At 41.1% G+C, this 72,089-nt stretch overlaps 1 protein-coding gene and 1 pseudogene across 2 annotated transcripts; both read left to right on the forward strand.

Moving 5' to 3' along the window:
• The first annotated feature begins 34,611 nt into the window (after positions 1–34,611).
• Positions 34,612–41,967, forward strand: PTGDR (prostaglandin D2 receptor (DP)). 2 transcript variants are annotated; one of them, XM_011961799.1, is made up of 2 exons: positions 34,612–35,553; positions 41,686–41,967. In XM_011961799.1, exons 1-2 carry the CDS (start codon positions 34,708–34,710, stop codon positions 41,917–41,919), a joined length of 1,080 nt encoding a protein of 359 aa, XP_011817189.1. In that variant the 5' UTR covers positions 34,612–34,707; the 3' UTR covers positions 41,920–41,967. The 2 variants fall into 2 exon arrangements, with proteins under 2 accessions (XP_011817189.1, XP_011817190.1); XM_011961800.1 differs by lacking the exon at positions 41,686–41,967 and adding an exon at positions 36,351–36,395.
• Positions 41,968–43,559: 1,592 nt separating this feature from the next.
• Positions 43,560–54,929, forward strand: LOC105526074 (annotated as a pseudogene).
• The last annotated feature ends 17,160 nt before the right edge of the window (positions 54,930–72,089 follow it).

Below are 72,089 nucleotides of genomic sequence, written 5' to 3' on the forward strand. Positions count from 1 at the left end.
ATTTTTTCTGTTCTCTCTTACTTGTGTGCCTATAAGACTAATGTTAGACCTGCTGGATTGATCTTTAATTTGTTCTTTTCTCTCCTATTGTCCATCAAGTCTTCTTGCTCCACTTCCCACTTAAAGTTGATGTTATCCTCTTTCTTGCCATTTCTGAAAACCCCCTCTTTACGTAACATCTCAATTATTTTATTATAGATAGCATTGCTCTTCTAATCTAAAGTGTTCTTCTGTTGCATTGTCTCTGCTTTCTCTGGGAGGTTTCTTCTTGATTATTTTGTTCTCTATCTTAAATGTTGAAAGATTTTCTCAAATATCTGGATGTCCCATGGATGCATGGTTACATTTAAGAGTGAAGCATTGAAAAAAAGAGAGATTGGAATCTCTACGTGCTTGGACAGAGATTGTCTAAAGGAGAGGGGCTGCTTCCCTGGAGGGTGACATGGGGGGACGCTGCTTTTATTTCAGGGGATCACTATGTGTCAGTGTTTACAGGTCTTTTCTCTTCAACCTATCTATGCAAGATGAGATTTTGTGTTGCATTTTAGACATGAATATTTTATAAACTCCGTCTCATATTTCACCTACACAACTACAAGGAGGAAATATCTAGGAAATTTATATGATAAATACTTAAAACTTTGTAACAAGTATGGTGATAATTAGTGGCTTAATTATAACAAAAACAAGACAGAAAATTCAATTTCCCATGATTAATAAACTTTATAACACAAGTGAACAAACAGCTATCTCTACCAAATAGAACTTTCTGCAGTATACAAAGTCTCAAGATTATAAATTACAATTGTTGTATTTAGATGTTGCTTGTCATGGAGATTCTCTGCCCTTAGTAAGCAAATATTTAAGAGTAAGTATAACTACATTTTCAAGGGTCAGAGCACATGTAAACAAAAAGCCAAACTACAGAGAACTTCACCTGTTTGGCTTAGAATTTTTAACCGTCATGTCCTTGATATAATAAAATGTAAGAATCTTTAATTATCCATGTCTCATTAACACAAGGCATTTAACTCAACCCTGATTCTAAAGTACTTGTTTCAACCAAGTTCTTATTTCTCTATGTGTTGTGGGTTTTTTTGTTGTTTTTTTGTTTGTTTGTTTGTTTGTTTGTTTTAGAGACAGAGTCTTGCTCTGTCACCCAGGCTGGAGTGCAGTGGCGCGATCTCAGCTCACTGCAACCTCCACCTCCCAGGTTCAAGCAATACTCCTGCCTCAGCCTCCTGAGTAGCTAGGACTACTGGCGTACACCACCATGCCCAGCTAATTTTTTGTATTAATTTTAGTAGAGACAGGGTTTCACCGTGTTGCCCAGGTTGGTCTTGAACTCCTGAGCTCAGGCAATCCACCCGCCTTGGTCTCCCAAAGTGCTGGGATTACAGGTGTGAGCCACTGCACCCGGCCATCTGTGTTTCTTTTTACATACATGTATGCCTTGTGATCTACTCATTTCCTTTCATTTTAACCTAGGCTAAAGTATTTTTAAGTTAATATATTTTTACAGGCCAGTCATTTTCTCCTGGCTGGTGGGATTATGGGAAAGTGGGGGCTAGAGGTGATAAATCTGGCAGTCAACTTTTTTTGTAGTCAAGAGGAGAAGACGGAAGGAATCTCACAATTGGATATACAGTCTTTCACTTCATCCACCTGATCTCATACGGTACCTCACTCCCACTTGCTTGTTTAATTTATTCAGCATCATTATAGTGGAGTTTTGGGAGAGAGCAGATATAAATCTGTGTTCCATATAGCATGTTTAACTGGAAGTCTTGATAGATTTCTTTGGAACTAGCATTTTCACTAGATTATTTGTGGGAGTAAGAAAATGATTCTTGAACTTTCCATTTTTTGGAGATATCTCAAAAGTTCTATATATTGCTTCTGTTTACTTTTCATTGACAAGAATTTATTCAAATGGCTAGATATAGCTGTGAAGGAGGCTGAGAAATGCCAGTCCGGTCTCAATTACACCATCTGTTGATGGGTAAATTAAACAGGATAAAGCCTGTAAAGTACTGAGAATATAACTATATAAGTAGATGTTAGGTAAATTGTAGTCATCATCTATACTTTTGTGCTTGATAATCAGCTAGATTTTCTTTTTTTAAGACGAAGTCTCCCTCTGTCACCCAGGCTGGAATGTAGTGGCATGATCTTGGCTCACTGCAACCTCCATGTGCTGGGTTCAAGCAATTCTCCTGCCTCAGCCTCCTGAGTAGCTGGGATTACAGGTACCACCACGCCTGGCTAATGTTTGTATTTTGAGTAGAGAGGGGATTTCACCATGTTGGCGAGGCTGGTCTCGATCTCCTGACCGCAAGTGATCTGCCCGCCTCGTTAATCAGCTAGAATTTTATTTTGGCAGATTAAAGGCCATGATTAGTAATAGTGTCACTAAAGTCCCACCTGGAGACAAACTGGTTTGATAAAACAAGTTCTACATATGCTGATCCTCTCTAGGAAGATTAATATTCACCCAATATTGAAAAAGTCGATCTGTGAGAAAGGTCTGGGAAACCTTCATTCTATTCCAATTAGGGACCCATCCTATAAATTAATAATAGAAATTTTGCTTAATATGAATTTAAAGAAGGGAATTTTCCATAACGTTGAAGCAAAGCATCTCCCTCTAATTCTGATCCTTAGACAGACCAGGGTCAGCACCTGTTTACACCCTTTAACGAAACTCTCCCTAGACTAAGACAGAACAAGAGGCCCTGAACTCAGTAAAATTCTGTGTTAGTGATGATTTAATGCTCTTCTAGAAATGCCTTTTGAGAGAGGTTCTCTCAATGTTTTATACCAACAGACTTTGACACACTGAAATCAATCCTGTTTGTCCTTCCTTAGGCAAACATGGGCCTTGTCCTTGTAATTCCAGGGTGGATAAGAACTATTAAGGAGAAACTATCATTCCATAATAAAACTTGGGAAATATGTCTGTAAAACAGCACCCAGAGAACATACTGCTCCATGCCATGTACAGAAGCCTAACTGGGTTCTCGTTTTGCAGAGCAGCAAAGAACACTTGGTCATCGTCTCATGAGCAGTGACCAAGAAAAGGCACATCAGCACATTTTAGAGCACTACATCTGTCAGTCATGCCAAAATGCTAAGCAGCTTCCGTGGCTGTCTGTCCAGTGCCTAGAATACAGCTTGGCTCAGGACTGCACATAATATTTTTTGAATAATCTTAAGCTTAGAGAAACCAGGGTGCTATAACGCAGTTGTCACTCAGAAAAGGTGAACTCTAAGACCACAAGTCTTATTTTAAGGTAAATTGAATTTTACTATACTATTTTAAACTACTTTGTTTAAAAATTAGTTTACACTATCCCATCTCCTGAAGAGAAAGACTTTTATTTAACTTTATTCATGTTTTATATGTTTTCATTTTCTGCAAATTAATTTTGTACAGCCACTGGAAAATGAACATCGCAGTTCATTTGTTAGTCATTTGCCTTACAAAACATAACAAACTCCCTTGACTTAATTTTTCTATTGAATTGGCCTGTTTGAGGTACCCAACAGAACTAAAATGCAATCCACACTGTATTTGGTATTTTAAATCCAAAGCATTTAAAAACCTCCCATATCCTAGGAAAAGCATGGACCAAACAGAAAAGCTCTAGAAAGAGAGCCATTTAGCCAAGGCCAGAGAAGAGAGTCCTTTTCCACCCCTCTATGAAAGTGAAGGTCACAAAGGGACTGAGCAAGACGATGTTTCCGTCCTTCTAAGGCTGTTTTGACAATGGGACTTCATTGCATTTCAAGGGTCAGTTTCACAATACATCGGTATATTGTCCTACTTAGCCAGGGCCCACTTTTGCAAGAAAAAAATACCCTGACACAGTGGCAAGAATCACCACTTGTCTGCCTGAGTTCCTGTTTCTCCTCCAGGATCCCTGAACAGGTGTAGAGGTGCAGTCAAAGCAGGGAATGATGAACTGGCCTATTGCCACATACAAGTCTGGGATGTGATGTTTTACTGACATCAACAGTGCTTACACAAACCCCATGGCTTTGCTGGTTGTGTTCTCATAACCAAGCCCAGCATTTGCAGTGTTAACTCTGCAGCAGAATGTGAAAAACTTAACCTTTCTCCCTTTGCTTTGTTAGAAATCTTTTGCTTCATCCTTGTGTGGATTTAAATATTTTTCTCAGCCCTCAGGGAAATTAACTCTCTCCGGATGTTAGGGATGGTGAAGCATTTATGTGCTAAAAACTGGGACTCCTTTGGAGCTATCTTTTCTGAGGGGATGGTAGCATATGTGTTCCATTTGCTTCCCTTTACTTCCCTACCCCCTTGCAGTTCGGCATGGCCAAGTGACTTACTTTGGCTGATGAAATGTGAGCAGAATTGATGTGTCATGTCTGGAAGGAAGCATGTAATTGCCGGTACTCAAACTCCAGCCTGCTCTTCCTTTTCTTGGTCTTCAGGACAGCACGTACTGAGAAAAGCCTCCCTGAGCCTGTGATCCTAAGTCACTGTGATGAGCAGTGCGCTCCTGCCAATCCATGTTAGACATGGAATGAGCAAGACATAAACCTTTGTTACTTTAAATCACTGACATTAAAAAAAAAAAAAAAAAAAAACCTCTATCATAACCTAATTCATTCTAATAGAGGGCTATTAAGGCTACATTAAGGGCTACTGTGTATTTGGAGGAGGAAGTGGAATGAGGGCTTTTGTGGATGAGGGAGTAAAGAGAGAAGTGGTTGCCCCAAGGGGGAGGCTGGGGAGCACGTTCAAGAGCAGGTCCAAGGGTCCTGAAATGGGCAGCTGGGCTCTGTCTCTGCAAGTGACTGCAAGTGACTTCCTCTGTCCCTGTAGGTGACTCTCTTTGGTAGTCAGTGGCCAGAGAATGCTGAGGTCAAAAGCAGGATGCCTGCAATGGAGAATCAGAGAATTGACCTAGTCCAAGAAGCCTGTGCCAAAGAAGCTTCCGGGTTCAGGGGAATGGTCACTGCTAACAATTCTAGGTGCTGGACACATTCACAGGAAGGTGGATTCATGGTCTGCATTAATCTGGGTCTCTAAGAAGCAGATGCTATAAGGAGATTAAGATAAGCAAGAGATTTATTAGCACAACACCAATGAGAAAAAATGGGGAGGGAGCCAGAGCCTGAGGAGGTGGGAAGAACAATCAGACCACAGTGAGTTCTGAGGCCTCTGAAGGAGAGAGGGAAGGAAGGGAGGGAGGGAGGGAGGCCTTCAACTGCTGTGCAGCTCTTGGAAAGTTTCAGCGTGACTGATGAGTCCTTGAGCCAAAAATCACCCTTTAGAGGAATCCTGTGTTTCTCATGTCTTAGTATCCTTGCCACAGTTATGATTGGCTGGACTAAGACCCTAGAAAGCATGGCCTGGGGTTAATGCTGTGAGGAATTTCAGATGGCAGCACTGAGACCCTCAGTTAACAATGCTCCTGTGGTAGGAGATCTGAGAGGAGAATTTCCAAAGAAACCACACAGTTGCCTCACCATCCTTTATACCACTTACAAAAGTCTAATAGGAAGAAGATCGCTTATTACCCATAACATGTGGAACATTATCTTGGTGCTAATAATCCTACCATGTATTTGTTTCAAGGTTTACAGCTTATCCTCGGCTTTCACATATCTCCTCTCATTTGAAATGGTCAGGGTGGCATTCCCTCCTTTATAAGGGTAGGAATTCTGAAGCTCCCTAGGGCACCTGACCATGCAGAGGGGAGTAGAGTCAAGCACTTGGCCCTTTCACCTTAGTCCAGGGCTCAGTCCACCGTATAATAGAAACACCTGCTGACAGCCAGTGCACCCAACATGTTTGTCATGTCTTTAAATGAAAAGTAACCTTGGCCAGGCACAGTGCCTCATGCCTGTAATCCCAGCACTTTGGGAGGCCAAGGTGGGTGGATCACTTGAGGTCAGGAGTTTGAGACCAGCCTGGCCAACATGGTGAAACCCCGTCTCTACTAAATATACAAAAATTAGCCAGGCATGGTGACGCACACCTGTAATCCCAGCTACTTGGGAGGCTGAGGCAGGAAAATCGCTTGAACCTGGGAGGCAGAGCTTGTGGTGAGCCGAGCATGCACCATTGCACTCCAGCTTGGGCAACAAGAGCGAAACTCCATCTCAAAAAAAAAAAAGAAAAAGAAAATTAGTATCAGGCCACTTCCTTAATAGACTGCTCCAGAAAGAAAATACACTTCAAGAAGGCTCCCCCTCTGTTTGTTCTGTCAGTAGAGGTAGCATTTATAGGATGAGAACAAATCAAACATGAAACCGAGTGGTTAATTTGGTCAGCTTGCCCTGCTTGCTTTTGGTTAATTGCTTTTTAGGTTGTTTCCCCCACGCCCCTTTTCCATGAAGCTGAAGGCCACAGTAGCTGAAGGCCTCACTGCTAAATGCCAAAACTTTTTTTTTTTTAACTCTGTCACCAGGGCTGCAGTGCAATGATGATCATACTTCACTGCAGCCCTGAAATCCTGGGCTCAAGCAATCCTCCTGCCTCAGCCTCCTGACTAGCTGGGACCACAGGTGCACACCACCATGCCCAGCTAATTTTCAAAAATTATTTTTTGTAGAGATGAGGTCCCACTATGTTGCCCAGGCTGGTCTCAAGCGATCCTCCCACCATGACCTCCCAAAATGCTGGGATTGCAGGTACGAGCCACCACGCCCGGCCTGAACACTGAAACTTAACCTTCACTAGCTACTTTACAGATAATACATTAATAGGTCACCATGGTAATGGTTGCTTCAGTTGTTGTTCAGGAACCTGAGCCAGCTCCTGTCCAGTTTAAACCAGTTGAGACCACCGACCCTTCATCTGGGTATGCCCAAGAGGTGGCCTTTGATGTCAGAGGTCCAAAAACTCCAACCTCAGATCATGCTAACACCATCATTGCCTGCAAATATGTCTTATGAAATGCCATAAACCCCAACCACACTGTGCAGAACGAATCCGTTACTTCATTTTTTTCCCACTGCCAATCACATTTCCCCAAGGCTTAGATCATCCCACTTCCCTAACCCTAAGCCTTATCTTTGGGGAGGTGAATTTGAGGGCTGTTCTCCTGCCTCCTTGCTTGGTGCCCTTGCGAACAAATCTTTTCTCTTTTACAAAACCTGTGTCACAGTGACTGATTTACTGCATGCAGGGAGAATGGACCTGGACGGTTGTAAGGTTTCCTATCTACCAGGAAACTCTTACATTTTTTTTTTTTGAGACAGAGTCTCACTCTGTCACCCAGGCCGGAGTGCAGTGGCACAATCTCGGCTCACTGCAACCTCTGCCACCTGTGTTCAAGCGATTCTTCTGCCTCAGCCTCCCGAGTAGCTGGGACTACAAGCACCTGCCATTGTGCCCGGTTAATTTTTGTATTTTTAGTAGAGACAGGGTTTCACCGTGTTAGCCAGGATGGTCTCGATTTCCTGACCTCGTGATCTGCCTGCCTCGGCCTCCCAAAGTGCTGGGATTACAGGCATGAGCCACCACGCTCGGCCCCCAGGAAAGTCTTTATGAGAGGACTGTCCATGGACTAGAGTCTCTCATTGCCAGAGCAGCCCAGTGTGGCTGCAGGATGGGGGCGGAGAGGCTTCTGGGCTGAGATAGCTTCCCTGTAAATGGAGAGAAGGTCTGGGTTAGAGATGCAGATTCTGCAGGAAACCCCTCCCAAAGCTATAATACCTTTCTCAGCCTTTCAACAGGCTTGTTTATACGGGACTAGACCAGCATATACTTTCATTTAACATTAATGAAGGTTTTCTTCTTTCCATAAAGAAAGAACTAAAAACAAGAACTACCCATTGAAACAAGAACTACCCAGATCACGGGAAAAATCCAAATCATAGTTCTACTGCACGAATCGGCACAGCTCAGGAGGGAAGACGAAGATACACACTTTGTGCAAAGTTTCAACGTCAAAGAGACCAGGCAGCCCAATAAATGAGCCATGGCAAGTGAAATGAAAATAAATAGGAACGCTTCAAGTACCAAGAAAAGAGGAATACAATATGTCAATTCAAGGATTGTTGATTATATGGAAACCATCTGAAAGCACTGATATTTTCATTGGTTATCAGAAAAACACCTAAGAACAAAGACCTTTTAAATTATGAAATTATCTCCCAGAGGAATAAAATGTGAAACATTTCCATTCCCATAGCACACTTCATCCAACTTCCTTTGAGAGTAGGATGGAAACAAATTGCACTTTAGATCTGTTCATGTTTGCTTCCAACAAGAGGAAAACGTTATGGATCCATAAAACAGCACTGAACCTGACATCTATTTGATACTTAAGAATCACTTATTCGGGGGTAGGAAATTGCTTTCCTTTCATAGTGGAAGCAATTGCCCTGGGTAGTCAAACTGGAAACAACAAGGTATTGGGCTGGAAAAGGGTCCCTAAGTTCTAGTACTGATGACCACAACTAGGTCATGTTGGGCAGGTCATGCAACCACTCTGTTTTCTTATTTATAAAATAAGAAAGATATTAATGGTTCAAAGTGTTTTTGCCCCTCCAATTGGCCTGGGAGCTTTGAATGAATACAGATGACTGGGACTTTCCCCAGAACTACTGAATCAGAATCTCTGGGAATCTAGATTTTTAAAAAAATATCTCCCTGGTGAAATCACCAGATAGTCAGTCTGTAGACCAGTGTTTTAGCAGCAACTAGACAAGAAGCTCAATTCAGCTCCCCCACCAACAATTCTGAAATTCTGTGATGGGGAAGAGGTAGGAAGAGAGGGTCAGGGAGAGGCCATTCTTCTGTACATAGAGCACCTATGCACACCTGTGTTAGAAATGCAGGGTGCAAAGTGTTGGGATGCAGGCATGAGCTACTGTACCTTGGCCAAATGCAGTAGCTCACACCTGGAACCCCAGCACTTTGGGAGGCCAAGGCAGGTGGATCACCTGAGGTCAGGAGTTAGAGACCAGCCTGGTCACCATGGTGAAACCCTGTCTCTACTAAAAATACAAAAATTAGCCGGGCATAGTGGCACGCACCTGTAATCCCAGCTACTTGGGAGGCTGAGGCAGGAGAATCGCTTGAACCTGAGAGGTGGAGGTTGCAATGAGCCAAGATCGCACCACTGCACTCCAGCCTGGGCGACAGAGTGAGACCCCATCTCAAAAAAAGAAAAAAAAGAAGAAGAAAAGAAAAAGAAAAGAATTGCAGAATCAGGAACCTACTGAATTAGAATCTGTATTTTAACAAGATCCCCATGTGGTTCACAAGCACTTTAAAGTCAGACAGTCCTACTGTATTCCACATAATCAGGAGTACGCCTATGTACCTGCGTGCCAACCAGTCATTTTCCTACCCAATCTCTGTGGCTTGGCCAACCCAGGAACATATCACAAAGGAAACATTCCCAGGTTTCCTGGGAATTTCAGGTGATATTACTTACTGGCTGCCATTCTCCTGAAAGCATGAGAATTTGGGACATCACCAACTCACTGTAAGTCTCTTATTAAACTTGGCTTAAGTTCCCATGAAGGCAGAAGAGTGAGGCCAAAGTGAGAGAGCTAGGCTGTGTGTGTGTGGGGTGTATGTGTGTGCATGTGTGTATGTGTGTGTGTGTGTGATAGAGAGAGATTATTATTAACGTTCGCGTGTGTGTGTGGGTGTGAGAGAGAGAGATTATTATTAACGTGAGTGTGTGTGTGTGAGTGTGTGTGTGTGTGTGTGTGTGTGTGAGAGAGAGAGAAAGAGAGAGAGATTAGTATTATTAACCAGGCAAAATTTTTCCAGAGGAATTCCGGAGGTGAGGATGATAGTCTCAGGGAGAAAGAAATTTTAAATTGTGTTTGACTATTGTTATTTGATTGGGGTAGTGAAAAATAAAATATATTGCAGCTCAAACTTCCTCAGGTGCTTGCTATCCTTACCCACATCCTGTCTTGAGAGTTCATTACCAAATAAAGAGAAAAAACATAACATCCCCACATGGAAAAATATTTATTTTTACTTTTGGAGAAAAGAGAGCAGTCCAATTTACAAAAAGCCCCTATAGTTGGTCACTTTCTCACAGAAAGCCCTGCTGATCTACTTCCCAGTTTATGTAACTTCAGTGCTTTCACAAAGCAGGGGGTGGTCAAGGAATGTGTATTAAATAAGTTCATTTGATACCTGTCTTCATAGCACTTATAACAATGGTGCCTACCTCCTCTGCCAGAGAGAAAGCTTCATCTAGTTTTTTGTCCAGTACACCCTCAGCATCTGTCGCGTGGCTCACAGTTGGCTCCCAATAAATACTTGATGGATGAATAACTAAATAAATACTTCTTCTGTATCTCACAAAACATCCAGGATACCACGAGAAAACATTTGATTGATTGATAGTTATTGAAAGCAATGTTTCTGGAAAGAAAAACTTTTCTGGAAACTGCAGTGCTATAAGTCTCCATTGTTTCCCTTTTCAGCTCACTGAGTGACATTTTGCCATTTTCTCAAGCATAAAGCAGCATCACTAATGTGTATTGCTATGGGAAGAACGTTAATAAAATTAGTGCGAATGTGAATTTAAAAAAACAACAACCATGGAGCAAAAGAAACCACAGAGCACTAAATGACAATGGTCAGTGAAGGATCATTTCCTGCTGCTCCCCATCCCATGATATATGTGCCAAAATAAACAAGGGGGAAAGGCCATATTTTAAGATAGAATGTGAAAAAATAATGACTCAGTAGTATGATTCAAACATAATGCAAGAGGAACTGATTAAAACAAAGGAAACGAAGGTTTTCATTGGTGGACATTATTATACAAAGCTGTGCTTAAGCAAGGCTGTCTGATGAGGATGGCAGTACATTGGTTCCAACATGTGGAAAGTCCCCAAAACGCAGGTTAGTCTGCATTAAAGGTTAACGTTCATGCAATAAAAATCCCACAAACAATCAGCTGGGTTTTGTTCTCTTCCCCTCATCAGGACAAGAGTCAAGCATGGGGTGAAGGTGGGGAAAACCAGATATTAAAAGGAATTGACTCTACAGAGGAAACCAGGAATTCAACAGACAGTGACAACACCGTACGAACATCTAGACCAGAGCTAATCTCAAAACAGGGTTTAACGTTTTTCTTTGGAAGCATTCTTCATTCTCTAGTCAGACTCAGATCGAATAAAACAAAACAAAAAAACTTTTTGTCTGACTGGAACTCATTTTGCAATTTAAACATATGTCCTAATTTTGTTCTCAGTAGCAACAGAAAATAAGTTAATTTCTTCTTCATGAGGAAATTCAAGCTAATCCAAATTACAACTAAACCATTCGACTTTTCTTTATTGAATCCATTTTCTATAACCCTTTTGTAAATTTCTGAATTAAGGTTACATTCTGAATCCTATTTAAATCATAAATACCAAAACACATTTAAATGTTTGTATAACTAATGACTTAGGAAAGAAGAGTAAGGAAAAGCATTACAGCATACACAATTAAAAATTATTTACAAAATGTTAAAGTCCACAGAGGGGATTTTGCATTTGTAAGTATATTTTCCAACTAAATATATTAACCCTTTGTTTTTCATATATATCGCAAGTATTTTTCTCCGTTTGTTTAACTTCCTTGTTTAACTTTCATTACATACTAAAATATTCTCTCAAACTATAAGAAGTTAAAGCACTATAGTCCTGACACAGGTGTAGATGAATAGATCAACAGAATAGAATAGAGTCCAAAAACATTCATTTATACTAAAACTACTAATAAACCATAATGACACCCAACACCATGAAACTAGTCAATGCCCCTTGGTGCCAATGCCGTAAACTGTGTCCATGAACCCTCACCAAGGCAGGCAGAGTTACTCAAACCCAGACCTCTCAGATCCCCAGATCTACACTCTTTATAAAAATATACTAGAGCCTTCGTTTTGCATCAGCACTATTTAAAACAATTACAGAAGGGGTATTGGAACAGTCTGCTAAAAATGTGAGGAAAAGTAAAGTTAGATTAGTTTCTTATATCATTAAACCTTTTTTAGGTGGACTAAAATCTGAAACATAAAAAAATTAAATACTATATTAAATATAGAACAGTTTTATAACCTTAAAGTAAATAAGGCCATTCTTAGAATGATATCAAGGTCAGACACCATAAAGGAAAACTGACCCGTTTGACAACTTAGATGAAGGAAGACATTATAAAGAAAGTTCTACAAACCTAGAGAAACACTTGCAACGTATGTGAAAAACAAAGGGTTAATATCCTCAGTTAGAAAATGCACTAACAAATAAATATGAAAAATATCAACATTTCAATCAAAACTGGAGAAAAGATATGAATAGACATTTCATAAAGAATGAAAATAAATTGCCAAGAAATACATAAAAATATGTCCACTTTCACTTATTAGTGTTATAAAACACAGAAAATACCCAGAGCTAGTGAAAAAGTGTGTGCAGGAACAGGCATTCTTGTACACTGCTGATAGATGCATAAATTGATACAAAGAAAGATACATTTCCTTATCCAGTAAATAAAGGAGGTAGATTAAGTCATCTCTAAGATTCTTTCAAGATCTAAACTTCCTAAGGCTCTATATTTCTCTGAATTGTGTCAATGATGTATTAAAGGATGTAGCAATCAATAAAATATGTTTTTGTAGAAATAAGATATGTTTTCCTCTCCAGTGATTTAAATCTATTTTGAGAATTTATACGATTTATATCATAAACCTTATTGCACTCAACACAAATATGTATCAAGCATATGGAAGCACCTGGGGTTTTAGAGTTGTTTTAGTCTGTTCTCACGCTGCTATAAAGAACTTCCTGAGACTGGGTAATTTATAAAGGATAGAGGTTTAATTGACTCACGGTTCTGTATGGCTGGGGAGGCCACAGGAAACTTACAATCGTGGTGGAAGGTGACGGGGAGGCAGGCACCTTCTTCACAGGGTGTCTGCAGACAGAATGAATGCAGGAGGAACTACCAAACACTTAGAAAACCATCAAATTTTGGGTTGGGCTAGTGGCTCATGCCTGTAATCCCAGCACTTTAGGAGGCGGAGCCAGGCAGATCACCTGAGGTCAGGAGTTCGAGACCAGCCTGACCAACATGGAGAAATCCGGACTCTACTAAAAATACAAAATTAGCCAGGCATGGTGGTGCATGCCTGTGATCCCAGCTACTTGGGGGCTGAGGCTGGGAATTGCTTGAGCCCGGGAGGCAGAGGTTGCGGTAAGCCAAGACCACACCATTGCACCCCAGCCTGGGCAACAAGAGCAAAACTCCGTCGCAAAAAAATAAAAGAAAAGAAAAAGAAAAAATAAAAGAAAACCATCGAATTTTGTGAGAACTCACTCACTATCACAAAAACAGCGTGGGGGAAACTGCCCTCATGATCCAGTTACCTCCACCTGGTCTCTCCCTTGACACATGGGGATTATGGGGGATTATAATTCAAGATGAGATTTGAGTGGGAACACAAAGCCTAACCATATCAAGAGTCAACCAGGAACTGACTCTGCAGAGGAAACCAGGAATTCAGCAGACAGTGACAACACAGTGTGAACATCTAGACCAGAGCTAAGCACGGGCTGTGGGGGCATATGAGACAGGCATTTAATCCAGGCTTGGTGATAAGGAGTGTCAGAAAGATTCTCCACATCAGCACCACGTGCAAAAGTGAGCCCCTGGAGGGGATGGGGAGTCCTAGGAGCTACTGGGTTCACCAAGGCTGGAGAGGTGGACAGCTAAGAGCCCAGACAGGAAAGAAAGGTTTTATATGTCATCTTAAGGAGCTTGCATGTTATTCTTACAGTAAATGTAAACCACCACAGAAATTTCAGTAGGAAAAAGACCAAATCAGATTTGTATTTGAGAAAAATCATTCTAGGAGATTCCCATTTCCAGTAAGACCATACACTGAGAGAGCCAGAAAAGGTTTCACATAAAAAATATGAAATGGGTAAAAGTTTTAAAAATTAGTTCAAAACTATAATTGATACCACAGAAAAAGAAATTAAATCCTGAGATACCAAACATAGAGGGAACTGAAAATCAGAATGGTGAGTGCCTGAGCAGATGCAACACTCTCTGAATAACAGTAGGAAATTTTGTCCTCCTTCAAGAACTTAAACTTAACTGACACTCGATGAAGCTTGGGCCTCGGAGTAGCAGGGAGTTAGAGCAAAGACTCTGAAGAGTGACCCCTTCAGTATCTCATTCCTTCTCAGCTCCTTCAGGACGTCACTCCAGAGGTGCTTCTGTCTCATGCTTACATCATCAATTTGTTTCTCCTACTGGATCATTCCTGATAGCATGCTAATAAGCTGTTATCTCCCCCATCTCAAGAATCCTTTCTTTGATCTCAGTTCCCCTGCCAGCTAACACCCCATTAGTCAGCTTTTCTTTGCAATGAAACTCCTCGAAAAGTTGCCTATACTCAGCACCTCCAATTTTCGTCTATTGTCAAGTTTACCAGTGAGCTTCAGAATACTATTGGCTAAACTGCAGACCTTATTCACATCTCACCCATTGTTCCATTCATTTTCTTTTTCTGTTCCAGAATTTTATCCAGTTCTCATATGGCATTTACTTGTTATTTTTTCTTCTCCAATGTGTGACAGTTCCTTAGTATTTACTTATCTTTCATGACCTTGACACTGAGATCTGGTCAGCATATGTCAAGTGAAACTTGAAAGTTTCAGGTAGAAGGTTGAATGTGTGTGTGTCTGGAACACATAAGCATATTTGAGAGGTCTCAGCATCTGGGGGAGGGTTGAAACCATGGGTCCGGATGGGTCATATAGGAAGGATACTGAGAGCAAAATGAGAAAAGACGAGTTGCTAGAATGGACTACTGAAGGAATGAAGTTGAGAAAGGGTGGCCAGAGAAGTAGGAAAAAAGCTATGGTGGTATCTTGACAGAATCCAGGAGATGAGAGAACATTAAGAAGAAAACTTGCAACCATGACAAATATTAGCAAAGTGAAGTCCTCCCTGTTAAAGCCATATAGGCAAATAATCAAGATCAATCTATTCTCCTTGCATATAGTAACTTCAAGGCAGTAAGATTTTATCCTGACAAATCCATTTCTTGTTTATACACTCATTGATATAGTACGGACATTTGTCTCCTCCAAATCTTGTGTTGAAATGTGATCCCCAATATTGCAGGTGGGGCCTAATGGGAGGTGTTTGGGTCATAGAGTCAGAGTCCTCATGAATGGTTTGACGCCATCCTCTCGGTAATTACTGAGTTCTCTATTAGTTTTCATGGGAGCTGACTGTTGAAAAGAGCTTGGCACCTCCCTGCCCTCTCTCTTGCTCCCTCTCTCCCTTTGTGATACAGGGGCTCCCTTTTGTCTTCCATCATGAATAGAAGCGGTCTGAGACCCTCACAAGAAGCAGATGCTGGTGCCATGCTTCTTGTACAGCCTGCAGAACCATGAGCCAAATAAACTTTTCATCACAAATTACTTAACCCCAGGTATACCTTTACAGCAACACAAGTGGACTAATACATTCATATTTAGTGAAGACTGACTGTGTGTAGGATCTGTCCCTGCGTCTCTCTTCCCTTTTTTTCTCCTATTGAGACAAATCCAAACTCTCTCTTGGTTGTTTCCTGAGCTTCCAGAAACAAGCATGGACTTGACATATAAACTTATCTTTTGTACTTGGTTAATTCCTAAATCCCCTGGGCTTCCCGTTCCATTACGTGTATGTTAAAGCCAAATAGTTTTTCTGAGATTGTAACCTTCGGTTTCCTATATATTATCCCCAGTGTTTTATAATCATTAAAAACATATTAAAAATCCATGTGCTCATTCTTTTGCTTTTCCCATGTACAATCTTGTTTCACAATTCTCTAAGTCAACTTTATTCAGTACTCTCTTGGGATCATCTATATACTTTGTAAAGACATTTCCACTGAATCTCATCGAATGCTTTCCTCCCTGGATTAGCACACGTGGTCCTAAAGCTCCTTCACTATATTCCTGCATTAATGGCCACCTACTATTAAACACCTACTAGTTGTTCTTTTTTCCATCAAGGAACTTAAATCTTGTAAGAAAGATAAATCATCAGATTAAACAATTATAATATAATGCAGAATATGCCAAAAGAATGAGGAAAAGACTATGAGACTTTACTAGGAAAGAAATCACCTTTGGCTTGAGTGAACTGAGAGGGCTTGAGGGAAAATGTGGCATTTAAGTGTGGTCTTAAGTGGAGAGGCCGAGTGCAGTGACTCATGCCAGCAATTCCAGCACATTGGGAGGCGAAGGCAGGAGGACTATTTGAGCCCAGGTGTTTGAGACCACCCTAGGCAACATTAGTGAGATCCCATCTCTACAAAAAGGAATTTTAAAAATTAGCTGGACATAGTGGCACGTGCCTGTGGTCCCAGCTACTTGGGAGACTGAGGTGGGAGGACTGCTTGAGTCCAGTATTTCAAGGCCACAGTGAGCTGTGATCACACCACTGAACTCCAGCCAGGGTAACAGAGCAAGACCCTGTCTCAAAAACAACAACAACAACAAAAAGATGTAGAGGGATTATGATAGGTGACGTAGGTGAGGATGGAAGGATGGAAGAGTGATGGGGGGCAATGGTGTGAGCAAGAGCAGCAAGGCAGGAAAACACAGACAAAGTCTAGGAAGTGATGTGTAGGTATACTTGGTGGAAGACAATATATCAGAGACAAGAAGAGGGAGAAAATACTGGTAGCTAACTCTGAGCTCTTATTACAAGCCTGGCAGCCTACAAAGTGCTTTGTATTCATTCATCATGCCATCAAATCCTCACAAAACCCAAAGGGCAGTTACCATTCCATTTCCATTTAACAGGTGAGGAAACCAAGGTACAGCAGGAAAAAGTGACTTGTCTAACATGGCCCAGATAGGAAGGGGCTGAACCAGGATTTGGACACAGTAAGTGATTTCAGAGCTGTACACTGTGCTGTGTGGCCAGAGAAGGCAGAGGGACTGAGTGAACATGGGGCTCAGATCCAGGTAAGCACTGAGTAGTCACCGATATGAAGAGAGGAAAGAGTTTCAAGAAGGCAGAGGTTGTTTTTATTCATAAATCTCTCCAAGAATCCATGGCCCAGGACATAGAAAAACCTTTGAGGGATGAGTGGTTGGCTACTGGAGACCTTCTGGAGAGCACTTTCAGCAAAGCAGTGGTGAAGAATCCCAACCGCAGAGGATTAAACAGGGAGAGGGTGGGAGAATGGGGTGTGGTGACCAGAAAACCACCTTATCAAAAAGAGAGAGGACAGTAGTGAGAAAACAGGGATAAACTTAAGATTCTTTTTCAGATTAATGATACTTGGGCTCATTTATATGTAGAGGATAAATTAGTGGAAATTGTTAGAGAAGAAAGATAGCTGAAGTGACAAAGTCCTTTTTGAGGTGGGAGGTAAAATTATCAAAGATGTGAGAAAGGCTCAGAGCACCACAGAGAGGAAGGAAGACAAGGGGAAGGGAAGGGAGGGCCTGTGAAGATGTATTGTGAGGTCACGAGGCACAGGCTGAAGAAGTCTACTTTGGATGACCAAAATCTCCTGTAAAGAAGGAAGCCCAGTGCTGAAAGTAGCAGGTTCAGCTGGAGGTGGAGATTTAAGGATTGTAGTACTCATTCACAACAACCTGTGGAAAGTCAACAAAAGTTGTGTTGGGTCTGGCCTGGTATAACCAATGGAGCAGGCTCACACCTCTCTTTATCCAGCTGTGATGCCAGTCCCTGGAGAGCACACCAAGCAACACACTCATCTTGTGTGTGCTGCTTTCCAGAACCAGCCACCTGCACCACAGACAAGGGGAATGAACATCCAGGTGAGATGGAGCAGGGCAGAGAACAAGAAATGTCAACAAGATATAGCACATCCGTTAAGGAAGAACAAAACATTATGAGAGAGAGAGTTTTCACAGTTAGATGCCCTTTCTCATTTATATGAAAATCTATATTTCATATTTCAGTATGTCTAATTAAAAATGCATAATTAAGACCCAGGCATGGTGGCTCATGCCTATAATCCCAGCATTTTGGGAGGCCAAGGCAGGTAGATCACTTGAGATCAGGAGTTTGAGACCCAGCCCAGACAATATGGTGAAACCCTGTCTCTACTAAAAATACAAAAAAATTAGCAGGGCATGGTGCTGCACACCTGTAGTCCCACCTACTCAGGAGGCTAAGGCACAAGAATTGCTTGAACCTGGGAAGTGGAGGTTGCAGAGAGCTGAGATCTCGCCATTGCACTCCAGCCTGAGTAAGAGTGAGACTCTGTCAAAAAAAAAAAAAAGCATAATTAAGTGTTCATATTGAATATTTAAAGTATATGTGATATTTAAGTATATCTAATTAAAAATTCCTAATTACTCTAAAAGGATATAAACTTTAACAAATGTGCAAGTACATGTGCTGTAAGCTACCTACAAATGTCTCCTGAAAATAAACAGTTGAAAAATGCAATGTAGGCATCAGCACCTTTCTCTTTTTCTTTCATATCATTTAACCTAATGTACTAATTCATGGTAAATATTATGTAATTGCAAAGTTGTTTGGGGTTAAATCAAGTTGTGCCCCTTTTAGTCAAAACTTACTGCAGGACTTATTTTGAATTTTTTTGCTATTATTTGAGGCCTAAGTACCTATTTAAAAACGTGATTTAAATAATTTAAAAAGTATTTTAAACAGGTTTATGTCTATTGTGGGTCCAGCTTAAAGGACCACATTTGATGACTTAGTCTTAGTCTTATTTTTAGTTTTAGCAGGGGTTCTAATGATTTGCTAAATCTTCTACTCTCTTTGTTTTCATCATCTTGAAACCAAGAACCTTACTGAACATATATGTGGAACTTTGGAGAAAATTTGCCTGAATCACTCTTTGCCATTCAGCCCTGTTCCGAATTATTTAGATATCTAAACATCTTGGGACAGTGATTTTTTTTTTTACAAAATTATTAAACTAGACTTCATTCATCATGATGCCACTCCCATGTCTTTTTCATGGACTAATGCTGCTCTTTTCAATTACTTTGCCTTATAAGCTTCTCAGTTTCAAAACTGTAAGTTTTGGGAAGCCATAAGCAATGCTTGAGATTACCGTAAGATATCTACCCATTTCCATTTCCATTTTCCCTGAAAACAACAGTAAGGGGAAGAGGTGAAAAACAGGCATCTGCTAGTCCATATATACAACCTTATGTGAGGTGAAAGCACACCCTTTTCTATGGGAAGATGCAGCTCACCATGGGGATCATGGCTTAGGGAGCAGAGTTATTGGTGTGATTTCAGCCCCCACTCACTCCCTTAGACCATGATAGCTTCGTAGAGATTACAAGCCAGCCTCTAGCCAGCTCAGAGTCTGAATGGATTAACACAGATAACTGTTAAATAAAGGGTCCAAAACAAAATTCCTCAGGTTATAATGGGGTTCAGGAAGAAACTATGAACAATTCCAACCATAACATCCAAAGGGAACTCATCCTTTGAAAAAACAACCAGACATAGGCAAAGAAAGCATGTCAGTCTCAAAGCAATCAGCTTCTCCTTCAATTCATTTACTAAGTTGTGTTTGAAACTCATGTTTTTAATTTCAGAAAATCTTTTTGAGTTACACTTGAATTGCCTTAAGTGCTTTTATTACTGACTTTTGTTAGCTCAAATTACAACCAGTCCCATTCTGTGGCTCTGGTGTGTTAGAGCCTGTTTTAGTTGTTTTTCCTCTCCACTGATGCTTGGCTCTTTGGGTTTGTTATTTCTCTTGGTGCTGCTCATAGAGACTCAGTTTATGTATATTCCCTAGCAATCTGTGCTGTTTTATAGCAAGCAGCTTCCAGGAGGAACTCATTCTCTGTTCCCTGGTTTTCTCTTGCTCTCCCATGTTAGCAAGGTCTCATGCTTCTTCATTTCCTAAGAACCCAAAGAGCCTGGTGATGTTTCCCAGAGCTGATATTACTCATCCCTCAAGGGTTAAGGATTCCTTAAGCCAAGCAATCCCAACCATAAACATCATGGTTCCTTATTCAAGGCTCTCCTGCTGTGGTCTTCAAGCTCTCGTTTGGACCATAGAGAAGGGAGCCCAGCTACAACTTGGTTTTGAAAATGATGAACTATCATTGTCATTATTGCTTTTGTTGTTTCCATTTTACAATGAACTCATTTTAAACCACAGATCCATTATTTTAATGGCTCCATCTTTTTCACTGTGGACCCCAAAGTACACATTTAACAAAGAAGTCTTCACTGAGCTTTCATTATTACATTTACCACTGATAGACATGGTAAATTTAAGTTTACCATAGAAGTTAGTACACACAAGCATAAGATCTGGAAAATACATCTACTTAGAATATGAGGATGGAGTTAACTATTGCCTTGATGGTTTTATTGGATTCTGTGGGCCTACATCACTACAATATGCCATGCGGTAAAACAATTCTCCCACAGCTTTTCTTTGTTGGAACAAGGGTGAAACATTTCTTCTTACACTGTGCCATGACATAAGACCTTGGCACCAATGTGATTGTGAAGAGCAGCCCATGGGAACAGTAATAGGTCACACTGATTACATGAGCCAGAAGAGATTTATGTGCATGTTTAAAATTATTTAAATGAATAATATTAAAACTTCTTATGGAATTTGTTCATCTTTGGGGATATGGGGGTTCAAGTTTGAGAAACTTGCAGGGAAGATTGCCCCTAAATGGTCTCTAGCCATGAGTCTCAGAGCCTACACTCAAAAGCCTTCCTAGTTTTAGAGTAGTTTGCATTCTTTAGAAGAAATATATATATATTACACATTTTTTTTTTTTTTTTTTTGAGACAGAGTCTCACTCTGTTGCCCAGGCTGGAGTGCAGTATGCAAGCTCCACCTCCCGGGTTCATGCCATTCTCCCATCTTAGCCTCCCGAGTAGCTGGGACTACAGGAGCCCACCAGCACACCTGGCTAATTTTTTTTTTTTTTTTTTTATGAGACGGAGTCTTGCTCTGTGGCCCAGGCTGGAGTGCAGTGGCTGGATCTCAGCTCACTGCAAGCTCCGCCTCCCGACGCCCGGCTAATTTTTTGTATTTTTAGTAGAGACGGGGTTTCACTGTGTTAGCCAGGATGGTCTCGATCTCCTGACCTCGTGATCTGCCACTTCCGCCTCCCAAAGTGCTGGGATTACAGGTGTGAGCCACCACGGCTGGCCAAAATATATATATTTTTTCATATACCTTTGTGACATGCTACCAGCTCCAGTTCTGTTTTTAGATGTTTGCAGTTCACTTTACAGGATTTTTTCATCAGCATTTTTCCTGGAGAAAAAAATTGAATTGATATGCTAACTTATAACTTTCTTTTCTCAGTATCTTGAAATATTAATTACCTATCTCCTATGCAAATGTTTAAGTACAAGCCTTTCTCAAAGGCTCTAGAATTCAATTTTTTAAAGAGTTGTAATTCTTTTCCTTTTTTTTGGTTTTGTTTCCTCCCATTCCTCCATCTCCTCACTGCTGATTGATGTTTCAAACCTTGGGAAAAGTCATTTGGAAAGACAAAAGAGCAGGAGTGAGCTTGACTTACTTGTGGTTTGCAAAGAATACTTTGCTTTTAATCTCATTGTAAATGAACATAAACAGATTCCTAATGCTCTTAGTTTCGCTGTACCTACTACGTGGTTGGTATGTGCTTCTATCCAGTGAGAAGCAGCTTAATTTTTTTCAAATCAAAAATCTGTAATAACTTTAATTCATTTACATTTAATGGTATTCATGATATGTTTGTATATATATCTACCATCTTACTATGTTTTTTTTTTTTTTTTTGAGACGGAGTCTCGCTCTGTCGCCCAAACTGGAGTGCAGTGGCCGGATCTCAGCTCACTGCAAGCTCCGCCTTTCAGGTTCATGCCATTCTCCTGCCTCAGCCTCCGGAGTAGCTGGGACTACAGGCACCCGCCACCTCGCCCGGCTAGTTTTTTTGTATTTTTTAGTAGAGATGGGGTTTCACTGGGTTAGCCAGGATGGTCTCGATCTCCTGACCTCGTGATCCGCCCGTCTCGGCCTCCCAAAGTGCTGGGATTACAGGCTTGAGCCACCGCGCCCGGCCTCATCTTACTATTTTTATTGATCCCACTTGTTTTGTGTTTTTCCTTTTTTCCTTCTTTTGAATTTGCTACATATGCTATTGCATTCTACTTTATTATTATGTATTCTTTTACTCTTACTTAGCAGTTACTCTACAGATTATGACACACATTCTTTATTACTACATGGTATATATTAATATTTTAATCACCTCCTAGACAATGCTAAAACCTCAAAACATCTTAACTCCATTCGCTACCTATCCCCACCTAATGCCTTTTGTGTTACTGTTGTTATGCATTTTAGTTTAACATATTTTTAAGCTACACAAGACATGATTACTATCATTGTGTAGAGTGTACATTCATTTGGATTTCTCCACATGTTTATTCTTTCTTTCCTGCATCTCTGTTTTTCTGTCTGAGATCGTTTTCATTGTGCCTGAGGAATTCCTGTTAGTATTCCTTTCAGTGTGAATCTTTTAGCTTTTATTTGCTAAAAGTTAGTATTCCTTTCAGTGTGAATTATTTTAGCTTTTATTTGCTGGAAAATGTCCTTGTGTTTTCTCTTACTGGAAGAATATTTTCACTAGGTATAGAACTCCAGGCTGGGCACGGTGGCTCGCACCTGTAATCCCACCACTTTGGGAGGCCGAGGCAGGCAGATCACATGAGGTCAGGAGTTCGAGGCCAGCCCAGCCAACATGGTGAAATCCCGTCTCTACTAAAAATACAAAAATTAGCCTGGCATGGTGACAAATGCTTATAATCCCAGCTACTCAGGACGCTGAGGCAGAATTGCTTGAACCTGGGAGGCAGAGGTTGCAGTGAGCCGAGACTGCGCCATTGCACTCCAACCTGGGCAGCAAGAGCGAAACTCTGCCTCAAAAAAAAAAAAAAAAAGAAGAAGAAGAAGAAGAAGAAGAAGAACTCCAGGTTGGCACCCTGGGGTATTTCTCAAACCCCTGTCCTCACTCCTAGGATTTAAAAAACTTGCATTCACTGGCAAATTTCTTTCCAGCAGACATCAGTACACTGCTGCTCAGGCAGCTCTGCTGTCTATTTCCCTGCTATGGTGTCAGAAATACAGGTGTAAGACCCAGGAAGACTTTGCTTCAGGTTCTCTTACTTTCCCCTGGCTGCATCCCAAAGGCTCTTCCCAGGCTCTCATATACTTCACCTCCCTTTTCTCTTCACTACTTTCCCATTAATCTTCAGTATTGATGACTTGCAACCCACATATACATTATTCAACAGTTTCTAATTGTTGGAAAGGTATTGAGAAGTAAATGGATATGTACTTAATTTTTGTGAAAGGGCTTGCTATATTTCAGACTAGATAACTGCATGAGTATTAAGTAATCTGACTTTCCGTCTGATTACTAACTTGATTAGTCAGGGGAAGAAATGCTAGCTAGCTGCTAAAACAAACAAACCATTTATCTCAGAAGCTTAGCCCAATAGAATTTTACTTTGTACTCACAGAGTTCATCTGGGTTTCCAGTGGGCAGCCTTCCATGTGGAAATCAGGAATGCTGCCTTCTTTAATCCCTGTACCTCTGAGGCCTCCTCTGCATTCAGCCAGCAGGAGAAAGAAGAGAGTAACTGGAGGCTTACATAAGGCTGCTTTTCACAGGCTGAGTATCTAAGCAGTGCACATCAGTTTCACCCACCTGCATGGGCCAGGACTCAGTCCATGGCCACACCCAACTTTAAGAGAGGCCAGGAAATGTCATCAAGCTATGTGCCCAGGAAAAGGAAGAAACTGGTCTGACAAGGAGTTAGTCTCTACCATAGTAATTAATAAGAATTCAATTGAAAATCGTCGACTTTTTCCAAACCCAGCTCAAGAAGAATTATTTAATGTACACTTAATTTGTGTTCAAATTAACTCAGATATAATAAAAACTAACATAAACTAAATACTAAAGTGTTATTTATTCCTGTTAGTGGTGTTTTTTTTTCTCCTTAACATTCATAAAAATAATAAAACTAATGGCTTTTAAATAGTCCACTATAGACTGTAGAATTTTCACTACCATGGATCATTATTCCAAAATCTACTACATGTAGCATGAGGAGCAGCATAACCCCTGGTCTGTCCCAAGTTTTATTTTTCCATTCCTGCCTTGAGGTCATGAGAAATTAAAGGAACTGTGCTAAGGGACCCTCATACTCACTGCAGTTGTGCTGTCAGCTGTTCTTGGCCAACTGCCACCACCACAACCATCACCACCACTCTGTCACCTCCTAACAATGCCTAAGGGCCTTCCCCACATTGGCTGCTCCATTCTTCTCCTAATTCTTCATACCCCTGAGATTCCTTACTTTTAAGGCAAACTCATCTCTTCTTATTTGCCATTTCTGTTCGGTGACCATCTCTCCTCTTTTCACGAAGGTAGGGACCACATTTTCCATGTTCACTCTATCTCCAATGATATCTGGTGGATTAACAAATGAGGCTATTTGGGATCAGCCAAATATGTACACCATATACTTCACTTTTGTATCTCACTATTCACCTCAAAACATCTGTCTCTATATATAGCATTTTCACATTCATAACTCCTGTCATGGAGATATGGAGATGATCTTTCTATGGCTTATCTTTTTTTTTCCTTTCTTTTTCTTTTTTTTTTTTTTTTTGAGATGGAGTTTCACTCTTGTTGCCCAGGCTGGAGTGCAATGGTGCAATCTCGGCTCACTGTAACCTCCACCTCCCAGATTCAACCAATTCTCCTGTCTCAGCCTCCTGAGTAGCTGGGATTACAGGCACCCGCCACTATGCCCAGCTAATTTTTGGTATTTTTATTAGAGACGGGGTTTCACCATTTTGGCCAGGCTGGTCTTGAACTTCTGACCTCAGGTGACCTGCCCGCCTCAGCCTCCCAAAGTGCTGGCATTACAGGCATGAGCCACTGCGCCCGGCCTTATCTCTTTAACATCATGTCCCATCCTAATATCTTTGAGCCTTCCTCCCTCAATCATTTCCTCTTTCTCTTTATGCTCTCCTTTTCTACTGGTTTTTCTTTTCTTTTTTTTTTTCTCATCTAAAACAAGTCTCTTTGAAAAGCAAAGTACTTTCACAATATACTGCATTTTTGCTTCTAGAACATGAAGGACATAAAGTGCACAAGTATCTAAAAAAGTGTCTGGCTCAGAAAGCACATCAGTAGGTCTTTCATTTCACAGATTAGAAAACTGAAGCTCAGAGATTACAACTATATCCCCATAATCAAAAAGCAGTGAATTATATATAGCCAAGTCTCTCACCAAATCACAAGACTTGCCCAGGAAAAACTAAATGACACATTCATTGTTTAGTTTCTCAAACAAAAGTTGATGCACATGGTACAGCTACTTCTTTTAAAAACAGTGTGGCAGTTCTTTTGAGAGTTAAACATACACCTAACATGCGATCCAACCATTTCACTCCTAGCTTAGCCAAAAGAAATGAAAGCACATGTCTGTATATTTCTGTAAAGACTTGTACAAAAATGCTCACAGTAGCTTTCTTGTTAATAGCCAAAACTTATGAAGTTCAATATAGGTCAATAAAGTTGTCTTTTTAAAAGTTTGTGCACATACTTGATATTTGATAGAATTTCTTTCTCAACTGGTTTCAACCAAGTAAAAAGCTCTTCACTTGTGCTCAATAGAAGATGTTATGAAAACTTAACACATTTCCTTCAGTAAATGTCTTCAGGTCATTGAAGGTCATCCCGGGTGGCCCATTGGTGTTTCCTCGCAATATTCTGATAAAAACTTCGGCATGACTGGGAGACATCTGAAGAGTCTCTGCCTTGGTAATCATGGAGTCTGAGAAGTCCAATATGCGGACACACTGGAGGACAAGGAAAGCCACTGTTGTATTTCAATCCAAGTTCCAAGGCCTGAGTACCAGGGATAACGGGTGGGCGGGGGTGAGGGGGAATTGGAGAAAGGTCTGGAATTCAAAGGTCCAAGAACCAAGAGCTCCAATGTTGGATGTCCCATGGGAGCGATACTGTTTTTTCCTTGTCAGCCCTCAAAATATGAAGTTTTTGACCCATGTTTAAAACATTCATTTTATCCTTCTGCTTCTCAAGCTTTTAATTTCTTTTACACCAAAGTTACATTGCTGCCTCCAGTGACACGTAACCCATGCACTCCATCTTCTGTGATCTGATAATTACCCTACTCTGCGCTCGTAAAGGTCATCAGTGAGTGACTCCTTGTTGCCAAATTCAATGATCTTTTCTCAGTTCTCATTTTCCTTGATCACTCTGCAAAATCTGAACTATTGCATGTTATAGCAGAGACTGCAGGTTGACCACCAAATATCCCATTCCCCCTTTCTTCCTTAACAACACAATTCCAATTTTATTCAAGATGGTAATCTGTCCAATTTTATTCAAGATGGTAATCTGGACAACATTCCCCAGCCTCTCTTGCAGTAGAGATGGTCTTACAAAATGTAAGCTGACATGCTTATATTCATTAGGTTAATGCCCACTGCTGTAACGAATTCTAAATTCTCATCAGCATAACACAATAGGATATGTTTGCTCGCCTATGTTCAAAATGTATATTCCTGGTCACCAGTAAACATTCCACACGGTCACTCTGGGGTCCAGGATCCTTTAATTTATTTCTCCATCATTTTATAAGAACTCAGAGTCCTCCACATCCAGCTGGCAGATGGGGAAAGAGGAGGAACAGCAGCATGCGGGAGAAAAGAACTCAGCTATATGGTGATACATTACTGCAAGGGAGGCTGAAAAATGTAGCTTATGGGGCTGCTCAAGAGCAGGAAATGGATTTTGTGAGAAACCAGCTGGTCTCTGCCAGATGGCTAAGGTCGTTCAACTAACGGATTCTAACCCGGCCAGATCTGCAGGCATGATTGGAACAGACCACACAGTCACTGCTTCCTGACTGGGTGTGTCCTAGGGCAGAAAACCTCACTTGATCAGTCCCTAAAGCCAAAGATCAGTGTTTCCTGAAGAACAAGTGTATTATTCTTAACATCTTCTCTTCTTCTTACTGCTGTGTTAACCCACGAGTTAATTTTCACTTTTCCCTAACAAGAACTCTTCCCAATTACAATCAAACTCATGAGCTTTTACAGCTATGAAAAGTGAAGTTTGAGAAGTAAATACTGAGATAAAGGAATAAATTAATAAGTTGTCCATAAATTTGTAATTTAAAATTCCCAAAGATAAGCAAAATTACAAAATTGGACTGATGTTGGTTATTGTCCACAATAATGTTTTTTACCAAGTACAAAAAAAGTACAGATGATGTTGATAAACATGCAGAGATCACAGATCTGTCTCACTGCCCAGATCAACAACTCTCTTGTTAGTTTAAATCACTCTGTAGAATCTAAATCAAAGTCCTCCCCAGCATTTGCTTACCATGTTTACAGCCTTAGATGAAGTTTGTTGTCTACTCTTGATCCATTGTTTAAAAGTGTCATACTTATAAATTATCCTTCATCCAGCTCAGATTTCTGTCTAGTAGGAAGACAATTTAATCTATATTTAAATTCAAGCTTATCATAGAAATATTTGTACCAGGTAATTTTCTCCTCCTCTCTCTCCAGTTTTATTAACAGTAATGATAATCATTCTTAAAGTTGGACGTGTCCAACTCTTCCAAATGTTTATTCTCAAAGCTTTCTTGTTTTTTTAAAAAGTGTGTTTTTTAAATAATTTATCTTTCATAAAAATTTGCACCAGCTGATGTCATAGAGAAAAACAATCAATTTCAAAAGTCAATTTCAATTGTTTACTTTATGTCTTCCTCCAGAGCCACATCCAGGTATATAAAATAATTTTGAGTCCCAACTTGTATTTGCATACAATTTGTGTTTATTTAACCTGGGCTCTCTGCTTGGTGGTTGAACAGAAGAATACCTTTGCTTCTTAGATAAGATACCAAATTGTTTAAGACTCAAAAATAGTCTTTCAGCACATGGAAAAATAGTAGAAGGTATTATTGTTGTTCATTCATTCAGTAAACATTTATTGAGAATCTGTTGTGTGTCTAGCAGTGTGTGCTGGGACAGAGGGGCACAAAGTTGAATAAGGAATCACCCCTGCCCTTGAGAGACTCACACCCAACATGCGAACAAACACACAATGTTATACAGCAAATGCCTGGGGCATTTGAAGGAATCCAAGGGACTGGGTAATGAAGGTTTGGAATGAGGGTGAGGAATTTCTGGGAAGAATCTGAAGAAGCTTGCTGAGTGATCAGAGAGATGAAATAAAAATTCAAGACTATGCTGAGAAAAGGTAAATCAAAATAGTGATATTGTTTGGATATCTGTGTGCACCAAACCTCATGTTGGAATGTAATCCTCGATGTTGGAGGTGGGGCCTGGTGGGAGGTGAATGGATCATGGGGGCGGATCCCTCATGAATGGTTTAGCACCATCTGCTTGGTGTTGTCCTCAAGATAGTGAATAATTTCTCATGAAGTCTGGTTGTTTAAACATGTGTGACACCCTCCCCCCTCTCTCTTGCTCCCACTCTTACCGTGTGATGTACCTGCTCCCACTTCACCTTCCTCCATGAGTAAAAGCTCCCTGAGGCCTCCCCAGAAGCCAAGCAGATGTCGGCACCATGCTTCCTGTATAGCCTGCAGAACTATGAGCCAATTAAACCTCTGTTATTTATAAATTACTCAGACTCAGGCATTTTTTCTTTTTTTAAAATTGTTTAATGTTGTCTGTCACTGTGAAAGTTATTTCTTTATAGCAACATAAGAACCACCTAACACAAACAGTATCAGTAAAACACAAATTAGTATTGGAATGCTGTGGCCTAGGCAGTGGCTTCACTTCCCTGGCTCACCAAAAAGGTATTCAGGGAGGGTCCTTTAAACCTGAGGTAGGTATAGTGGGCCTTAAGGGCCCACAGCCTCTGAGTCTCAGCTGAGATGCTCACCAGCACTGCCATCAGTATCGGACACTGTAATGTGCCACTCAGATCCCATTCAGGACTAAAAGGCTTATTCCCCATGCTGTGGCACAGTCTTCAGCCATCAGTCCCCTCCATGTATTGCCTTGGCTGAGAGAGCTGCAGCACCAAGGCTCTATGCTCTTCCCCAGGGCAACATGTCCCCAGTCTCTGGCCCATTCAGGGATACGAAAGCCTAGTACCCTTACCTTCAACTCAGCACAACTTTGAGGGGCCTTGTCAGCTTCTGAGTTTCTAGTCAGGTTGGTTAAGGTCTTTCACTGGAACTATCACAACCCAATTTCTCAACTCAATTCTGTTTCTGTTCCTTTTTTTTCACAGGTGTTAATCTCAAAAGCACTTCCTAATAAGTATGCTACATATCCTATCCTCATCTCCATCTCAGAGTCTGCTTTTCTCAGGCAACCAAACCAGCCACACCTGCCAACACCTTCCCTTGGAAGCTTATGCAAGCTGCTAGAAAAGCTCAGCAATGAATGAACCCTCACAACTTATGATCAGGTTACAAATGGATTATTCCACCACTTCTTTACTCTCAGGTCATCACCCAAAGATGTTTTCAAAAACTTCATGCTGATCTTTTGAAAGTGTATTTTCTCAAATTCCTACATGTACAGAGATCCTGATCCTGATTTACACATGGACAGAAGTCCACACTGCTACGCTACCACTCCACATCATGGACAGAAGTCCATGTGTAAATCTCATTTCAGCAGCCAAAGATCAAAATGGAAATTCTTGCTAGACAAAAGGTTGGGGAAGCCTGAAAATCAGGAATAAGAATCAAACAAAAACAGAGATTTTGTTAAACTACCTGCAAATAGCAAACAGATGTCAAAATATTTGGGCAGACCACCACAAGACAGTGTATGACCACAGAAACACAGGGCACTGACATGTGGTCTGTCCCTGGTGGTAGTTCTGCCTCTTGACTTCTGAGCAGATAGAGGAAGTTGCAGGGTCCCTCCTTTCTCTCTGACTCTCTGGTCTTCTCTGCAATTCTCTTTCTCCAAGGGAGAGGCTTGGGGAATCCAAAAGACCTAGATGCCATTCGAGACTCATCACATACCAGTTATGTGAACTTAAACAAGTTATTAACCTCTCTGAGTCTCACTTTCCTTATGCAAGAAAAGAGAGATAAAGAAAACTTCTGCAGTGCAGTCAGCAGGAATAAAACCATTAATGAACATCACTTACAGAGCCACGCAGAGCAGGCCACAGCACAGTGCTTAACATTCTCACCTTAGCTGCACACTGGGGAACTTCAGAAAAAAATACTGAAGCCTGGAGGGCACCCACAAAGAGTCTGATATCATCACTTTGGGGTGCTGAAGCATCAGAAAGGTTTAAAGCTCTCCAGGGGATTCCAAAGTGCAGCTAAGATTGATAACTGTTGTTTTATGCAGATTATTTTATTTAAGCCAGATACTACCCTAAGAGTTCAGTCCAATTATCCCCCTTCACCCTCCTTCCCTCATTTCTACAGACAAGGGGATTGACATTTAGAAAGGTTAGAAGATTATGCAAGGGTACAGAGCTAGCAAGGGGCAAAACTGAGATTTAAGTTCACACAGCATGACTCCCAGGACCTAACACATTATGGCCACACTGCTCCACTACCACTCCATGTCCTGAATGTGAAGAAACGTCTAGCATGGTCTCTAGCATGCAGAACATGCTCCAAATTTAAGAGCTAAGTTTGTTTGTTGTTTTTTAGCATCCCTCCTCTCTATTTCTTGCTCTTCACAATCCCCAGCCCAAAATATCACTTGGAGTTCAGTAGAAGTGAGCAATGGATAAGATTTAGAAGCATAGTTAGAATGAATCTAGAAAAAAAAAGTTCTTTTTTCCTTTTTTCACCTTCCTAAATCCCCACCGTAAGCACACACTTGTTGTATCAGTCTGTTCTCATGCTGCTAATAAAGACATACCTGAGACTGGGTAACTTATACAGGAAAGAGGTCTAATTGACTCACAGTTCCACATGACTGGGGAGACCTCACAATAATGGCAGAAGGTTGATGAGGAGCAGTCACATCTTACATGGCGGCAGGCAAGAGAGAACTTGTGTAGAGGAACTTTATTAAAAACCCTTTATAAAACCATCAGTTGTTGTGAGACTTATTCACTATCACAGAACAGCACGGGAAAGACCTGCCCCAATGATTCAATAACATTTCACCAGTTCCCTCCCATGACCACGTGGGAATTATAGGCGCTACAATTCAAGATGAGATTTGGGTGGGGACAGAACCAAACCATATCACTTGTTTTACATATAAAGTCTTTTAAAATAATTATTACAAATACAATATTGAAAATATCAGAATCCAAGGAGACATTTTTCTACCATCCCTTCTCAAATGTAAGTGAATGCATTCATTTGCCTATGTCAGCTTCTGAGCCTTGTCCATGAGCATCTATGATTTTTATGTTTACATTGCCATAATATAATTATATATTTAAAATAGTCATCCACATGATGTCATATATTTTCAGAATATTTGTCCTATAACCCAATTAAGCAGCCTGGTACAGTTCTGTAGATAATGGAAGTAATTTTACCATTAACTTAGCCTAAGATATTTTCATTAAAGGTTTCCCTTTTAAGGAAAAAATGTACTTAACCTGGTTACTCTGAAAGCTGATATAAAAATGTATAAGTCTGTAGAGGTCGCACAATATGATGTTTGCCTTTCCTTATCTGCTGTATGTCCCTCAGTGCCCACACGCTTCATCCCCCTCACCCCTATGCTTGGTACAGAGCAGGAGTTCAAAAAATATTTGACGCAAGAACAAATGATAGTTTTCTTGGTTGTATGGTGAAATTACAAAATAGGATTTCTCAGGAACTGAGGCAGAAGACTCCAAAATTAGGCTTGAGAACAGGGTAGGGTGGACAACAGCAAAGCAGGCAGGAAAGGCAACCGGAAACCCCATCATAAAGGCCAGCTACAGTGCCTGAGAGGAAATGTGTGGTTTCTTGAATTGCACTTGTTCAAAACCTTCAACCTTAAAGCATGACATATGTAAACCTTGTCAAGGACCCACAGCTGGCCCAACAGTCATACTTTGGGGTTGTTTTCTTTAAAAGCTATTTATAATCTTAGGGCTCCTGGGATAAATACAGAGTTGTAAGCCACTGTAACATGAAAATAAAGCTGCAAAGAATTGAAGTAGGTACGCTTCAGAAGAACAACCCATGCAATATTCCTAGAGGAAGGATTCTTAAGCTAGTGTCCATTGGGTCTCCTCTGGGTACCATAGAGGGACTTCAGGAAACAGTGAACAGCCTGAGATTGATGTAAAGTGTATGTGTGTGTCTGTGTGTGTGTGCCTGTGTGTGTGTGCATGTGTGTGTGTCTGTCTGTCTATGGAGGAGACCACAGCTTTCATCAAATTCTCATGTCTTTTGGTTATAGGGCCTGCTCTTCCTTTCACTTCATTAAGTCAAGTGGAGCTCTTCTAAACCCATTCTTATGTGCTAGGGGCTAGAGATGAGAATGAGAGACAGCAGGTAGAAGACAGGGGAACTAACTCTATATAAGGCCTTCTATTGAGTCAATATAAGTGAAAGGCTTAGAAAGTGTCCAACCTGCATCAGGACCAATAAAAATTAGCTCTTATTATTATTATTACACTTTGCCAAAGCACTTCATGTTTTCTCAACCTCACAACAACCCCACAAGTTCAGCATAAGTCCCACATTCCATTAGGTTGAACAACTAACCCAGGGTCACACAGCGAGTGGTGGAGTTCAGAACTATCTAATTTCAAAGCTTAGATTCTTCTTCTCCACCCTGTGGCCTGAATTACTGGCCAGACTTTCAGTCTGGAGGCAGCCTCTCTTTCTACCCTTTAGGGTTTCACATCTAAAGCCCAAGGGTCTTGCTCTTTCCCCGAGTCTGTCCATCAGAACAGGCATGAGGCCTAAAACTGAGACCCTTCAAGCCAAGGCATAATCTACTTGCTTACATAACAAAACCTTAGTCACCCCATTGAGATTCCACACTCAAAGCCAATTTCTCTCACAGGGCATTGAGCACTAGTTACAGATATAAAATTACGCTTATCACAATTAACTCCCTTGCCTTTATGATGCAGCCAAGTCAAATCCCAAACAGGAATAAATTTTTTCTAGTAGTCACAAATCAGAGGTGTGAGAAAGCTCTATGCCAAATCTCCCATTTTCTGATTTCAGAATCCATGCTAAAAACTGTAGTTAAACATTAGCTACCAAAACACCCTTCTATCAAATGAGAATCATGGTGATTGCATGTACTGAGCACTTTCTATGTGCTTGCTCTTTACATGTTACTTCTATGCCTCAAAAGAGCCAGGCAGGTCAGATAGATGCTACTGATTGAGAGGATAAGCAAGTTCCATAGGGTCACACACACAGTGAGGAGCAGAACCTGGACTCAAATCCAGGCCTATCTGATGACAGTAACAGTGCTGCTAACCATGCCCTTCCCACCAACTCTCTACAGTCACTGTGATTCATGGTACCCAGGAACAACACTGGCTCTTGGCTTTCCCACAAACCACTTCCCCGAAATCTGGACAACTTCTTGGGAGGAGAAGCCATGGGAACAGGACAGATGAACTCCAAAATAGAAGACCTGGTGAGAGGTCCAGCTCTGCTACTTCTCTAGCTCTGTCACCAGGGGCAGATCACTTAACTTTCCAAGGCCTCAGTTTCCTCGCCTACGCAGTGGAGATGACCGTGAACGCCCCACATTGCACTGATTTATTTATATTTATATTTATATGTATTTATTTATTTTTGAGATGGAGTCTCGCTGTGTCACCCAGGCTGGAGTGCAGTGGTGCAATCTCAGCTCCCTGCAAGCTCCGTCTCCTGGGTTTACGCCATTCTCCTGCCTCAGCCTCCCAAGTAGCTGGGACTACAGGCGCCCGCCACCTCGCCCGGCTAGTTTTTTGTATTTTTAAGTAGAGACGGGGTTTCACCGTGTTAGCCAGGATGGTCTCGATCTTCTGACCTCGTGATCCGCCCGTGTCGGCCTCCCAAAGTGCTGGGATTACAGGCTTGAGCCACCGCGCTCGGCCACATTGCAAGGATTTATAAGAGAGGAGGAGCTAAGGCTTAGGGGCTTTCCAGACATGAGTTATCTTTACCCTTTCTTAACTCGCTAATTCAAGACAACTAGGTAGAAGCCCTTTCTCAGCCTCCCCTCTTCGCTCATCTTCAGAGTTCTTGGCCACCCCAGTTCCACCACCAGCACCCCTCGCACTGCCCTCCTCCCAGGTGGCTGCTGCTTAATTTCCACTCCATTTCAGTAGTTCTTCTCTTGCCTCGCTAGAAGGACTGGTGTTGGGTGCTTAGAATTCTGGCTATTTTCCTCCTGCCCTTCCGACTCGGCACCAGTCTGTCTCTACTGAGAACGCAGCTCATCCGGGCTGAGCTCTTCACTAGCCTGCTCCGCGCTCCTCAATGCCAGCGCCAGGCGCTCACCCTGCAGAGCGTCCCGCCTCTCGAAGAGGGGTGTGACCCGCGAGTTTAGATAGGCGGTTCCTGCTGTGGGGAACACCCCGCCGCCCTCAGAGCTTTTTCTGTGGCGCAGCCTCTCTGCCCGAGCCACGCGCGGAGCTGCCGCGGGCTCCGTAGCACCCGGGCGCCGGGGCCCTCGCCCTTTCGCAGCCTTCACTCCAGCCCTCTTGTTCCCGCACGCCATGAGATCACCCTTCTACCGCTGCCAGAACACCACCTCGGTGGAAAAAGGCAACTCGGCGATGATGGGCGCGGTGCTCTTCAGCACCGGCCTCTTGGGCAACCTGCTGGCCCTGGGGCTGCTGGCGCGCTCGGGGCTGGGGTGGTGCTCCCCGCGTCCACTGCGCCCGCCGCCCTCGGTCTTCTACGTGCTGGTGTGTGGCCTGACGGTCACCGACTTGCTGGGCAAGTGCCTCCTAAGCCCCGTGGTGCTGGCTGCCTACGCTCAGAACCGGAGTCTACGGGTGCTTGCGCCCGCATTGGACAACTCGCTGTGCCAAGCATTCGCCTTCTTCATGTCCTTCTTTGGGCTGTCCTCGACACTGCAACTCCTGGCCATGGCACTGGAGTGCTGGCTCTCCCTAGGGCACCCCTTCTTCTACCGACGGCACATCACCCTTCGCCGGGGCGCACTGGTGGCCCCGGTGGTGAGCGCCTTCTGCCTGGCTTTCTGTGCGCTACCTTTCGTGGGCTTCGGGAAGTTAGTGCAGTACTGCCCCGGCACCTGGTGCTTTATCCAGATGGTCCACGAGGAGGGCTCACTGTCGGTGCTGGGGTACTCTGTGCTCTACTCCAGCCTCATGGCGCTGCTGGTCCTTGCCACCGTGCTGTGCAACCTCGGCGCCATGCGCAACCTCTACGCGATGCACCGGCGGCTGCGGCGGCAGCGGCGCTCCTGCACCAGGGACCGTGCCGAGCCGCGTGTGGACGGGAGGGAAGCGTCCCCGCAGCACCTGGAGGAGCTGGATCACCTTCTGCTGCTGGCACTGATGACCGTGCTCTTTACTATGTGTTCTCTGCCCGTAATTGTGAGTCCCCGGGCCCCGAGGCAGCAGGGCACTGGGACTGTCCGGCCGCGGATGCGGGGCGGGAAGGGTGGAGCGGAGCGGGATGGACACGGCGCCGGAAGGACGCGGTGCCAGGCGCCCTGGGCAAGGAAGGTTTGTTGCTGAGTTCCCAAAATTGGATTCCCTCCACAGCCCCGAGATATAACTCAGTTTGCGGAGCGAAATGAGGAAAGGTTAGAGAAAGGAAGGGAAAGACTGAGCCTGACTGTGTCTCCTTAGCCCAGCAAAACCTTCTCCATGTGGCAGACCTCCCTCCTGTCTGCCTCCTTCTGGGGAGATCTCGGGGTAATTTTTGCGCCTTAGGAGGAGCAGAACTTAGTTCCTCCTTGGCAATAGGAGTCCTCTACTTCCCGACGCCTGGGTGATGTGTTATTTTGTTAGACCTGCTCATGACTTCAGTGGTATCAGAAATGGGCGAATGGCATCTGGGAGGATCTTCTCCCCGGTGTTGGCACAGATAGGGAAAAAGGAGTTTAATCCAGCCAGAGTGATTTGCAGATGCAGTTTCAATTTTGAGAAACGCGTGCGTAAACTTTGAGGCGCCACGGCTGCTGTTCCTGGTGCTGCATCTGCCCGGGATTGTGGCGATGGAGGCCGAGGCTCTTTGTATGTTTTAGCTGCTGGTGTCGTTTTGATAACCTGGCTTGACGGGTTTTGAGTGTATCTTGGCAAGTGAGGTGACACGAAAGCCATTATCTCTGGTTTCAGTTTAGTAATGAGGTTAGCGATGGAGATGAAATTACCTCCTCGTTTTGAAGGCATTTGTTCCTGGAGTCCCCGCCAAGACACCTGGGAGTAGGTGAGACTTGAGGAAACTTTTTCAGTGTTGCTTCTCTCCTTTCTCCCACCCCCAAGGTACCTGTTCAACAAAAACAACACTAAAAGAAATTCCATTGCCAATCCCATGTTCTCGAAATCCTGAGACTTCTGTGAATAGGAAAGTTGTTAAATTTCTTCTCAGAGTGTAGCAATTTTGGATATTACTTTCAATGGTGAATGAAAGGGAAATACAAAGCGATTTTCCTTTAACTGAAGGCCTTACTGTGTGCGGGAAAAGAAGTCTGGGGCATGAGCATGCAGGGATGGGAACAGTACGCCTCCAGAATAAATAAATAAACACATAAATCTATATTCGTCTAAATATAGACATAGGCACAGATGATATATAGCAGTGGTTTTCAAACTTTAACGTGCTCAGAATCACCAGCAGGGCTTCTAGAAAACCGATGGCTGGACCCCATTCCCCAGAGTTTCTAATTCAGACATTTTTAAACAACTTTCATTCTTAACAAGTTCCCAGGTGATATGCAAGCTCAGATTCAGGGTTCACATTTGTAGAATCACACTCTAAAACAGGAGTTGGCAAACCACAGCTCACAGGCCAAATCTATCCTGGTCACGGCTTCATATGTCCCTGGGGTTAAGAAAAATTCTTACAAATGAATCTCTGCAATCAATTTGATAAGGCCCAAGAGCTTTGAGCTTCAATTGAGCCAAGTACTATTTCAAGAAAAATACTGTTCCAAGAAAACATTTTATTCTTCTCCTTAGTAGATATATATTACAAAAAAATAGTATTCAGCCGGACATGGTGGCTCACGCCTGTAATCCCAGCACTTTGGGAGGCCAAAGCAGGGAGATCTTGAGGTCAAGAGATTGAGACCATCCTGGCCAACATGGTGAAACCCTGTCTCTAAAAATACAAAAATTAGCTGGGCGTGGTGGCAGGCGCCTGTAATCCCAGCTACTCGGGAGGCTGAGGCAGGAGAATTGCTTGAACCTGGGAGGCAGAGGTTGCAGTGAGCTGAGATCGCACCACTGCACTCCAGCCTGGATGACAGAGCAAGACTCTGTCTAAAAAAAAAAAAAAAAAATTGTACTCAATTATTAATACATTTTGATTTCCATCAAAAAAAAATGTGGAAATGTGTTTTCTCCCATGTTATATTAGTACCTATCAAATATTTATGATTTTGTCTCTTGGCCCATAAAACCTAAAATAGTTACTATCTGGCCCTTTATAAAATCTTTTAGGAGCTCCTATTATAAAGTTGGGGCCTCACTTATCTATGCTGTGATAAAGCAGACAGTAGCCAAATGCATGGAAATTTTGACCTTAGTTTGAATGTTTTAGTCAGACCAATGCAGAAAGCAGCACCATACAGTGGGAAGAACACTGCATTTGGACACGTCTCTAAGGGGACTTGGATAACTCATAGGGTAATATGAGAATTGAAGGAAATAATGGAGTTGAAAAAGATTTTCTAAAAAACTTGCAAAGTTCCAAATATATTTAATGTTGACAGCATTCTTCACAAGAACCACCATTTTCTAGAAAGGATAAGGGCTTTAACATCAGACATGGGTTTGAATCAGGCTTCACCACTTACTAGCTATGGTAGCAGCTAATTTACCCTTTCTGACCTCAGTTTCCTCATCTGTAAAATGATTATAACCACACTTGTTCTGTAAGATAGTTCTGTAACTTGTTCAAATCTATAAGATTTGAAATTATATACACAATATATACATTCATCACCTAACCCAGTGCCTTGCCTCAATAATTAGCATCATTATTATTACTATTTATAACTTCCATGTATTACTGTTGCCTGCTGGACAGAAAAAAAAAATCGAGAACTACTATCTTCTCAGGAGATAGTGCTATATGATAAGGCAGTGGCTCTGAAACTTTTTTTAGTCTAAGGACCCCTTTATACTCTTAAAATTATTAATGACCCAGACAGCTTTTGCTTATGTGGATTAAATCATCAGTGTTTCTCATAATAGAAAATAAAACTACGAAATTCTAAAAATATGGTTGCAAAACAAGATAAAATGTACCTCTTGTGTTTTCCATACGTACAAGGAAAATGGGGGGATTTCAAAATGATTTAATGATAGTAAGGTTACAGAGATTATAGCAAGTAAAGTGGAAAAATCCTGGTAAGAGCACAAAAGTACTGAAAACATATCTGAAAACTCACATGTGTACCTTCAACCTGCTACCTTAAAAAGTCTAGAAAACACAAGGATACACAACCACATATTCTATTATTTGTGAAAGTGATGTCATCATTGGTTATCTAGCCTCCATAAAATTCACCGTACACCTGTGAGAGAATGAAGGGGAAAAAGGCAAATCATGTTTTTAATGACAGTAGCTTTGACCTACTAGACACATGGAATAGGTATTGGAGATATTACACTCTTCTAAGTAATGGACCTAGCAATTGTATCTTTATCTGAAGGGGGAGACATGGGTGACAATAAGCTATATGGTTGACTTAAAAAGAAAACACTTTACATGAGTTTGTTTTCCATTTGCCCCTTTCTCCTCAAAGTGGAGTGTGGCAAAATATAATTCCAACTATTTGAGAATGCTTGATTAGTTGGGATCTAGACAACTGAATGATACTAGCATAATTAAAACAAATTATTTTATTTTCTAGCCAGCATTTATCCACTTCAAATCCATTAGGTTATTTTGACTTTCAAGTCACTGGATTTGTATTAGAAATGTATTGTTCCCTGGGGCGTGGTGGCTCACACTTGTAATCCCAGCACTTTGGGAGGCCAAATCAGGAGGATTGTTTGAGCCCAGCCTGGGCAACACAGTGAGACCCTGCCTCTACAAAATAAAAATAAAAATAGTTAGCCAGGCGTGGTGACACGTGTCTGTAGTCCCAGCTACTTGGCTGAGGTGGGAGGATTGCTTGGGCCCAGAAGGTCAAGTCCGCATTGAGCCTTGATCGTGCCACTGCACTCCAGCCTGGGTGACAAAGTGAGACTCTGTCTAAAAAAATAATCATAATAATACACAGGCATTTTTTAAAAGTGCTCAATATCCAGAAAGAATTGGTGTGAGAAGAACGCCCTCTGATGGACATGGGCGGCATTGAAACAATGTTGTTGCCAGCTCCCGGACATCCCTGCCCAGCAGCCCTCTCTGGCTTCTGATGCCCTCTTCTATCCAGTCCACGCACTGTAACACAACAGACCTTGCCCTTTGCTCTTTAAATCTACCTCAGACCCTTTCCCTGGGCCCATCCCTTGCCTGTTGTCCCTTACAGGCCTCCAACAGCCTCCTTTGAAACGAGCATCACACCCATGCTTTCTGCTCCCTAAAATAGCATACACCTGAGAGCTCTCTCATGCACTCAGCGTGTCCTCTATCTCTTCTCTGACTTCATGGATTCTGACAAGTGATTAAATAGCTTGTACTTATCTTTACCTGGCTTATAGACCTCTCTCTCTTGTAACACCTAATATATACATGGACATCCTCTCTCATCCATCCCTGCTCCCCTACCAACCTCCAGAACATTGTGGTTTTCTAAGGTAAAAATAATTTGGGTGAAAACATGTTTTTTTGTTTGTTTTTTGAGAGAGTGTATTGCTCTTGTCGCCCAGGCTGGAGTGCAATGGCATAGATCTAGGCTCACTGCAACCTCGGCCTCCAGGGTTCAAGCAATTCTCCTGCCTCAGCCTCCCGAGTAGCTGGGATTACAGGTGCCCACCACCACGCCTGGTTGATTTTTGTATTTTTAGTAGGTGTTTCACCATGTTGGCCAGGCTGGTCTCAAACTCCTGACTTCAGATGATCCACCCGCCTCAGCCTCCCAGAGTGCTGGGATTATAGGCATCAGCCACTGTGCCTGGCCTGAAAATATGTTACATGCCTTAGAGAATGCACTGCAAGCTGCCTTTAAAGCTCATGCCATATTCTCTACACTTACACTTTCTTCCTATTGTATCAAACTGGAAATTTGAAAATTCAATCTAGTTAATTGTTCAGCATTAAAGTGAATTTTAAAAATCATACGCCAACAAACTTTGCATCAGGCTTAAAGAAATACAATATTTATGTTATGGAGAAGTTGTTAAGATTCCCTCTGCCACCGCCCGACTTCAGATGGGCGAGGGCATCCAGATTAAACAGCTGAGTCCAATGTAGGGTGTCTTCCTAAGTGCAATAGATTGGAGTGGCTGAGCCCACTGAAATGCTCTATAGAGAAGAAAGTAGAACAGTAAGGAAATGATTATGGGAAAAATGCATCTTCTCCAGGAGATGCTCTCTGATTGCCTCGAATAGGTCCAGTCTCTTATCCATATCCCTTCTTACTAATGTTGAGTTTGCATGCTTCCTGTTCCATTAGAGTCCATTTATCCTAATATGTACTTAGAATCATAGGCATAGATAATGTAATGGAAAAAAAAAACAAAAAGAAGTGGCCAGCCTTAGGCAGAGTGGAAAGCAATGGTTGTGCCAGGTCTAGAGATCAGTGTTGACTGAATAGGAGGAAAAGCTGTTGTTTGAGGCATTTTGCAAGGCTCCAAGGAGGCTACAGAGCCCCTGGGGAAGATCAGACAATAGGAGTTGGTTGGACCTAGGTAAGGCAGTCTTATATTTTTGTGCATGTTTTTGCCTTCTAGATTGAAAAAAAAAAAAAAAAAAGGATGTCACCCATGAAAAGGTTAACAATCTGTGCTAAGAAAAAGTAGAGCAATTTACATGAGTTGAACAGTATTTTTTTCCAAGTCATCTCAGGTCTTTTCATTGTCATAGTTCCTGTTTCTTCACTTTGATTAAAAGCTTCCATTCTATTGGTGTCTGCATACATGTGATATTTCACAGGTGTGACTTATTTCTGAGAGAACTAATAGGAGATGATAGGAAGCAGAGAGAAGAAATGAGAATTGAAGAAAGTACGTGCAAGGACGCTAGCTAGAGGGAGACTGTATGAAAGCATGGTGACCCTGTTTGTAAAAGATTCAGCAGATCTTCATGGGCTGACAGGGACCTAGAAACTTGAGCCCAGCAGGTAGAATAGCCTTCAGGAACTTAATCAGACTGGGTCTCTGTCAAGTTCTCAGCTTCTGCCCCACCTCCCAGGGTCTGGCCACACCCCACCTTCCCAGCTCCCCACTTGCACCCATCAGCTGCAGTGGCCTTAGCTACTTGTAAATGTACCGAAAACGAGTGTTCCAAGCTAAGCTGCCATGTTCTTACAGAAACTTAGGTGAAGTAAGTGAATCGATTGCTGCCATTAACCTTTCCACATCATAATGGAATGTTTTTCTTCAAAACAGTATCGCGCTTACTATGGAGCATTTAAGGATATCAAGGAGAAAATCAGGACTTCTGAAGAAGCAGAAGACCTCCGAGCCTTGAGATTTCTATCTGTGATTTCAATTGTGGACCCTTGGATTTTTATCATTTTCAGAACTCCAGTATTTCGGATATTTTTTCACAAGATTTTCATAAGACCTCTTACGTACAGGAACTGGTGCAGCAGTTCCACTAACATGGAATCCAGTCTGTGACAGTGTTTTTCACTCTGTGGTGAGCTGAGGAATATGTCACATGTTCAGTCAAAGAACCATGATTTAAAATAAAAAAAAATTACAATTTAAATCCTTAGAAGTTATCTTCCATAACAAAAGCATGTATATGTATTTTCAAAAGTATCTGATATCTTAACAATGTGTTACCATTCTATAGTCATGAACCCCTTCAGTGCATTTTCACTTTGTTGTTAACAGCAACTAAAATTTCATATATTGTCACCAATGTTAAAATTCTTAAAAAGCAATGGTATTGTCCCTACATTTGTACTTGGTGGCCCTGTTTAGAGAGGCCTTGAGACATATGGGTCTTATAAAATATAGTAGAAACACTACCATTTATGATTATGTGATGGGCATTCTTAAAAAGCATAATTTCTTACCCTATTCATTTTTTGGTGAAACCTGATTCATTGATTTTATATCATCATTGCCCCTGTTTAGCTCATTTCTTTGCCAATTGATCTAAGCATAGCCTGAATTATGATGTTCCTAAAGAAGTGAGTTGGGAAATATGACCAGGTCAGGCGGTTGGAGGGGCTTCTCCAGCCACCATCAGGGAGTACTTGCTGCCTCATGTGGAGACCTGAAGCTATAACTAGACACAGAGCAAGATAGGACTATAGCCCACAACCCAAAGAAGCAAAAATTCATTTTTATCTTTTGAAGTCCAGTTTCTTTTGTATTGAGTCAAGGGTGTCAGTAGGAATCAAAATTTGGGGGTGGGTTGCAAAATGTTCTTTCAGTTTTTAAAACCTCCATTTTATTTTTATTTATTTATTTATTTTTGAGACGGAGTCTCGCTCTGTCGCCCAGGCTGGAGTGCAGTGGCCAGATCTCAGCTCACTGCAAGCTCCGCCTCCCGGGTTTAAGCCATTCTCCTGCCTCAGCCTCCGGAGTAGCTGGGACTACAGGCGCCCGCCACCGCACCTGGCTAGTTTTTTGTATTTTTTTAGTAGAGACGGGGTTTCACCGTGTTAGCCAGGATGGTCTCGATCTCCTGACCTCGTGATCCGCCCGTCTCGGCCTCCCAAAGTGCTGGGATTACAGGCTTGAGCCACCGCGCCCGGCCCACCAAAACCTCCATTTTATAAAAGATTTATCCTGTCAGTGGATTCTTTGGTGGAAGGATTTATGCTTCTTTGAAAACTAGTGTGTGACTTACTGTAGAGCCATGTTTACTGTTTGACTGTGTGGTACAGTGGGGCATCTGGCACAGCAAAAAGCCCACCCAGGACTTAGCCTCAGTTGACGATACTAACAATGGCCTTAACATCTACCTTAACGCTACCTATTACAGCCGTTTTCTGCTGTCTGTGGAGACAGTAAGATCTTAGGTTCCAAGATTTTACTTCAAATTACACCTTCAAAACTGGAGCAGAATAGCTGAGAAGGAGCACAACTGAGCACTTTAATAGTCATTTAAACGTTTACAAGGGTCAGCAACATAATGACCGAAAGGGAAAAGTGGAGGAAATGCAGCTGCAACTGAAGCGGAGACTCTAAACCCAGCTTGCAGGTTAGAGCTTTCACCTTTGGTAAAAGAACAGATCGGGGAGGTTAGAGAGGTTTCAGCATCTCTGGAGTTCCTTTGGATCGGACACTCTCAGGACTCCGAGATGCAAAGCCTGCTACATTTGCGTAGTCTCAAGACCTCCAGCCAGAAGTCCCTTCCAAAGACAAAAGTACTCGTGTTTACTTATTTCCAACTTAGCAGCAACCTCATTTGTTTCATTTATGTTTTTTCCCGTATCTCAGAGATAATATAAAGCTGGGTAATTTTTTATGTAATTTTTTGGTATAGCAAAACTGTGAAAAAGCCAAATTAGGAATACAAGAATTATGATTTGACAGTATAACATGATGAAAAAAATGCAGTTGCTTTTGAAATTTAACTTCTGTTTGTATCTTCAATGTGTAAGTACATGTGTGTTTTATTGTCAGAGGAAGAATGTTTCTTGTATTCTTTTTTGGAGAAGTGTGTCATGATAATTGTCCAGTTAACTTGAAAAGGCCCCAGATGAATCAATAAATATAATTTTATAATATTTTGCAGAGGAAATTACTTTTCTTTAAATGAAAGAAAAAAGCTTGGTTTTCTTTTGAGCAAACTGTTGCCAGCAATATTTCATTGTCTAGCAGTTTCAAAGTGTGAATTTTTATATACTGTCCAGTTAACACATTACTTTAAACAAGCTTTCATAGACTTACCTAAGGACTTAGTACTCCTTTAAAACAAAATGTAGATATACCATCTGGATGAAGTCCATGTTGAGATAAAACCAACTCTTCAGTAATCTTTGTAGATTTATTCATTAATTCATTAAATAATTGACAGAGACCTTGTGCCAAGCAGCTGATTAGGTGCTGAAGAAAAGAATAAAAATAAGACTTAGTCATGGTTCTTGAGTTGCTCATTGTCCACTGCAGGAGAGAGGAGTGTAAACAGTTAGGATACAGCATAGAAATTCTCCAAGTATTGCGAGTACGCATTTACTATTAGAAGAGGAGGCCCAAACTAGGGACCACGTGTAGAGTTGTCAGGAGAACTTCACAGGAAGAAGATGCATTGAAAGTATTGAAAACGAGTAGGACTTCTGACACTGATTGAAAACTGAAAAGAACACAAAGAGAAAGTTTACATAAGAGAAAATACATATGGCTAATAAATGTAGACAAATATTCAGCCTAATCAAAGAAATGCAAAAATCAAATCAAATTGTATAACAACAAACAACAACAACAAAAAAAAACCTATGACTCTCAATAATAGAGGTTATTCAGAGAAGAACATTCATGTTCCCCTGGCGAGTTCGTAAATGTGTATACCCTTTCTTGATAGCAACCCGACAGTGTATCAAGAACCTAAAGTGTTCTTTGCTGTTGTTCCAGTCATTCCACTGTAGCATTCTCTTGCAGAGAAAATACACATGAAAATTATGTATTTCTTAATATCCTTCCCTTTCCTCTTTAGATATTGAAACCCTCAAAATTGTCCTGGACAAGCAGCAGTAGCAACACCTGAAACTTACTACAAATGCAAATTCTCCAGCTCCACGTCAGACCTGTTGAATCAGAATCTCTTGGGTAGGGCCAGCAATCTGGGCTTTAACGTGCCTTCCAGGTGATTCTCATGCATGCTAATATTTGAGAACCACTGCTCTACACAAAACAAAACAAAACAAAACAAAAAAAAGAAAAATCTCAAAAAAAGACAAGAAAGTATGTGGTAGACTGTATGTTTCTCTGACCTCTGATTCTCAGATCCTTTCAGTTGCAGATAATCTCTCAACACCTGAACTTCTACAGTGTTTTTATCTATAATGTTCTCAGCAAAGTTACAGCTTTTAAATATCTTTCAATATTGGAAGCCATTACTGATTATTTCCCAAGTTCAAAGTTCTTATAGCAGTGATGGGACCTGTCTTGCCCACTTGGAGGTAAAGATGCTACCTTCGGCAATGATATTTCTTTGGCCTCCTGCAAACACTTAATTGGGCACTAAGTCTGATGCTGTTCCCTTGTGAAAGAAGATAAACTAAAGAGCCTTCGTTTACGAAAATATTGTCAAAGATTATATCTAAAGTGAGCTTTCATTAGGGATTGAGTATTTTCTAGCTCTCTATAGGATAAAAATTTCCATTGAAATATGTAAAGCTATTTTTAAACTTTCATAATTTGACTTTCTTGTATATTTTCAGGAAAATATTATACATTTAATCTTTCTTTCCAGGCATTAAAATCCTTGAGGACTAGACAGTCACCTATTTTTTTCTCATTTCTCCTAGTAATTCACACATATGCTGTAGAAGAGCTATAAATATACTATAAATATATGGAATAAAAGGTGTTCTCTCTCATGATAGTCCTAAAATGTACATCTATTCAATAAGAGGCTGCTGTGCGGCTTGGTTAAAGATTCCTCTGTATCTGATGAAGAATGTTCTCATATTACCATGTAAGGATTTTTCTCTTAGGCCAACAAAAGGTGAAAACAGTACACGTAGGAGAAAATATTTTTGCTCTATATTATTTCCCACTGTTATAGACATTATGTAAGTTAACATGTATGTTTCAATTTTTATCCAGGAAATAGCAAATCATACATGATGAAATTAACAACATAAAAAGTTTGTTAATTAGGCAATCTTAACATTGTAAAAACAACTTTGTCTTATTAGAACAGTGTTGAGTGGCCTGCTCTTTAATTATTTTCTTCAGTGAGGCTAGGATTGCTGGTCTGGGTGTTCCTGGACTCTAGGTGGAGGAAAGCTGAGCGCATAAGATGGGTGGTACTATAATTAGGCTTCCTCTCCCTACCGTTTCACAACAGCCAAATTCAGTGGAATGAATCAGCAGATCTCACCTGGTATCAGTGAGGTGAACATTCTAGTCTTCCAGATATTTTTATACAAACTGCACAAACTCAGGAGTAAGTTCAATTTAAAAATATTTGCAATGAAGGTGTTTAGAACCTATCATGCTCTGGTTACAAATACAGGGAGAAGATACAAGCTTTTTTTTCCCCCTACTAAAATGCCTCAACCAGTGAAGACAATAAAAATACAGTCAAGTCAAAGCTCAAATGAAAGTATATTTTAGGTGAAGTATAGGGTCCTATGATGATCTTAAACCCAGTAAGCACTTGGAGTCTAATTGGAAACACAAGACAAACTAGGAGTTAAAAATCATGCAATGTAGTGCAAACGTTACAAAGTACTAAAGTATGAGTTATAGATTTCAAAACAATAAAGCCCCAAATCGGCGATAATTGATGTTTAAGATTAGTCTAGCAATGCACTGTATAAACACCTGGGCAAACAAAGTTGGTAGCTTGCCAACATCAGTTTCTTATCACTACAAAATAGAATATGGAAACAATAACTGTCATGACACACAATTCATAATGAATTTAGAAAATACTGTTCATTCCCCCCAAATTACAAAACACACAGAGTTCCCAATTAGATGAAAAAGATAAAGTACAGTGATTTACTGATTATGATTGTGTGAAAGAAAAAAAAATCTTGGGACCCCAAACTCACTAAACCAAACGGAAACATCAAGTTAGGAACTGGCACATGCCAACCTGCATCTCATTTTGGTTTCTAAATAAGATGGCTAAAATACAAAAAGCTACATACCTCCATCACAGTTCGCCCACAAGGAAATTCCTTGGAGGTCCCAAGACTTTTACCCTAAAGTCTTTCTGTTAAGATGTATCACGGCAATGCTAATTGATAGCTTTTCTCCACAGGTGTGGGGACATAGGCGAGAACTCAAAGTCATCCCTCTGCCCACCTGAGACAAATGCGTATCTGATTGTTTCCTCTGCTCTGTCGTCTATATTATCTACATTATGTAAAAATGCAGATTCACTGAGCCAGACAAAGGCATGAATGTTTTCCCCTACCCTCTTCTCACATGAAAATTAAGTATTTCTCAATATACTTCCCTTTCCCCTTCAGATATTGAAACCCTCAAAATCATCTTTGGGGAAAGGAGTAGACCTATCTCCCAGGTGTGTATCCTTAACTTTGGCAAATAAACCTCAAAAAATGATTGCGATTTGCCTGGGTCATTTTCCTTGATTGACCACGGAGGGATCCTGAGTGAAGGTGGCCCCTGCCTGCAGCAGCTCTCCTATTGGTACCAGTTTGGGCTCTTTATAGCCCAAATCAATAGGACAATTTGTCGAGGTCTGGGACCTCCTCCCTGCAGGAAGTTGGGGCTCTGAGGTTTAATTTGATGTTTTTAAAAAAAAAAAAAAAACTTTTTTTTTTTTTTCTGGGAGTTTTTACTTGCTTCCATCAAGGAAGGCAAGCTTGTCTGCTTCTTATCAGTGAAGAACAGTCTTCAGCTTGAGCCTCATCACTAGGTAAGGAGCTGAGTTGGGATTCTGTCTTGCAAATTCTCGTTAATAACTAAAGTTACTGTTAACAACCAGCTGGTCTTGATTTCTCCTTACATTTAGAGCACTCAGAAATTGTATAATTTGTGTGATTGCTGTTCGTTTTGCTTAGATGTCTTGTTTGTTTCTGTCTTGTTAAGTATTTTTGTATGTTTCAGTCTTTCTCTTACTGGATTTGGCCAACTCTAAACCCTCTAGCTTATGAGTATGGAATTTTCCTCTCCAAAGAAATAAGAGCACGCCCCTCTCAGATGTGCAATGGCTCTGAGTAGGATTTCCTATCAGAAGAACATACTTAGGGTCTAATCTCAGCTAGCAGGTGCAAACAAGGATCTCATCTCCCACACCTTGAGCCCCTGACACAGAATGCCAGGTAGCCACCATACCAGTTCAGGGAGTAATGGCCCTGAAAAGCTAGGTCTCCAAGCAGCACACTTTGGATCCAACAAATCCTCCGACTTGGTCAAATCTGAAAGAAAACTCTAAATTATGTGGAAGGAACCCTTTAAGTTGGCTAAAAGCCCCACAGCTGTGGAACACAAAGTTCTGCCATTAGAAACTCCAGCCAGGTATATGCAAAAACACTTAGGGTGAATTGTCATGCAAATATTTAATCAAGTGGATCACTATAACCAAGGCAGATTCTAACTTACAGTGGCCTTGATGGGGATCTTCTGAGATGCCCAAATTAGTGTACCTGTGAATTAGGATGCAAAACGCAGGCACAAAAACTAAACAACCAGAATGGGAGAGCTACTTTCAATGGTACCTAGAGAGGAGCAAATGGGGGGAAGATCCCAGACCTCATGTCCTTACAAGAAGCCAACAAACAGCTTAGAGTCCTAACCAAGGACTCTCTAAAGTTCTATCTCTTAAAGAAATCCTCAGAATCCCTTACTTCCCCGTGGCACCTCTCCACTTACACCCCCACTTTACCCCTGACCTCTCTGAACTTCCCGGACCAGATCTGTTCCCTCCTTCTCCTGCATGTTCCAATCTAACATCTTCCCCTCCTTATATGCCACTCCCTCAACAGAAGGCAGTAGGGAGTCTAACTTCCAAGACCCTACCTCCTGACAATTCCCTGACAGTGCCTGCAGCAGCCTCTCATTTGGAAGATGTGGAAAAGGGGGACCCTGCAGGGCCATCTCTCATGATCACCCTGTTTTGGGAACAACTGGCAACACGTAGGGGAACCCCGGGGATTATCTGCCAACCCTGGTCAAAGGCTGAGTTGCAAGGCATAAAGAATTTCTGGAAAAAAAAAAAAAAAGAGAGAATTTCTGGGTCTGCATAAGATCCAATTGGGTTTGCCCAAGAATTTGAATTCATTATCAGAACCTATGACCCAGGCCATTCAGACCTCTAACAGCTGGTACACATGTTGGTCTCGGAAGCTAAGGAATGACTGGAGAAAGTACAGTGGTCAGACCCTGTAGCAGACTTAACTCCTGAAGGCCCAATAGAGCTACAATAACCAGCCCCCAGAAATCGAGAACACAGGCACAAAGATGCGTGGGAATGAGCAACTGCTCTGTTAAATATCATTTCTTCAATATTCCAAAGGGTTGTGGATTGGAATAAAATCCAGCAATGCCACCAGAACCCAAATGAATCAATTTTAGATTATTTTATACATTTTGACTGAGAAACTATGCTCCAAATAATTAACTTACACTCTCTTGCCTGGTTCTTCTGATGAAAACCCTCATGACTATGTTCTGATGACTGACCAACTTCTCACTCCCAGGACAGACCTACAAGAGATGCCACTGGATAATGCTGAGATAGAATGGTATACAGATGGGTCTTATTTAAGAGGGGAGGATGGAAATTTTAGAGCAGGATATGCTGTGGTTTCTTTACTAGAGGTAATTGAAGCTGGTCCTCTTCCTCAAGCCAAATCAGCTTAAGGGGCCAAATTGATTGCCCTGACTCAAGCTTGTCAATTAGCAAAAGACAAGACTGTGAACATACACTGACAGCTGCTAAGCAGTTGGAGTTGCTCATGACTTTGGAATGTGAAAGGAGAGAGGCTATTTAACCTCCTCAGGGCAACAACACATAAAAAATGGACAACCAAATATCAGAGCTGTTAGAAACTATTCTCAACCAAAACTTTTGACAATTGTGAAAATCTCAGGTCACTCTACATTGGACACCACTAAAAGTGGAGGTAATTAATTTGCTATTGCTACAGCTAAAAAAGCAGCATTGAAGCCACCAGCCCCAATCCAAAAAATGATCATAAAGCCTGAAACACTTAAAAACATATTGAAGGAAACCTAGAGTGTAGCCCCAACAAAAGAGAAATCCACTTGGAAACAGACAGGGAGACAACTGTCTCCTGAAACTAAAATATGGTACGGACTTAATAATAAACCATTATTCCAATGGGATGTCAGGTGCCCCTTAAGGAATGTGTTAATAACCTGACACATTGGAATCCAGATAAAAGTATATCCTAGTAGTGTAAACAATGTTACGGGAAACCATCCTCCACAGTAGCACAAAAGATTTATTCCCAGTGTGCTATTTGTCCTAAGTATAATCCAAGGAAGCTCCTCCATGAGGCCCAGGGTCATTTTCCCCTTCCAGCTGGACCTTTTGAGATATGGCAGCTTGATTTTATCCAGCTGCCATCCTCTCAAGGTTACATGTCTTAGTAATGGTCTGCATGTTTTCCCATTGAGTCGAAGCTTTTCCCTGCAGGCAAGCAACAGCGATGGCAGTTGGAAAACTTTATTACAAAAACTTATTCCACTATGGAGAGTCCACTGTGAACTTCACAGTGATAGAAGAACTCATTTTCCTGGTCAAATTTCCTGGTCAAAGTTATTCAAAATATTTGTCAAATTTGGCCCATAAGTCAACATTTCCATTGTGCCTACCATCCCCAGTCCTCAGAGCTGGTGGAAAGGACCAATGGAATAATTAAAACACAATCGGCTAAGTTCATAAATGGATTTCACCTTCGTTGGCTTAAAGCACTCCCCCTGGTGCTCTTTACCCTCTGGTCCACCTTGAAAAACATCAACTATCCCCTTCTGAAATTATAAGAGGAAGGCCCATGTGCATGGGAACCAAAATAACCAACCCAACTTTTCTCAAGGGAGATATATTGCAATATTGTAAGGGACTCATTTGTCATCTTTACAAAAGCCAAGATTTGGTAAAGAATTCCTTTCATAGTCCACTCCCTGAAGACAAGGTTTCTGGTTATGATCTGCACCCTGAAGGCTTTGTCTATTGGAAAAGACATTTAATAAAGGACTTCCTTTAACCCCAATGGAAGGAGCCATACCAAGTACTATTAACTAATCCATGTCCTGCAAAATTAGATGGCATAAACTCATGGATTTACACCTCTCATCTTAAAAAGGCACAACCTCCTGAGTAGACTATGACTCCTACCAAGGATCTTCACCTGTAGTTCATTGACATCGACATTCAATCCAGGACTAGGAGCAGACGATAACTGTTGTGGACTGCTTAAACCCAAGACACAGGACCAGGCCTGTATACAAAAAAATACCTATATGTATTTTATAATAACTATACAATTATTGTCCTAGAGATACTGGAAACTGCTGTCTTGTGCAGAACAGGGCACTTGCCTTGTCTGATTTAATGTCCTTTTAGTAGTTAAAATGAATTTCACAACCTTGCTCCTATTTACCCTATGTCTCTGCACCTTCTTGCCACTGTCACCCATTGTTGCCCATAAGACAAACCTGTTTCTACAATGGGCTCAAGATTATGCAGACAGATTATAAAAGGATGCCTGCTAGATATGCAGACTCATGCCTCTTTCCAGTGCTTCCAGCCTTCCATGGTAGGTATTTCCCTTCCAAGGTCAAGACTAGCTAGAATACCCAAATTTATTACATCACAGAAATGGTCTGGTATCCTTAGTGCTGGCATAACAAAAGACTAAACATATATACTTTGCCCATTAAAAACACTCTTAAGAGCAGGGACATGGGAAAAGATTTTCAAGGGAAAGGGCCAGCTCACCAGCTCTCACTTCAGCATCCCCCCAACTAAAAGAGAAGGTGGCAACCATGCCCCAAACAACAGCCCATTTTCAAAATGGGATAATGCAAATTTGGAATGGGTTTATCTGGTTCATCCTTTCATTTGGCCAACTCAGCCAAAATGCTCCTTTATGCTTGGAATGAAGAAAGCACCCCAAGGACCAATGGCCAAACGCTACAAGAAATATGGGATGGATACCTGGAAATTGTGTTGTGACCTGGAGAAATTGGTGACAGAAGCTATTGCTTCTAATAGGAATAATAATAATAATAATAATAATAATAATTTGTGTTGTGTTCTGTTTTTGCTTACAATGTTATTATGGCCTGTCCAGATTAGTCATCAACTGAAAGGGCTAGAATAATGATCGCCCAAAGAGTTGCTCTAATTGAGGAGGCAGTAGCATAGCCTGGCCCAGCTTCCAGGTTTGCTTTCCCCTTTGTTGCTATATATCTGGTCTAGGTCCCTATATTTTTAATTTCCTTTTTCCTTCTTTCCTCCCCGTATTTTAATCTTCATGGGATATGACCTCTAAGAATGAGCCTTCCTAGCAAGGTGGGACCTGAATTTCTGGGAGTAAACCATCCTAACAATGAAGGACCAGCTCAAAAAAAAAAAAAAAGAAAAAGAAAAAAGCAAGCTGAGACCAGAGACACATTTTCCTTCTAAAATGCTTTCTCCAAATGATTTTAAAGAAAAAATGGGGGGTATGTGAAAATAAAATAAATCTTGGGACCCCAAACTCACTAAGCCAAAAGGAACAGTCAAGCTGGGAACTGGGTCATGCAAACCTGCCTCCCATTTTGGTTCCTAAATAAGGTGACTACAAGATGAAAAGCTACATACCTCCCTCACAAGGAAATTCCTTGTGGACCCCAAGATCTTCACCCTAAAGCAATTCTGTTAAAGTGCATCATGGCAATGTGAATTGATAGCTTTTCTTCACAGGTGTGGGGAACATAGGACAGCACTCAAAAGTCATCCCTCTGCACACTAGGGACAAATGCGTATCTGATTGTTTCCTCTGCCCTATCATATACATTAATCTTATGTAAAAATGCAGATTCACTGAGCCAGACCAAGGCAGGAATGACTATTTTCCCCTGCCCCTCTCACACGAACATTGTGTATTTCTCAATATCCTGCCCTTTCCCCTTTAAATATTGCAGCCCTCAAAATCATCTTCACAAAAAGGAATAGACCTGTTTCCCGGTCATGTGTCCTTAACTTTGGCAGATAAACCTCCAAAACTGAATGGGATATGTCCTGGCCATTTTCCTTGATTGACAATTGGCACATCCAAAAGAAAAATGACAGCCCCCCGCCCAAAGAGCTAAAGATAAAAATGGAACAAAGATTCATACTTCAAATGTGAATACAAAGTAATATTAGGCTAAGTAGAATTTAAGGCAGTAAGTTTTATGGTTAAAAAGTCGGGCCGGGCGCGGTGGCTCAAGCCTGTAATCCCAGCACTTTGGGAGGCCGAGACGGGCGGATCACGAGGTCAGGAGATCAAGACCATCCTGGCTAACACGGTGAAACCCCGTCTCTACTAAAAAATACAAAAAACTAGCCAGGCGAGGTGGCGGGTGCCTGTAGTCCCAGCTACTCGGGAGGCTGAGGCAGGAGAATGGCGTAAACCCGGGAGGCGGAGCTTGCAGTGAGCTGAGATGCGGCCACTGCACTCCAGCCTGGGCCACAGAGCGAGACTCTGTCTCAAAAAAAAAAAGTCAATATGTGGTCGGCCCCATGTGTGCAAGTTGCTACAGTGGAAGTCAAAGGGGAAACAACAATTCACAGGAAAGAGTACAAAGGCATCAAAAAAAAAAAAAAAAAAGAAAACTGATTTCATAAACACAGTGATTCTGGTTCTTCAAAGACATTTCCAAGAAAAGTTACTAAGGAAGATGGATCCAAAACCAAGTCTAAGAACGTTGAGAAAAGTGTCACAAAACCAGGGGAAAGGGTGTGAAGCAGTTAAAGAGTAAGCAACAATAGGACAAAGCACCAAGGAACAAATTCCAGCGAGCAAATAAATTCAACAAGAAGTGAAAACTCCAGCCAGATGGCAAAAGTGGTGAATCAGCAGCCAAGAAACCCAAATGGGACGACTTCAAAAAGAAAAAGAAAGAACTGAAGCAAAGCAGGCAACTCAGTGATAAAAGTAACTATGACACTGTTGTGTGAGCAAAGCAGATTTGGAAGACTTTAAGAAGGAAAGACTGTGACAAAGAAAAAAGAGTAAAGTTAATGAATGACTTGCAGAAGTTGATTCAAGGGAAAATTAAAACTATTGCATTTTTAGCTGGACATGTTGGCACATGCCTGTAATCCCAGCTACTCAGGAGGATGAGGCATGAGAATCCTTGAGCCTGGGAGGCAGAGCTTGCAGTGAGCTGAGATGGTGCCACTGCACTCCAGCTTAGGGGACAGAGCAAGACTCTGTCTCAAACAAACAATTGCATTTGCACATTATTCAACTCGTGTGATCCAGTGTTACATTCAGTGTGGTAATGAAGAATAGTCAAAACAGGCTTTTGAAGAATTGGGAGATAATTTGGTTGAATTAAGTAAAGTCAAATACTCCAGAAATATTTTAAAGAAATGTCTCACTTATGGAAGTCAACCACAGATTGCAGAGATAATGAGAAGTTTTAAAGGCCCCGTGAGGAAGATGCTGTGGCAGGCAGAAGCATCAGCCATTGTGGAGGACACATATAATGACAAAGCCACTTTGGAGCAGAGAAACATGCTGACGAAAGAGTTCTATGGGAACACATTTCACCTTTACAAGTCAGTCGATCGCCCAACTCCAGATAAAATATTAGAGGTACAGCCAGAAAAATTAAGAGCTTATTATGGATGAAATGAAACAGATTCTAACTCCAGTGGCCCAAAAGGAAGCTGTGATTAAGCATTCATTGGTGCATATTATTGGACTTTTTTTTCTTTTTTTTTCACCTGTGTGCCCCCCAAACTCAGATCAGAAATGATTGAAGTCATCCACAAAGCAGTGGTATACCTGGCACACACACATTGATATCTAGACTTGGCCAAAAATACCACACAGAACAGATAAGCATTACAAATTGCGTCAAGGGTCCCCAAGACCACCCCTGGTTTCAAGGCTTCTCTAGACAGACTTGCAGGACTCAGCATATGGTTGCACTCATGGCTACGGTTGATTACAGGGAAAGGATACAAAGCAAAAAAACCAAAGGGAAGAATCACATGGAATGAAGTCAGGAGGAAGCCAGATACAGACTTCCTAGAGGCTTCTCCCATCAGAGGCACAGGGATGTGCTTCCTTCTTCAGCAACAAGGTGACAATATGTGTGAAGTGTTACCTATCAGGGATGCTCACTAGAGACTCAGTGCCCAAGGTTTTTTGGGGAGTTGGTGGTATAGGCAGCCTATGCCTGGCACATACCGAAATCTCAAATGCCTAGACAAATAGCAGCTGTTCAGCATACACTGTTATGTGCACAAAGCAATCCCAACACAGTAAACCACCCTTATCATGTAAGAAATGGTGGGAACCCTCCCAAAATCCAGGTTACCAGATGCCAACCATGGGCAACCTTGCAAGCAGGCCTTTCTAAAAATAGCAGTCTCAGGTCTGCTGTGGTGTCTCTTTACTACACACACAAGAAGAAATATATCATTTAAAACTGATCTTGTGTAACTATAAAATATAAAGGAATTATCTGATAAACTATTAAAATATAGAAGAACTTATAAATATGACAATATAGAGTCAATAATATGTTTATGTACTAGCAGTAACATATACAAACCAACAAACAAAAGGTCCTATATGCAATAGCAACTAAAACGTATGTAATGCCTGGAAATAATCTTAACAAGACATGTAGTGACAACATGAAGTAAAAACACAATTATATTAAGAAATATAAAATAAAACTTGAAAAAGTAACCAGATGATTATTCCTGATTAGGAAGACTGGATGTAAAAATGATGTCCAAAATTAATTTATAGGTCTAATGTAACCACAATCAAAATCTCTGCTGCTCTGAGTTCTTTCTTTAAAAGAAAAACATAGGTTTTGGGGGGGGTTTGCCTACTTTGACAAAATGATCTCAAAGTTCACTCAGAGAATAAAAAAGGAAGAAAATTCAGAAAAAGAATAGTTGTTAGAAGGTGAGTCTCATTCTGTTTTAATCATCTTACAATGATATAATTAAAACGATGTGGTAGTTGTAAAAAGAATAGCCTAGATCGATGAAAAAGTTAAGTCCAAATATGGTCTTAGTATATGAATAACAAAGAATGCCTCACAAATCGATGAGGAAGACAAAAGTTAGTCAATATCTGATTTAGGAATAACTGACAATTTGGAGCACATTCATCTAAATCCTAACTTTTTTTTTTTAAAGAAAGCCAATCACGTCTGATCTTTTTATTACTGCAAATAGCCATTATGAAATATAATTAAAACCAAGTGTGTTTGGTTTCGGAAAGGTTATAGTTACATTAGTATTTGCTACTTCTATATGTCAAGAAAAGTAGGTAAAATAAAAGGGCAGACAGGCCTGGGAAAAATATTGCAAAGAGTTAATATATTTTATATATTAATAAAAATATACAGTCACATATTGCTTAATGAAGATATGCATTCTGAGAAATGTGTGATTAAGCAGTTTGTAGTGAGAACATCATACCCTGTATTTACACAAACCTAGATGGTACAGCCTACTGCACACCTAGGCTATATGGTATGGCCTATTGCTCCTAGACTGCCAACCAGTACAACATGTTACTATATTGAAAACTGTAGGCAATTGTAACACAGTGGTAAGCATTTGTATAGCTAACATATCTAAACATAGAAAAGGTACAGTAAAAATATAGTATTAAAGGAAAAAATGGTGCACCTGTGTAGGGCACTTACCGTGAATGGACCTTACAGGACTGGAAGTTGCTGTGGATGAGACAGTGAGTGGGTGGTGAGTGAAGGTGAAGGCCTAGGACATTACTATACACTACTGTAGACTTTATAAATACTGTACACTTACATTAAATTTATTTTTATTTAAAAATAGTATTTTTTCTTTGATAAATTATCTTCGGCTTACTGTATGGCCACCACCATATATGCAGTCCATTGTTGACAGAAATGGCCTTATGCAGGACATGGCTGTATTGTATCTTTATATGAAGCAGAGGTGATAGTAGAAAGTATTTTGTCCAGGCCATGTGGCCTTGGATAAGTCCTTTAGCTTCTCTAAACCTCAATTTCCTTCCTTCTTGCAGGTTGTGGCAAGGCATAAATATACATAAAGCTCTTGGCATATATTCTACTTATTATGGTTGGCTGACAAATGATAGCTAATTAGTAGTGGTGGCAGTGGTAACATACTTGTAATGATAGTAAGAGCTCACATAACTAAGAAAGCATTGTCCCCAAACATAAATGCATTAAAAACATGAACAGAGAATTCTCAAAGGAGGAAATAAAACTCATGAACTTGGAAAAATGTTTGACCTCACCCACAAAGTTCAAATTAAAACCATGAAGTGGCATTTTTTGGCCCATTAAATTATCAAAACATTTTTTAAAAAGTAGTACCCAGTGCTGGAAGGGTGTGTTGAAATCGATATTTTCATACATTGCTGGTGATTTATAAATTAGCATAACTCTGTTAGGAAGTGATGTGGAAATATGTGCTGTCATTTCCCCAAAAGATCATATTCTCTGATTTAGTAATTTCAAGGCTAAGATTTACTCCTAGGAACAGACCCCAAACATAAAAATGCTACATGCATACAAATGTTAAGTGTAGTTGTTCTTGAATAATTAAAAACACTCTAGCCGTCCAGCAGTAGGAGAAATTACTACAATTTACTTAGTAGATATGATAAATAGAATGTTACTTAAAAAATATAAGAAGTAAGGCCGGGCGCGGTGGTTCACACCTGTAATCCTAGCACTTTGGGAGGCCGAGGTGGGCAGATTCCTTGAGCTCAGGAGTTCGAGACCAGGCTGGGCAAAATGGTGAGACCCCATCTCTACTAAAATACAAAAAATTAGCAGTGCATGGCTAATTTTTTATGTCCGGGCATCCCAGCTACTTGGGAGGCTGAGGTGGGAGAATTGCTTGAACCCAGGAGGCAGAGGTTGCAGTGAGCCGAGATCGTGTCACTGCACTCCAGCCTAGGCAACAGAGTGAGACTCTGTCTCAAAAACAAACAAACAAACAAACAAACAAGAAGTAGTCCAGGCACAGTGGCTTATGCCTATAATCCCAGCACTTTGGGAGGCCGAGGTGGGCAGATTGTTTGAGGTCAGGAGTCAAGACCAGCCTGAGTAACATTAGCAAAACCCCATCACTATCAAAAATACAAAAAATTAACCAGGCATGGTGGCAAGCACCTGTGGTCTCAGCTACTCAGGAGGCTGAGGTGGGAGGATCGGTTGAACCCAGGAGGCAAAGGTTGCAGGGAGCCGAGATTGAACCACTGGACTCCAGCCTGGGCGACAGAATGACACCCTGTCTCGAAAAACAGTTAAAAAATTAAAAAGAAAATGCAATGTGAGAAAATAAAACAGGAAGCAGCATTTTATGTGTATTGTGTAGCAGACAAAAGTGGAAAGAAGTATTTCAATTTAGAAACTAATATTAAAATGTATGCTTATAGAGAAGTACTACTTTTATAATTTATAAATTATAGTTAATTAAAATTAGATTTTGATAATTATTTCCACATGATCTCTTTCTTCTTTAAATGACACCAAAATTTAACCTCAAAATCTTGGCACTGACAGCCCTGAGTTTTTTTATATTGCTCCTCTAGAGGGCGCACAAGTGCTTGAAATACTTCATAACCATAACGATCTGTTTCACAATAGTCAAGAATTTTAGAAGGGCAGGAAAACACAGTAATCTACTGCAGTTTATCAGTAGTGTAGTCTGGTGTAGATAATCTAGTCTTAGATACAGAAGACGACCTCTAGCTATAAATAATTTATTTTCTATTATTAGCGCTACTTTTAAGTGACATCGATTTTCTTGCATTGAGTATATCATCTTTTTGAGTTGAAGTTCCCAGTAGAGATGAAAATGGTGAAAAGGAAAAGAAAATCAAGGATGCAAGCTACTCTCAAAGTCCTAATATTACTGACATGGAATTATGGTTTAATAACTTTTCCTTGAACTTCAAAAGAAAAGTGCTATCAGCCCATTTAATTTTTTGTTTGTTTGTTGGTTGTTTGTAGTTGGTATCCTATTAATGCTGAGTTCCACAGAGCACCAAAAAAAGAAAAGGGAAGAATTTGTATCTTTAATGCATTAGTTAATTTGACTAGGTGTCTAACCAAGCAGGGCAACTCTGATCAAGGATCCAATATGTCTCTTGCTATGCCAATTGCAAAAGGAGATGGGGTTTCACTTTGGACAGTCCTCAGGGTCAGCCACTTTCTAGCTCTGAGTCCACACTAAATGTTCTCAAGTTTGTTCGATTTGAATTTCAAAAACCCTAAATAAGGTGCATAATTTCCTTTTTGTAACCCAGTTTTGCCACAAAGCTACTTGGAATCAAGAGCAACATGAACAACCATAGCTTCTTCACAAGTACTTATTCCTCCTTCCATCTGTATATACCCAGACAGCAACACAGGCAATAAGAGATGGGGATGATAGGAACCTGAGAACTCTTTTTTCTTCTGACCTGAACAATGACCATCTTTTCAAATAACATAACAAGTCCTAAGAGAACAGCAGATGAACTATTTCTCATGGAATCTAGAGGTAGAAATGCCCATAAAACTTTTCTATTTGGGGAAGGCTTGCTCAGGAATCTCATTTCCTCTATTGGGTGTAGTCTGACAGATGAGATAAAAGGCCAGGATCCTGCAGGACCATCCCCGCCGTGGAGCCCTTGCCCAAAACGGAGGTGCTGAGCTTCACTCCTTGCCTGTCGGGACATCTTCATCCATCTTCTTTGCACTTTCAAACTACTACTACTACTTAGTATTGTAATTACTTTTAATTATTTAAAAGGATGTGAGCATTGTAAAAAGTTACCCTCCAAAAACCCAAAACCCCTGCTAATTTAACTTAAGGTTCTCCAGCTTTCCATGTCAATACATTTTCATCTTATCTAATATCTAGTCCATATTCAAATTTCCACAATTTGTTCCCAAAGTGTCCCTTATAGCTAATTTGTTCAACCCACAGCCCAATCCAGGAGCATGCATTGCTTCTGGGTGAAATATCCTTTGAATCTCTTAATCGAGCCCAGTTTCTCTTCTTCTTCCTCCTTTTTTTGTTTTGCGACAGAGTCTTGCTCTATTACCCAGGCTGGAGTGTTGTGGTATAGTCACAGCTCACTGCAACCTCGACCTCCTGGACTCAATCGATCCTCCTGCTTCAGCTTCCCAAGTAGCTGGGCCAATAGGTGGGCACCACCATGCCTGGCTATTTTTTGTATTTTTAAATAGAGATAGGGTTTTTACCATGTTGCCCAGGCTGGTCTCAAACTCCTGGGCTCAAGCAATCCACCCACCTCAGTCTCCCAAAGTACTGGGCTTACAGGCATGAGCCACTGCACCCAGCCCTGTCTTTCTTCTTTTTAATGATTCTGACTTGTTGAAGAGCCAACCAGGACAGTTTTCCTTATTCCTGACTTTGTCTGCTTGCCATTTACCATGGCATTCAACTTGTTTCTCAGCTGCTGAAGTTTACATCTGAAGTTAAAACTAAATACGATGAATTCAAGTTAATTTTTAAATCTATCATAGATGCTGGTATACTTCACACTGCATCTTCATCATATTAGAGAAGATAAATATTAATTGCTTGCTAAGATTCATCCCTGGGTTAGGGTAATAGTCTAAGCCTTTTATTGAGTGACAGAATGTTGATTTTCTAATTCTGTCCTTCTACATTCTTGGCAAGCATTCTTCTGAAAAATAGAACTTTCTCTTTCAGTTGGAGCTATTTGGTTACTCTAAGATACATTCCTTACATAAAGGTTAGATAAATGCTTAATTCTTTCTTTAGTTACCATTGTCAAAGTAAGAAGTCAATTATCAAGCCATCTCAAATGATGGCTTATGAGTTCTCTCTTTGGCTTTCTCTTTTTTTAGTATCCCTATAGAAACATGGATTTTTAAAATTTAGTGTGATTCAATTCATTAAATCACTGTTCTTTTCGATGTTCAAATTGTTGCAAATTTGGGTAAGAGTGGGCTCCCAATTTGGACATACTTTTTATTTTTATTTTCCATTAAAAATATTTTTAGCATTTCTTTTGTATTTGTCTACTTATTTATTTTTGTACATGAATGAATTCTTTAGTGGTGATTTCTGAGATTTTGGTGCACCTATCACCCAAGCAGTGTACACTGTATCCAGTGTGTAGTCTTTTATCCCTCACTCCACTCCCACCCTTTCCCCCAGTCTCCAAAGTCTATTGTATCATTCTTAGGCCTTTGCATTGGACATACTTTTTAACTTAGATTTTCCAGATAATTTTCCTTCCTCTGGGCATTATCTCAGTCCCCAATTTATGCTTAATATTTTTTGTTAACGTTCTTCTCTGTCATTGATTTAGAAATACTCTTAGACTATATATCTGTGTATGTTTTGTCTACTGTAAAAAATGTTCCACTTTTTAATCTTCAGGTTTACAATTCACACGCATAGAAAGTATCCTTATTTGCCAAGTCAGTGATTTGTTGTCCATTTTCTTATCAGTTTTCAAAACTTTATTGTTGTCTCTTCTCTGACAATAATATGGCCTCGTGGAGAGGTAGGCAGGAGCCAGGGCATGAAGAGTCTTGTATGCCAAGTTGCAGAATTCAGACTTTCACCTGAAGGCGATCAAGTGACAATGAACAGGCATTGCAGGGGAGTATCATGATCAGATCTCCTTTTTGGAATGATCAGGTGATCAGGCTATAATATGGAGTATTTCACAGATGTGAACAGGACTAGAGGCTGGAAATCCAGTGAGGGACCTAACCTGCAGTGATTCAAGTAACTAGATCTAAGACAGTAGCAGTGGGTATACAGAGAAGTGAACAGCTCTCAATGTATTTAGAAGTAGTCAGAAGGGCCGGATGCCATGGCTCATGCCCATAATCCCAGCACTTTTGGAGGCCAAGGCAGGAGGACTGCTCAAGCCCAGGAGGTCGAGGCTGCAGTAAGCTGTGAACATGCTACTGTACTCCAGCCTGAGTGACAGAGAGAGGCCCTGAATAAACAAACAAACAAACAAATAAGAAATAATCACCAACAGGATTTGGTGATTATTTAGATGTAGAGGCCAAGGAAGAGGAAAAAGTCAAGGATGACTCCAGGTTTCTAGCTTGGGCAACTGCATGGGCAATAATGCCATCCACTGAGATCTAGAACAATGGATGTGAAACCAGTTTCACAAGGAAGTGTAGCATGCTGCCTTTATAAATGCCAAGTTCCACTACGTTGTATCCTCATTGAGATATTAATGAGCACATTTTCCCAGTGAATGCACTTTTCTATTCCAGGAAGTAATACACATCATTTCTACTTGAAATCGTCAACATTCCCTCTTTATTCTTCCACAACCTCCTCATCTTGCGCTACCAGTTCCAGCAAACTCCCTGCACCTGTGCCCACATACACTGGCTTCTATGCTTCAGTGGAAGAAAGGCACCTGCTGCTCTTCATGGCACTCCTCTACTTGTGCCCTACATCCCTCTCATGTTCTCAAGGTGTCTGCACTGGAGTACACTTTTTCTCTTCTGTATCATCTTTTTCTCCCTCCCTTAAGGATGATTTCCATCTATATGTTATTATCCATTTTAAAAAGCAAACTTCTCTTGACCTCATGGCCCCTCCAGCTACCACTAAATTTTTCAACACTCTCAAAGCTCTTCAAACTCATTCATATTGTTGTTTTCATTCCTAGCTTTACTTTCTCACCTTTTATTTCTCCCCCATTGTGTTCCTTAGCTTCACTCTATTCAGGTTTTTATTCCCACCATTCTACAGAAAGAGCTCTCAGCAGGGTCCCCAGTGTAGGTACATTCCACAAAAGTCAAGGCCAGATATCTGCACTCATCTTATTAGACCTTCCAGCAGCACTGGCCAAGTCTCCCATTCCCTCCTTCATTCATTCAACACATCTGTATTGAGCACTTACTCTATGCCAGGCACTGTTTTAATCCTTGTGGATACAACAATCAATTAAAAAGACAAAGATTCCTGCCCTCTGGAGACTTATATCCCAGCAGGGAGAAACAGTTCACAAGCAAAAAACAGTAAATAACTACATTACGTGGTATGTTAGAAGGCAATAAGGGCTATGGGAAGGAGAAAACATAGAACTCAGCAATAGGCTGGAAGAGTTTCCCTTTTAGCACATAATTATCCCTATAACGAAACACACCCTCTGTGACAATATTTGATATCAAGCCAGATTATAGAATACGTCTCTACATCCTCACATAATAAAAAGGAATCACATTTTCATCTGCTATCTTTCTGAAGTGCTCTCCTCTCCCCTAATTCTCCTGGATTTGATGTGAGGACACTGGAGAAAACACAGAAGGAACAGTTGAAACTCGAGAAGGGAGAGTGGGGATTTGGTATTTCCCATTGTGATACTATGTATTGGATCCTGGGGGCAGGCAACAGAAATGGAAGTGGCAAACGTCCAGGGTATAAGCTGACTCCTTTTTTGCCCTTTTCACAATTATGTCAAGTGATAGCTATTTTCTCACAGTGGAAAGTGAGTCAGAAACTCAAAGTATGATAAATGGTCCAGGAGGGAAATTCTCTGTGGGTTAATACTTTTTGTTTTCATGTGAAAGAAAATAAAGCTATTGTGTAAATATAATTATGGTAAGTATTGATTTTATACTAGGAATGGCAGATTGTTTACAAAAATGACTGCAATCTGCTCCCATCAAGAGGTAGTCTGTTTCCCCCTCCTTTTATCCAGTCAGGCCTTGGGACTTACGTTGATTAGCAGAATGTGGTGGAAGTGATGGTGTGAAACTTCTGCATCTGGGCCTTACAGCATTCACTTTCGCCCTTTTGGAACATTGTGCCACCATAGGACCCGGCCCAAGCTAACATGCTGGGAAATGAGACAAGCCCTGCCGACTGAGGCCTCCCAGACAAACCAGTCCGCAGTCAAGCCACCAGAAGACTGCAGCCACAAGAATAAGTCCATACAAGACCAGCACAAGAACCTCCTAGCTGAGTCCAGCCCAGCATAATTGACCCATTGAACATAAAACAATAAAATGGACTGTTTCAAACCAGTCAATTTTGAAGTGAGCCTGTTATACAGAAATGGGTAACTGATATACTAGGTATTAAATATTTATTATTTATTAAAATGATAATTGTTTTAACATTGAGCATTGATCTTTTAATAAGTAGAATTTGAATAAGTAATTTTAATGTTTATGAAAAGAGGTAACAGTGAAGAGTACATACTGGAATGTTTTTTTTCAATGAAAAGTCCAGCAGCGGCCAGGCGCGGTGGCTCATGCCTATAATCCCAGCACTTTGGGAGGCCGAGATGGGCGGATCACGAGGTCAGGAGATTGAGACCATCCTGGCTAACACAGTGAAACCCCAACTCTACTAAAAAATACAAAAAATTAGCCGGGCGTGGTGGCAGGTGCTTGTAGTCCCAGCTACTTAGGAGGCTGAGGCAGGAGAACGGCGTGAACCTGGGAGGCAGAACTTGCAGTGAGCCGAGATCGCCCCACAGCACTCCAGCCTGGGTAACAGAGCAAGACTCCGTTTCAAAAAAAAAAAAAAAAAAGTGCACTAGCCCTATATCTTGATATAAGTGTTTATTTTTATAAAAATTAACCACATTATCCATAGTGTTTCATGACTCACTTCATCCACTCGACATTGTAGATATCTACCCATGTCAATACATGCAGATCTATATTTTTAAAAAGTTGCATAATATTCCATTGAACAGATACACATAATATATTTGTATAACTCCCTTTTGACTGACAGCTGAGCTAGTTCCCAATGTTAATGTATTATAGATAATACTGAAAGGAACTTCTTTATACTTACAACTTTGAATACTTACTCTTTCAGCCTTGGTTTTCTCATCTGTAAAATGGAGATATATCTGACCCCTCCTATAGAATTGTTATAAAGATTAATGACACTTTGGGAGGCTGAAGCAGGAGGACTACTTGAGGCCAGGAGTTTGAGACTAGCCTGGGCAACATAGTGAGACCCTGTCTATACAAAACTAAAAAATTAGCGAGGCATGATAGTGCACATCTGTAGTCCCAGCTACTCAGGTGGTTGAGGTGGGAGGATGGCTTGAGCCCAGAAGTTCAAGGCTACAATGAGTTATGATTGTGCTACTTCACTCCAGCCTGGGTGACAAAATGAGACTCTGTCTCTAAAAAGAGAAATAAATAAGATGAATGAAATAATGCATATGAAGCCCTTAGCGGTTTGGGGAATATAATGAGCCCTTAATAAACTGTGGTTTTGTCATCATTATTATTATAAGCTTCTTTAGGGCACAGACCATGTCAGAATGGTCCCTCAGGGCCTAGCACATAATAAGTGCTCAATATTAAAATAGCTAACACCTGCTAAATGCTTTCTATGGGCCAGGTCCTGGGTTCAACTGCAACCTATGAAGTATTACAGGTACTGCTATTATCCCCATATTACAGATAAGGAAATGGAGGCACACAGAAGTGAGGTAACTTGCTTAAGAACAGAGCTAAAATTTGATGTCATAGCAATCTGACTCCAAAGCCCATGCTGTTAAAACTATACCATGCTGCCTCAGTAAATATATTCCCAGTAAATATAGAAATCAATATGATACATTTCTAGAAATGCAACTTTTGGGTCTCAGGACATACATATTTTTAAGACTTTTCAAACATATATGTAACGTAAGTTATTATAATATTAAGTTTTTGAAAAGCAGTAAATAAAATTTTATATGCAATGTTATCATAACTATGAAAAACAATGCATAGAAGAAAAGTGGAAGGAAACCCATCAAAATGTTAAGAGTTACCATTTCTGAAGGACAATTCATGGGTGACTTTCTTCCTTCTATTTTTTAAAAATTGTCTATAATGAGTTGTTACTTTATAAGAACAAACTAAATAACCATAGCCTTGCTTTTGGTGTTATATGTGTTGTTCTACCTCACAGTTCGTTCTGTTCTTGAAAGCAAACCTCTCTAAGAAAAAGAATTTTCATGATTAAATGGCATTCTGGGCCAGGCGCGGTGGCTCAAGCCTGTAATCCCAGCACTTTGGGAGGCCAAGACGGGCAGATCACGAGGTCAGGAGATCGAGACCATCCTGGCTAATAACACGGTGAAACCCCGTCTCTACTAAAAAAATACAAAAAACTAGCCGGGCAAGGTGGCAGGTGCCTGTAGTCCCAGCTACTCGGGAGGCTGAGGCAGGAGAATGGCGTGAACCCGGGAGGCGGAACTTGCAGTGAGCTGAGATCTGGCCACTGCACTCCAGCCTGGGTGGCAAAGCGAGACTCTGTCTCAAAAATAAATAAATAAATAAAAAATAAATGGCATTCTGTATCCTCTATCAATCTTAGAAAGGAAATTAGGTCACAGGAAATCTGCCTTCCTAACATGAGCATGGTAACTTGTTTGATCTAACTCCTGGCACTAATAAGGAGTGTTGTAGACTTACCTGTCTGATATTTCCTGACTGAGGACAAGAGAACTGTTGTACTCTTGCATCCATTTGTAAAGCACTTTTTATTGACTCAAGGTTTTGCAAAGACTTTATCAAATTGTTTCTCAAACAATCCTGTGAGGTTGTAGTGTGTTCCACTGAACCTTGGATACACATACACACCTACATGAAAGCAAACGTAGCCAGATAATAATTCGACATATTAACCTCTGTACTTTTTGCCCAGTACTTGCTGATACTCCAGAGCTTTCCCCAGTTTTAGCAGCAGCTAGAGTGTTCTCTGCTTACTCCCTCAGAGAAAGAACAATATAACAGAACTTGAAGAACACAGGTGTCAATTCTTGGCTTATGACTTTCAAAAGCCTAGGCTTAGAGGAGGCCCAGATGACAGAAAATGAAGAATAGCAAAGTTTCACCACATCTCCCCCCATCTAATTCCTCAGCCTGTGAAGGAGAGAGGGTGAAGCTCAAGAGAACAAGGAGAGCTTTTAGATATTAACACAGAGATTTCTTGAAAAAGTGGTCCTGTACTCCCAAATCTCAGAGAAGTTTCAGGGATCTGACATCGTAGAAAACCTATGCCTCACTTGGGTATAAACAGGGCGAGCAGGAGGAAACAATAATTCTCTAAGCCTTACACGGTATGGAAAGAGTGAGAATATTTCCCATGAGCGCAGAAGTACTGAGGACATGGAAAGAAATGACTAGTCGTCAAGTTCACTCTTCTGCCAACTCCAACCTACCGTAAATTTTAATTCTGGGATTTCCTTTGTGTTCTTTTTAGAGTTTCCATTTCTCTACCAAGATTCCCTACTTGTCCATTGACAATTTCTCTAATTCTTTGAACATAATTATTAAATTCAAAATCCAGGTTATCTGAAAGTCAGTTTCTATTGACTTTTTTTTTTTTTTTTTTTTACATTTTGGTGGACTAGTTACCACCTTTAGGAAAGAGGAACTTCCTGGCAATGCTAGTGTCAGAACTGGATTAAGCAATGACATTCAGGGATGACAATAATCTAATGTCAAAGTAGTTGCTTGAGGTGAAGGAAGGTATTATTTTGATAGAAACGACGCATAATGTGTAATGATTTCCAATCTTCAAGTAAACATGTCAGTTGTAAAACCCTTGTGAAAAGCATAAGGATAGTATCTCCAATCCTCTTGATTGGCTTCAAACAACTCACATGACCTGCCCACTCATTAAAGAGTAGAACTGGAAGAGAATTTAAATCATTAACATCTAAGTCCCCGCCTTCTGCCAAGTAGGAAGACCATGTCCTCCAATGATGACAATTTTTTTCGAAACAAAAATCAGCTTCCTTGCATTCTAATATAAAGGTAATACATACTTACAGAAAAATCAACCAAAACAGACAGGTATAAGGAAGAAAGTACCCCTTAATTACTATTAATATTTTGTTGAACATCCTTATAGATGCTGTTCTATGCATATCCTTATGCATATAAATACTGCACTCACACGGTCACCAACAACGGACCGATTTCTCTATGTCTTTGATCATACTAGATGTGCGCAATCTTTCCAAACTTTACCATCAAACAAAAAGTAAGACTTAAATTTTGTTGAGTGATTTGGTTCTCGTGCTGAGGATAAGGATCTTGCCATGTACTTCTTTCTGGCTTTTAATGGGCAGTATGTGCAATATATAGTGGCCTGGAGCATAAATAAGATGGTTTGGCTACCATACTCCCAAATTTATTGCACTAACTCTGTGTGTCCTTGAGTAAGCCACTTCATCTTTCAATGCCTCCATTTCTTCACATACAAATGAAGGATTTGGAATAGGCATTCTTGAGCTTCTTCTCTGGCTAAAAGTAGGGGAGTGATGGGGAATGCACCACGTAGATCTGCAGCAGGCCCCTTTGGGTGACTAACTCGATAGCCATGCCCAGCCCCTCTCCCTTCCCTGGTTCTACTCTAGAAGAGGCTGGAAAAACTCAGCAGCCCCTCTGTAGGCCTTTTTTGGAGTTAAGGGATGACAATGTGACCAAATTCTGGCTAAAAAGACAGAGGGAAGTCTATCTGGATGCTTCTAGAAAGCCTTTTGCTTTCCTGATGGAAGAAATAGGCACGAGAAAGCAAGCTCAGTGGCACTGTCTCTCCTTTGCCCCTGGCTTCCAGGTAGACTTGATGTCTAGACCTGTAGGACAGTGTGTTGGCTTTGCATTGTGTTGGCGTAAGCAGCATCTGTTATCCAGAATCCTCCCATAGTTCCAGCATCAGCCACAAGGGAAATATTGCATGAGATCTGAGAGGCAGCAGCCAAGCAGCAGCCATGGTTTTTATGCTGTAAAGGACAACACAAGGTGTAAGTTGGCAGTTTTCACACATTGTCACTGACCTGCTGCCTTACCTTGCTGGCATGAGCAGGAGCAAGCCTCACAGTTCCTCCTGCTCCCACCAGATCACCTCCTATGGTTTCTTAAAGTCCTAAGTCAAGTGCATCTGTAGCTCGGTAAAGGATGCCAGCATGTTTTGCAGGACACCTGTATTATTGAGGCTGGAGGTAGTGAGAGACACATGTAGATCCAGTCTGTCCTAAAGGACTTCAGTCATTCATGAATTCCAGTTTGTTCTCACAGATTCCAGTCTGTTCCTGCTATCATCCACATCCAATTTTCTACTCCGACTGCAATCCTGGCTGACCTATAGTGACTTCAGACTCAACACTAGAACCAAAGATAACAAACAGCCATGCCAGGACTCCTCCACCAGGTCTCATCCTGCGAGGTCTAGTGCAGCACTGTCCAGTAGAACTTTCTGTGATGATGGAAGTGTTTTATACCTGAGCTGCCCAGTATGATAGCCACAAGTCACATGTGGCTATTGAGCATTTGAAATGTACCTAGTGCCACAGAGGAGCTAAGTTGTTACACTTATTTAATGTTAATTAATTTAAATTTAAATAGCCAGATGTGGCTAGTGGCTACAATATTGGTTAAGGCAGGCCTAGTGCCTAATAATAAATTCCATGTTTTTTTAATCACTCGTAGTGGCTCTGCTTCTCTGGTTGAATCCTGACTGATACAGGCAGCAGCTGCTAGCTACATGGGAAAAGCATGGAGACACAAAGCCAGCATTACTAGGAATCACAGGGCTAGAGGAAGAAGCAGCCTGGCTCCTGGAAGTTCAACCAGCTTACAACCTTTGAACTTCTTAGTGAGAAAAAAAATAGATCCCCAGTGGGCAGTGAACTACAACTGTGTGCTTCCAATAAATCCTGCCTCTTTTCTTGGTGGCTTCTGCTTCCTGCCGTGAAGTGGTGTAGACCTTGTCTCGAATACTACAGGACACAGATGGTGTTCTTAGAACTCAATTTGAAAAAAAAAAGAGTATTCATGCATGCATAGGAATCATAAAATATAAATTTAAACTCATCTTTTGAATGACGAAAGTAACATCAATAGAACTATGAACAAGAATTGTTAGCTTTCTGCCCAAGCAATTCTCCTTTCCTTCATGTTTATCTTTGCTTTCTCTTGAAGAATGACCTAGAGGAAGTAACCCACCTTCCACAGTCCTTTGAGTTCATGGATACATAAATGAACACTATGAACTTTAGACTTTAAGAAGTGTGTATTAGTCAGGGTTTTCCAGAGAAACAGAGCTAGTGGGATGGATATATAGAGAGATATTTATTATAAAGTATCGACTCATGCAATTATGGAGGCTGAGAAGTCCCACAATCTGTCAAGTACAAGTTGGAGACCCAGTAAAGCTGGTGACAAAGTTTGAAGGTCTGAGAGTTGAAGAGCCAATGGTGTAGATTCCAGTCCTGGTCTGAAGGCCTGAAAACCATGAGTGCCAACAGCAGAAGATCAATGTCCCAACTCATGCAGTGAAGCAGAGAGTGAATTCCACCTTCCCCAACCTTTTTAGTTCTATTCAAGCCCTAATGGATTGGATGAAGCCCACCAACACTGAGGAGGGCATGTGCTTTACTCAGTCCATCAACTCAAACACTAATCTCCTCCAGAAACACTTTCACAGACATACCCCGCCATCAAGTTTAACCAGCTACCTGGGCAGCCCATGGCCTAGTCAAGTCCACACATAAAATTAACCATCACATAGTGTTTCCCACATACAATGGCCCCACAAACACGAACTAAACAATTAACAAAGTTATATGGCTCAATTCTAGAATTGAGGGTGTTAATCTGTTTTCTGTTAAGAAACTCTAGGCTCTATGTAAACTGAAACTGTATCAAGATGTTGACACTAAAATTAGAAATGGGAAGAAGTAGCTTTTAAACCACAACATTAATTGGGGGTAACTGACAAGCAAGATTAGACTTTTGTTCAAAGGAACAAATGTGATGATCCAGTTGCTATGTAGTGACAGCAAACTTATCAACCCTCCTACTCAGCACTACTCAGCAATCTAGCAACATGGAACATAGCAGAACTGCTAAACCACACACACACACACACACACACACACGTATGTATTCTGTCCAAATGCTGGAAGCAATTAAAAGGAGTAATTTGAACAAGTAATGCTGAGCAGCACAGCAATTAATCAGACACCGGCCCCCCAAGATTTATAGGGCCCACTCTAGTCTTCCTCTTGTCACATACCTTACCACAGGTGAGACCCCCTCAGGGCACTACTCACCCAGACCCCATTCACCCTCCATTCTAGACCACCTTCCAGGTACCTGAGATCATGAAATTTCCTGCTCAGATATTGGTCCCATAACTTGCTTCCAGGGCTTGATCAGGCATCTTCCCTAGGTCCATCCAATCAAGGGTCAACTGCATGTTTGAGGTACACATTCCCAGGACCGAGGTGGCTTTTGGGAGAGAGCTTGGTTATCAAGAAGTATACTGTCCACATATTTCTGTGCAAGACTCCTTGTGGTGCAACACTGAGTCAGGGGTTAGGAAGACAAGGGGGCAGGGGCCTGGGGGAGGATCTTCAATTGCACTCTTGCTCTGGTATTCATAAAAATCAGGGGCCGGCCTGCCACCAGGTACCCATCCAAAGAAAAGCTAGAGACAAATACATAGGAAAGGTTCCATAGTAGGTTTTTGTTGTGAGGGGCCTTATGAAAATTAAAAAGGTATAAATATATTTGGAAATAAGCACTGTGCAAATTTAGTGAATCTAAAAATCCCTTATTTAATAGTAAAACTGCAGTGCAGAATGCTATAAACAAGACTCATAGTGTTTTCCTATTAAGAAATACTTCTGATTTAAGTTTGATGTTTCCCCATTGCTTGGGGTGAGATGGGGGGGAAAGTTGGAGTAGGGGAATAGTCAGAGATGGAGGCAAAGATTGGTGATAAGTTGTTACTGACCTGCAGAGTTTATAGCTTGAAAGAAAAACTGTAGGAGTTAAGATCCTCTTTCCTAGCAATCCATGCCATAAGAAGTTTAGGGATTGAGGTAGTGGCTGCCGATACGTGAAAACAGGCCTGTAACCTTTGCAAGCGATCCAGTAAATTATGCTTGTCCTAGTGGGACACCCCACTCCACATT

This window comes from Colobus angolensis, unplaced genomic scaffold (assembly GCF_000951035.1).
Source record: "Colobus angolensis palliatus isolate OR3802 unplaced genomic scaffold, Cang.pa_1.0 Scaffold57, whole genome shotgun sequence".
Lineage (NCBI taxonomy): Eukaryota > Metazoa > Chordata > Mammalia > Primates > Cercopithecidae > Colobus > Colobus angolensis.

Excerpts from the sequence above, each read along its gene's own strand:
- PTGDR (XM_011961799.1), top strand. The coding sequence starts at position 34,708 with ATGAGATCACCCTTCTACCGCTGCCAGAACACCACCTCGGTGGAAAAA. Across the intron at positions 35,554-41,685 it reads TGTGTTCTCTGCCCGTAATT|TATCGCGCTTACTATGGAGC; the intron begins GTGAGTCCCCGG and ends TCTTCAAAACAG.